Genomic DNA, 72,089 nt, shown 5'->3' with positions numbered 1-72,089 from the left:
TTCTCCCAGTGGATCCTCTGCCTTCCTCCTTTGCAATAGAGCATGCACACATATAAATAGCACATTTGTTTAAATACCTAGGAATAATGATGAGTGCTTGATCACAAGAACATATTTCCATAAATTTAGACCCCTTAGATATGTGATGCAGACTTCGTTATCAGTAATTGATAGAGAAAATCTAATAAATAATTATCATGCTACAACTATTCTGGCTGGTCCAGTCAAGAATGGTCAGAGAGTTGTACTGAAGCCAGTCCTTTGTTATTTTAGCTATGTGATTAGGGTCATTGTCTTGTTGGAAGATGAACCTTCAGCCAAGTCTGAGGTCTAGAGCACTCCAGAAGAGGTTTTCATCCAGGATATCTCTGTACTTGGCTGCATTCATGTTTCCTTCAATGACAACCAGTCGTCCTGTCCCTGCAGCTGAAAAACACCCCCATAGCATAATGCTGCCACCACCATGGTTCACTGTTGGGATTGTATTGGCAGATGATCAGCAGTGCCTGGTTTTCTCCACACCACTTAGAATTATCAACAAAAAGGTTTATCTTCGTCTCATCAGACCAGAGAATCTTATTTCTCATAGGGAGTCATGTTTTTTTTAGCAAACTCTATGCGGGCTTTCATGTCTTGCACTGAGAGAGGCTTCTGTCGGGCCACTCTACCACAAAGGCCCGACTGGTGGAGGGCTTCAGTAATAGTTGACTTTGTGGAACTTTCTCCCATCTCCCTACTGCATCTGTGGAGCTTAGTCACAGTGATCTTAGGGTTCTTCTTTACCTCTTTCACCAAAGCTCTTCTCCCATGATTGCTCAGTTTGTCTGGAAGGCAAGGTCTATCAAGACTTCTGTTGGTCCCAGACTTCTTCCATTTAAGGATTATAGAGGCCACTGTGCTCTTAAGAACCTTTAGTATTGCAGAAATTCTGTTGTAACCTTGGCCAGATCTGTGCCTTGCCACAATTCTGTCTCTGAGCTCCTTGGCCAGTTCCTTTCACCTCATAATTCTCATTTGGGCTGACATGCACTGTGAGGTCTTGTATAGACAGGTGTGTGACTTTACATCACAAGTCCTATCAGTTTAATTAAACACAGCTGGACTCCAATGAAGGAGTAGAACCATCTCAAGGAGGATCGCAAAGAAATGGACAGCATGTGACTTAAATATTAGTGTCTGAGCAAAGGGTCTGAATACTTATGACCATATGATAGTTCAGTTTTTCTTTTTTAATAAATTTGCAAAAATTTCTACATTTCTTTTTTTTTTCAGTCAAGATGGGGGTGGGTGCAGAGTGTACATTAATGTGAACAAAAATGAACTTTTTTGAATTTACCAAATGGCTGCAATGAAACAAAGAGTGAAACATTTTAACCCCTTCACCCCCGGAGCTTTTTCAGTTTTTTTCATTTTCGTTTTTCGCTCCCCTCCTTCCCAGAGCCATAACTTTTTTATTTTTCTGTCAATTTGGCCATGTGAGGGCTTATTTTTTGCAGGACAAGTTGTACTTTTGAACGACATCATTGGTTTTACCATGTCGTGTACTAGAAAACGGGAAAAAAATTCCAAGTGCAGTGAAATTGCAAAAAAAGTGCAATCCCACACTTGTTTTTTGCTTCGCTATTTTGCTAGGTTCACTAAATGCTAAAACTGACCTGCAATTCTGATTCTCCAGGTCAGTACGAGTTCATAGACACCTAACATAGCTAGGTTATTTTTCACCTAAGTGGTGAAAAAAAATTCCAAACTTTGCAAAAAAAAAAAAACTGCGCCATTTTACGATACTCATAGCGTCTCCATTTTTCGTGATCTGGGGTCAGGTGAGGGCTTATGTTTTGCGTGCCGAGCTGGCCTTTTTAATGATAGCATTTTGGTGCAGATACGTTCTTTTGATCGCCCGTTATTGCATTTTAATGCAATATCGCGGCGACCAAAAAAAAACGTAATTCTGGCGTTTCGATTTTTTTTCTCATTACACCATTTAGCGATCAGGTTAATGCTTTTTTTTATTGATAGATCGGGCGATTCTGAACGCGGCTATACCAAATATGTGTAGGTTTGATTTTTTTTTATTGATTTATTTTGATTGGGGCGAAAGGGGGGTGATTTAAACTTTTATATTTTTTTTATTTTTTTCACATTTTTTTTTACTTTTTTTTTTTCACTTTTGCCATGCTTCTATAGCCTCCATGGGAGGCTAGAAGCAGGCACAACCCGATCGGCTCTGCTATGTAGCAGCGATCATAAGATCGCTGCTACACAGCAGAATTACAGATGTGCTGTGAGCGCCGACCACAGGGTGGCGCTCACAGCTGCCGAGGATCAGTAACCATAGAGGTCTCAAGGACCTCTATGGTTACCATTTAGAAGCATCGCCGACCTCCGATCATGTGACGGGGGTCGGCGATGACGTCATATCCGGCCGCCCGGCCGGATGCGGTAGTTAAATGCCGCTGTCTGCGTTTGACAGCGGCATTTAACTAGTTAATGGGCGCGGGCGGATCGCGATTCCGCTCGCGCTCATTGCGCGCACATGTCAGCTGTACAAAACAGCTGACATGTCGCGGCTTTAAGGTGGGCTCGCCGCCGGAGCCCACCTTAAAGCGGGGGTTCTGCCAGCTGACGTACTATTCCGTCAGCTGGCAGAAAGGGGTTAAGGGGTCTGAATACTTTCCGTACCCACTGTAACCAACAAAGTAGGGGCAGACACTGACAGCTTGGGGCCCCTGTGTAAGAAATGTGTCTAGGCTCCCCTCCTTTTATGAGACCACTGCAAAATGTTCAGTTTGTCTGATTTTTCTCTTTATAGGTATATTTTTCAGTAAAATGTAAATTGTTCTTTTATTCTATAAACTTATTGTGACAACATGTCTCCAAATTTCCAAGCAATACATTTTGTATTTTTTTTTCTGACAAATAAAAATGCTCAAAATAAAAAAAACAGTGCTTTCAGACCTTAAATAATGCAAAGAAAACAAGTTAATAATCATTTAGAAACAATACTAGTGTTTTAACTCCGCAAGAGTTCAGAAATCAATATTTTGTGAAATAAGCATGATTTTTAATCACAGCTTTCATGCGTCTTGGCATGCTTTCCACCAGTCTTTCACACTGCTTCTGGGGCAAAAATGTAAGCAGTTCTTCTTTGTTTGATGGCTTGTGACTATCCATCATCCTCTTGATTACATTCTAGTGGTTTTCAATGGGGTTCAGGTCTGGAGATTGGGCTGCCCATGACAGCTTTTTGATGCGGTGGTCGCTTAATTTTTGCCAGAGCTGTATATACAGTGGGGCAAAAAAGTATTTAGTCAGTCAGCAAGAGTGCAAGTTCCACCACTTAAAAAGATGAGAGGCGTCTGTAATTTACATCATAGGTAGACCTCAACTATGGGAGACAAACTGAGAAAAAAAAATCCAGAAAATCACATTGTCTGTTTTTTTTATCATTTTATTTGCATTTTATGGTGGAAAATAAGTATTTGGTCAGAAACAAAATTTCATCTCAATACTTTGTAATCTTTCCTTTGTTGGAAATGACAGAGGTCAATCGTTTTCTGTAAGTCTTCACAAGGTTGCCACACAATGTTGTTGGTATGTTGGCCCATTCCTCCATGCAGACCATGCAGATCTCCTCTAGAGCAGTGATGTTTTTGGCTTTTCGCTTGGCAACACGGACTTTCAACTCCCTCCAAAGGTTTTCTATAGGGTTGAGATCTGGAGACTGGCTAGGCCACTCCAGGACCTTGAAATGCTTCTTACGAAGCCACTCCTTCGTTGCCCTGGCGGTGTGCTTTGGATCATTGTCATGTTGAAAGACCCAGCCACGTTTCATCTTCAATGCCCTTGCTGATGGAAGGAGGTTTGCACTCAAAATCTCACGAAACATGGCCCCATTCATTCTTTCATGTACCCGGATCAGTCGTCCTGGCCCCTTTGCAGAGAAACAGCCCCAAAGCATGATGTTTCCACCACCATGCTTTACAGTAGGTATGGTGTTTGATGGATGCAACTCAGTATTCTTTTTCCTCCAAACACGACAAGTTGTGTTTCTATCAAACAGTTCCAGTTTGGTTTCATCAGACCATAGGACATTCTCCCAAAACTCCTCTGGATCATCCAAATGCTCTCTAGCAAACTTCAGACGGGCCCGGACATGTACTGGCTTAAGCAGTGGGACACGTCTGGCACTGCAGGATCTGAGTCCATGGTGGCGTAGTGTGTTACTTATGGTAGGCCTTGTTACATTGGTCCCAGCTCTCTGCAGTTCATTCACTAGGTCCCCCCGCGTGGTTCTGGGATTTTTGCTCACCGTTCTTGTGATCATTCTGACCCCACGGGGTGGGATTTTGCGTGGAGCCCCAGATCGAGGGAGATTATCAGTGGTCTTGAATGTCTTCCATTTTCTAATTATTGCTCCCACTGTTGATTTCTTCACTCCAAGCTGGTTGGCTATTGCAGATTCAGTCTTCCCAGCCTGGTGCAGGGCTACAATTTTGTTTCTGGTGTCCTTTGACAGCTCTTTGGTCTTCACCATAGTGGAGTTTGGAGTCAGACTGTTTGAGGGTGTGCACAGGTGTCTTTTTATACTGATAACAAGTTTAAACAGGTGCCATTACTACAGGTAATGAGTGGAGGAAAGAGGAGACTCTTAAAGAAGAAGTTACAGGTCTGTGAGAGCCAGAAATCTTGATTGTTTGTTTCTGACCAAATACTTATTTTCCACCATAAAATGCAAATAAAATGATAAAAAAACAGACAATGTGATTTTCTGGATTTTTTTTTCTCAGTTTGTCTCCCATAGTTGAGGTCTACCTATGATGTAAATTACAGACACCTCTCATCTTTTTAAGTGGTGGAACTTGCACTATTGCTGACTGACTAAATACTTTTTTGCCCCACTATATATATATATATATATATATATATATATATATATATATATATATATATATATACATATACATACACATATATACAATATATAGTCACACACACACATACATATATATGTATTACATAGTCTCCTTTATTGTGTATATTGCCATCCCTTATTATACAGTGCCCTCCCTTGCTATGCCCAGCACCGTCCCTTACATATTGGATTATATAGAGTCCAGTTTTTTTTTATTACATACCTTCCTGTCTTGTTAGCTGTATAAGGCAATGATGGCTGATGGAGCATGGGAAAGCTTCTTTTCTAATGGAGGAGCTGATGGACTGGTCATCTGGTCACTGGCTCCTCCATCAGCAGTCATTTTATATCTAACAAGAGAGGGGACTATGTAATAAAAGAGGGTGTTGTGAATAGCAAAAATAACAAGAATACACTATGTAATAGACAGCACTGTACATAACAGCAAAGGAAGCTACATAATAAGGGACGGCATCATATATAACTAGAGAGGAAGGTACGTAATAAGGGACAGTGTTATACATAACCAAAGAGGAAACTATGTAACTAAGGATTACATAATAAGTGAGTACACTATATACTATGGGACTGTGTTATACATAATAAGAAATTACACTATATACTAAGGGACTGTGTTAGACATAAGTGAGTACACTATATACTAAGGAACTGTGCTACATATGAGTACACTATATACGGAGGGATGGCACTATACATAATAAGTGAGTACACTAAATACTAAGGGACTGTGCTATACATAATAAGTGAGTACACTATATAGTAAGGGGATGTGCTACAGTTGCATCCATATATATTTGGACAGAGACATTTTTCTAATTTTGGTTATAGACATTACCACAATGAATTTTAAACAAAACAATTCAGATGCAGTTGAAGTTCAGACTTTCAGCTTTCATTTGAGGGTATCCACATTAAAATTAGATGAAGGGTTTAGGAGTTTCAGCTCCTTAACATGTGCCTCCCTGTTTTTAAAGGGACCAAAAGTAATTGGACAATTGACTCCAAGGCTATTTCATGGACAGGTGTGGGCAATCCCTTCGTTATTTCATTCTAAAATAAGCAGATAAAAGGCCTGGAGTTGTTGTGAGGTGTGGTGCTTGCATTTGGAAGGTTTTGCTGTGAAGTAAGCATGCGGTCAAGGGAGCTCTCCATGCAGGTGAAACAAGCTATCCTTAAGCTGCGAAAACAGAAAAAAACATTCGAGAAATTGCTACAATATTAGGAGTGGCAAAATCTACAGTTTTGTACATCCTGAGAAAGAAAGCACTGGTGAACTCATCAATGCAAAAAGATCTGGGCGCCCACGGAAGACAACAGTGGTGGATGATCACAGAATAATCTCCATGGTGAAGAGAAACCCCTTCCCAACAACCAACCAAGTGAATAACACTCTCCAGAAGGAAGGCGTATCAATATCCAAATCTACCATAAAGAGAAGACTGCATGAAAGTAAATACAGAGGGTTCACTGCACGGTGCAAGCCACTCATAAGCATCAAGAAGAAAATGGCTATACTGGACTTTGCTAAAAAAAAACATCTAAAACAATCCAGCACAGTTCTGGAAGAACATTCTTTGGACAGATGAAACCAAGATCAACCTCTACCAGAATGATGGAAAGAGAAAAGTATGGTGAATGCGTGGTACAGCTCATGATCCAAAGCATACCACATCATCTGTAAAACACGGCGGAGGCAGTGTGATGGCTTGGGTATGCATGGCTGCCAGTGGCACTGGGTCACTAGTGTTTATTGATGATGTGACACAGGACAGAAGCAGCAGAATGAATTCTGAGGTATTCAGAGCCATACTGTGTGCTCAGATCCAGCCAAATGCAGCCAAATTGATTGGTCTTCATTTCATACTACAGATGGACAATGACCCAAAACATAAAGCCAAAGCAACCCAGGAGTTTATTAAAGCAAAGAAGTGGAATATTCTTGAATGGCCAAGTCAGTCACCTGATCTCAACCCAATTGACCATGCATTTCACTTGTTAAAGACTAAACTTCAGACAGAAAGGCCCACAAACAAACAGCAACTGAAAACCACCACAGTGAAGGCCTGGCAGAGCATCAATAAGGAGGAAACACAGCGTATGGTGATGTCCATGAGTTCAAGACTTCAGACAGTCATTGCCAATAAAGGTTTTTCAACCAAGTACTGGAAATGAACATTTTATGTAAAATTATTTAATCTGTCCAATTACTTTTGGTCCCTTTAAAAACAGGGTAGCACATGTTAAGGAGCTGAAACTCCTAAATCCTTCATCCAATTTTAATGTGGATTCCCTCAAATGAAAGCTGAAAGTCTGAACTTCAACTGCATCTGAATTTTTTTGTTTAAAATTCATTGTGGTAATGTCTATAACCAAAATTAGAAAAATGTTGTCTCTGTCCAAATATATATGGACTTAACTGTATGTATAATAAGTGAGTTCACTATATACTAAGGGACTGTGTTAGACATAATAAGCGATAATAACATCTTCCTCCACCTCCCTTTGTTCCTAAATCCATTATAAATCCCCCTTCCTCCCATCCCAATCCCCCATACCCCTCATTGTCCTCCTCCCCGCATCCCATTATTGTCCTCTCCCCCACCCCCAGCATTGCCCTTTCTACCACCTCTATAATTGCTTTTTCCCCCACCACCCCTTCATTGCCCATTCCACCACCTCCATCAATGCCTTCTCCCCCACCACCCCATCATTGCCCATTCCACCACATCCATCATTTCCTCCTACCCCATCATTTCCCTTTCCATCATCATTGTCCTTTCCACTACCACCCCTATCATTGCCCATTCCACCAGCTCCATCACTGCTTTCTCCCCCCCACCCCCATCATTGTTCTTTCCACCACCTCCATCATTGCTTTCTCCCCACCACCGCCATCATTGCCCTTTCCACCACCTCCATCATTGCTTTCTCCCCAACACCCCCATCATTGCCCTCTCCATCACCCCTATCATTGCCTCCTTCCCCACCACCCCCATCATTGTCCTTTCCACTGCCACCATCATTGCCTTCTCTCCCACCATCACTATCATTGCCCATTCCACCACCTCCATCATTTCCTTCTCCCCCACCATCCCATCATTGCCCTTTCCACCACCACCATCATTGTCCATTTCCACCACCACCATCATTGCTTTTTTCCTCAACACCCCATTATTGCCTATTCCACCACCTCCATCATTTCCTCCTTCCCACCACCCCCATTATTGCCCTTTTCACCACCCCATCTTTGTCCTTTCCATCACTTCCATCATTGCTTTCTCCCTCACCACCCCATCATTGCCCTCTCAGTCACCCCCATCATTGTCTTCTCCCCCATCATTCCCATTATTGCCCTCTCCTCCACCTACACACACAGTCACACAGCACAATTCACCTCTCTTCACCTTCCCTCGCAGCTCTACGTACGCATGCACACACACACCACCACTCATCTCTACACACGCACACACCAACACACACATACATACACACACACACAAAGCACCTCTCACCTTTCTGCACGCTCTCCCACAGCATCACCGTCACCGGCAGCTTCCTCTCTGGCACAGCCGTGGTGCTGGATGATGATATCCAGCCGCACTGCTGACTGCTCAGTGAGACAGGAAGCGCATGCAGGAAGCAGGATGGATCACTGCAGCTCTGCTGCCTACAAGAGAAAATGGCAGCAGAGCGGAGCTGCAGCAATCCATCCTGCTTCCTGCCCACCGCACATGCCCGGGGCCCCACACATCCACCTTCGGGCCCCGGTGCAGCTGCACATGCGGTATGTCCGACCCTGCAACAAAGTAGCACTCTGCAGCACTATAGCATGCAAACATGAAATATGAATTGCATTACTGCTCTAGAAAATAGGAAAAATTGAAAATGCTTAGTGCATAAATTGGCCAAATCATGTGTACCCGGCAGCCACGATAAGGCAAGTCTCTCTTCTGTGACCTTTCCTAATGTGAATCCTTTCCTCATTCTTTATGCATAAAATATAATTGTTCTCAGAAACACATACTTTTTATTTATGTACTGCCAAGAACAATTATTTTTAAGCAAGCTTGAAAATCATTTCACCTGTTGAACACATGCTTTGCTCATTTGACAGATCATTGGCATCCTGTTTTCACTAGCCGATTATTGGGAAACAAAGAATATCGGCTAGTGTAAATGCTTGCTTAGTAATCCATTAACACCTTCATGACCAAGAAATTGTTAATTTCTGCACTTATGTTTTTTGCATCCCATCTTACGAGAGCCATACCTTTTTTTTTCTGCTAACATAGCTACAGTGGGGAAAATAAGTATTTGATACACTGCGGATTTTGCAAGTTTCCCCACCTACAAACAATGGAGAGGTCTGTTATTTGTATCATAGGTACACTTTAACTATGAGAGATAGAATCGTAAAAAAATCCAGAAAATCGCATCGTATGATTTCTGCATAATTAATTTGCATTTTATTGCATGAATTAAGTATTTGATACAATAGAAAAACTGAACTTAACGACCGCTGATACGCCTTTTAACGGCGGCAGTTAAGCGTCGGAAATTCTCCGGGGTCTCGAATAACGGCGACTGCAAAAAAAAAAGTCAGATTTCCCATTTAATTTCTCTCTCCTCTGATGTGCTTGCACATCCGGCTCTTGCTGCTTGCAGTGGTACTTTGGCAAGAGGGATGGATAATATTTTGGGGTTCATGTCAGCTGTGTAATGTCCACTGACATCAAGTCCAGTGGTTAGTAATGGGGCAGCATTTATCAGACACCCCCATTACTAAGCCTGTAAGTAAAAAGAGAAAAAAATATCTTCATTTGAAAAAAAAAACTCCCCAACAATTTTCCTCTTTCCCCCATTTAACATAAAAATAAAAAAATAAAAAAATATACACCAATCCAACATAGTCCAAAAGGAGGTCATGCGACGATCCCAATTTTCTTCATGAAGTTTATGTTGCCCCGTTTAGAGCATTCAGCTCCATAGAATGGAGCAGCAGCTACTGCCGGATCTTGCGCTGTGCTCCGCGAGAACCCAGCCGCTGTTAACTGAGGAGATGTCATTAATAATGTTACCTCAGTTCACAAAAGCTTTTTCTTACGAGAGCAGTGCAAGTGCCAGAGTGCCGTGCGCTCATTAGTCCGGCACTTGCACTGTCCTTGTGAAAATCGTTCACTGTGAACTGAGATATCCGTACTGAGGTCACCTCAGTTCACGGCGGCTGGTTCTCATGAGGGCAGAACTTGCGCTGCCCTCGTGAGAATCGGCACCTGTCAACTGAGCTACCCTTACTGACATCACCTCAGTTCATGGCGTGGCAGTCGCTGCTGCTCAGGTCTATGGAGCTCTGTTTTCTGACTGGAATTCCATAGATAGGATGAAGAAGACTGAGATCTTCGTGGGACCTCCATTTGGACTACGGCGGACCTGTGTATTTTATTTATTAATCTATTTATTTAAAATAAAGGTGGGAAAGGGGGAAATTATGGATTTTTTTTTTTTTTAAATTAAGATTTTCTTTCCTATGTGTTTTTTTACTTACAGGGTTAGTACTGGGAGTGTCTGATAGGCACCGCCCCATTACTAACCACTGGGCTTGATGTCAGCGGATATTACACTGTTGATATCAACTACAAAATATTACCCTGCTTGCCAATGCACAAGGGCAAGCGGGAAGAGTAGCCTTCTGCTAAGTGACAGAATTGGCGCATCTAATGGATGTGTGATTAGTCTAGGAGAAGGCCAATATCCATGGTCTTTCTCAGCATAATAATACCATCTTACAGCTGTCTCTTTCCCTTGGCTGGTTATTAAAAATAAGGGGTACTGCACAACATTTTTTGAAGGGGTCCCCCTTTTTATTTACCAGTACAGGCTACGTAGTCAGCTGTGAGCTGATATTAATAGCCTGGAAATTTCCCATGTTTATTGCCCCCTTTCCAGAATAACACCAGCCCCCAGCTGTCTCTTTCCCTCAAGTGGTTATTAAAAATAAGGGGGACCCAATGCCATTATTTATTTATTAGCTAAATGCATGTACATTAAGCTACACACGCACTGCATTAATTATATATCTCACTGACATCTTTCTTACTATGCATAGGTGCTGGCTGGTGAATACTACAGGGTGGAGCGCGGTAATTTGCTTTTTTGCACTGCATGCTGTGGCGGCACTGTCGGTCGAAGAGAGGGGAGAGTGGGTGTGGCTTACAGTGGCTGATGGGAGATTTGTATTCCTCCGCCTTTCAGTTGCCATCATGCAGTGGACACGTGAGGAGAGGTCATTTTGTGTTGAAGCGTATTTTTCAAATGCCCACTCGATCATTGCAGTGCAGCGTGCTTTTCGTTTACAATTCGCTGTTCCTCCACGCGGACGTGTTCCTGGACGGCAATCAATTGTAAATTGGGTGAATGCATTCAGAACAGCAGGGAATGTGTCATGTGTACGAAGGGGACCTGAGAGAAGGATTACAACACCACAAAACATCGAGAGAGTTAGAGCAGCAGTACTGCAATCTCCGAAACGCTCTGCTCGGAAGCAATCATTTGCTCTTGGCATTTCAAGACGTTCTCTCCACCGGATTCTTCATGATGAACTGAATTTTCACCCGTATAAAATGTGCGTGGTCCAACAATTGTCAGCACGGGACTATTTGACACGGCGGACCTCTTGTGAAGACATGTTAGCAACGATACCCCGTGACGCAATTGTGTTTTTTTCTGATGAGGCACATTTTCACCTCAGTGGGTGTGTAAACAAACAAAATATGTGTTACTGGAGTGAAACAAACCCCAGAGAAGTTCACGAGAGACCTCTGCATTCGGACCGCGTCACTGTGTGGTGCGCCATATCACGAGTAGGCATCATTGGTCTTTACTTTTTTCAGGATAACGGTCGTGCCATAACTGTGAACTCCGAACGGTACTTGTCTATGATACAGGATTATTTTCAGCCGGCTCTTGAGGCAATGGAACTAGAGGATACATGGTTCCAACAGGATGGTGCCACTGCACACACAGCGAGGGTTACCATGAATTGTTTGAGGCAAATGTTTCCTGGACGGCTTATCTCTTTGAGGGGAGATGTGAACTGGCCAGCACGCTCACCAGATTTAGCCCCATGCGATTTTTTCCTTTGGGGTTACCTGGTCTAAGGTGTATATCAACCGTCCCAACACCTTGGAAGACCTAAGGAACAATATTGAAGCTGAAATTGGCAGAATACCAGTGGACATGCTTGTTAGAGTTCATGAAAACTTCAGAAAACGTATGCAGCAGTGTGTGGATAGCGAAGGTCGACATTTGCCAGATACACTATTTAAAACCATGTAATTTAAAAATTCCATTACTGTTCAGTATAATTAAAATATAAAATAAATTTTTCTAATGATCATAATTTTTTTATTTCATTCCCAAATCAGCAAATTACCGCGCTCCACCCTGTATAATCAGTGTTGCCTGCTCTCGCTGATAGCAGTAGTCAGTAGCCATCGCCTGACCGGTGATAACCTTGTCACCGCCAGTCACAGCTGCTGGCTCACATGCTGTCCTCTCTGTGACAGCGTAGGAACTGCGATACCCAGTAGCTGTGACAGGCGGTGACTTCAGTAACGTTACCAGCGGTCAGAGCTGGTGTTTCATCTGTGTGACAGCGTGGGAATCGCCTGATGTTTGGGTTCCCCATTCACTGGGGTTCGGGATCAAGTTTGAGTATCGTTCTGGTACCCAAACCAAACTTTATTATAAAGTTCGGTCAGACCCAAACCTCCACGGGATAATCCACCCCTACTTCCAGCCTTTCTTCTTATATTTTGGGCAGAGATTTTGAATTAAACCAAATCTGAAATAATAGAGTATGCTGCAAGCTATAATATCCGACCTATAAGTTCTAAATTCAGTTGTGCTGTTTGTTTACTTAAGAATGTATATGGATTGTTTCATGATGTGTTCTGTATTAATTGTAGCAAAGCCAAGTAAGCTAGGGTTAAATCCTAGCACTACAGGTTCTGATAGGTGCACCTGGTTAGCTCTGCATACAACCAGGCTAGGTGTTCACCTTAGTCAGTCTGCAGGGGGAAGCTGAGTGGATTATGGTGAAGCTGAAAAGAGAGAGAATCTCTTTCTAAGATGCAACTGCACAGGCCGAGTGCACAAAACTCTAATTTTAGGGATTCACACTCAGAAGTAGGAATGAGAGATCACACCGGCACCAGATTGTTGTGTCTGAACAATGTGACATTTATTTCCACAGGTTGCACAGCACCGAAAACAAAACCATAAACACAAAACCCCTAGCCTTGTCTAGGCACTACCTAAACAAAATAGACCTCGGCTTCTCATACATAGCTGGGCTAGTCCCGATTCGGTCAAACAAATCGGCTATTGTCCATAGCAACCACTGATACTTGCAGTTTGGTGCACACGGCCGGAGCAAACTCTTCTCAGAGATAGAGTCTGACTTGTCTCTTTCTTGAGCTCCAAAACAATCCACTCTGCTCAGCTTTCCCCAGCAGACTGACAAAGATGAACACCTAGCCTGGTTATATGCAGAGCTAGCCAGGTGCACCTTGTCTTAACATGTGTTACTAGGATTTAACCCTAGCCTACTTGGCTTTGCTAGATAATGTATCTTTGCTATCTATATATTTTGAAAATCATTAGAAACATACAATATGTAACACTTTCCTATTAAGGCTGAATAGAGATGTATGTGTAATTAAACAAGCTTTCTGAGATCAAAATATTGCTGGCCTATCCAAACTCTCCCGTCTCATGGCGCAATCAGCTGTTTGATGGGATCAGCATTTGAGCGATCACTGCAGCTTGTTTAATATTTGCATTGCTCCATCTACCTGTACACCACACATTTAGTAGTGGCTGTGCTAGGTGTTGCTGGGTTGACACAATTCAACTTTTTTGTAATCAACTGTCAAGCTCATGCACAGAAATTTACCTTACAAACATCTTTATTTTTGGAGGTTTTATATTCATAAAGAATCTTTTACAAATCTTTATCTGACTTTGAAAGTGGAAAATATCTGCAGAGGAAGGATCACTTTAGAAAGGGTTCTGTGCATCTCTAGCACAGGAGTGACCAGTGACCACACATTTTCAGTATGTGATCTACAGTAGTTTTGGGGAGCCTGTGGTGACTTACTAGGAGACCTGGAACAGGTACAGGTGGCACACGGTGAATGGTGTTGCATACTCCAGTTGCTCTATAACAATGACAGCAGCATCAGTTAGTTACTTATTGCACTTGCTCCACAGTCATGTCTTCTTTATATAAGGCCATGCTGCTCTGACCAGAGTATATACTTGCTGTCATGTTCAATGATTTAGGAATCATACAGACAATATTGCATTATCATTGTGTTGTTCTGTATTGGTGATTCGTTGCTATACAATAAAGTTTTCTTTCTTTTGAAGTTTGTCCTTCCTCTCTCTCTGTCTCTCTCTGATGTCAGTAACCCCTCCCTTCTTCTTCATTCACTGTCTATCAGCCATAATAGAAGCTCTTTACTTTGACGGGAGTTTGCAGTTCTTTTGTTATTGATTATCATTTACTTTTATTTTGAGAACTAATTAAGAGATTGCTTTTAAATTACAGTACATTAACTCATTAAGTGTAAAAAAAAAATCTGATTTTAATCATAAGTCTCTCTTTGGTTAAGGCCTAATAAAAGGGGCAGAAGTGGAAATACAGGAGGCAGAATTATCAGCTGAAATATCCTCTTTTAATAGAAAAGATCCATGTGGCACTGTCAAGCAGTGCTGTACTACTATGATCGGTATTACAGGTACTGTTCACACTGAACATACATGTCATTGAGCTGCCACTATGTCTGATATGGGTAAACCTTTAAGGATGTCAGACGCATTTTTTACAATTTTTTCAGCAATTCTTCTTCTTGTCTTATCTGTTGCATTTCCACTATGCGGTGTAATAATAATATTCTTTGCTGTCAGCAATGGATGATCTCTAGAGAAAAAAAGTAAAATCTTTAAACTGTAATTTGTAACAGTTATAAAACTTTTTTTAAACTATATTGAACAGTATCGCTGGTTTTTCTGTAAATGCCGAAAGTGAAAAGTTGTAATATATTTACAAAGGGGCTAAATTAATAAATTATCATCATTTCCCTTAATTGTTGTTTGTGTGGTCAGTGTAGATTTGGTTAGTTTAGGAATCTTACCTTGGCAATGGTTCTGGGTATGTGACATCTAAAGCAGCAGCCTTAATTATTCCATTGTTCAAAGCATCTACCAGTGCATCTTGGTCAATCACCTGACCTGAAAAATAATTTAAGAATATACAGGCAGTCCCCAACTTGTGAATATTTGATTTGCATACAACTCCTAGTTCTAAATGTAAAATAAAAAAAAAAAAACTAATCGCTCAGTTCTTCGGAATCCCACTGTCCAGTCCTTTTCTGTTGTCGCCGATAGATGCTACTGCGCAGGCGTGGCCAGCGCCATCTTAGTGGAGACAATTTTTTTTCTCTTGCAAGAATAGTTTCCTGGAAAGTGGATTGGTTGTCGTGGGCAAGTTGAATGGCCACCAAGGTTTCCCAATCTGGCCCCCTTAGACTTTTATCTTTGGGGTCATCTGAAGGCAATTGTCTATGCTGTCAAGATACGAGATGTGCAGCATCTGAAACAAAGGATACTGGAAGCCTGTGCTAGCATTTCTTCTGCGGTGTTGCTATCAGTGTGTAAAGAGAGGGAGAAGAGGGTTGCATTGACAATCCAACACAATTGGCTGCACTTTGAACACATTTTATAAGTGGTCATAAACTTGTAAATAACTCACGAAAGAATAAAGCTACATTCGAATGAAGCACACCATTGTTTTTCTTGTGAAATTCTCAATAAGTTTGATGTGTCACATGATCCTCTTCCCACTGAAAAAAATAAAGTTGGATCCAAAATGGCCGACTTCAAAATGGCCACCATGGTCACCACCCATCTTGAAAAGTTTTCCCCCTCCCATATTCTAATGTGCCGCAAACAAGAATTTGATATCACCAACCATTCCCAATTTATTTAGGTGTATCCATATAAATGGCCCACCCTGTTTAATATTCATTATGGAAACTAGGGGACAGGTCACTGAGGGATTTCTTTCAGTGAGAATAATAACCTAACAACTCAAAATGTACAAAAAATAATTTCTAACATTTTAAAAAAAAATATTAGTAATTAATATAGCCACCCTTCTTTTCAATAACAGTCATGAGTCTTCCATCCGTGAGGTCTGGCAGTGTCCGTGGACGATCAACTTTTTTGGCATCACCAACCACAGCCTCCATACACTGTTCAGAGAGGCATACATTTTTCCTTCACTGTCCACAAGTTTTCAATATGGTTTAGGTCTGGTGAGGAAGGGGCTATGCCATTATTCTTTCCTCTTTAAGGCCTTTACTATCTAGCCAAGCAGAGGATCACTTTGATGCATGGGATGGAGCATTGTCCTGTATAAGAATTGTGGTTTTCTTGAAAGACGCAGTCTTTTTCCTGTACCACTGAGTGAAGAAAGTAATCTAAAGGCTGGCATTAGGTTTGGGAGTTGATTTTGATTCAATCTTAATCTTAGAAATATCCAACTAGCTAATATCTAATAATACCAGCCCATAGCAGTATCTCACCTTCACCATGCAAACATCTGAGTTGAAGTGGAGGTCTGTGCCAGTTACTGATCCAGTGAGGGGCCCATCCATCTGGTCCGTCAAGACTCACTCTCATCTCTTCAATTTGTAAAACCTTTGTAAAATATGTTTTTAGATATTTCTCGGCCCAATCTTGACTTTTCAACTTCTGTTTATTGCTTAGTAGTGATCGGGTGTCAACCCTCCCTTTCCTTGGCCAGGTCTCTGAGCACTGAACACCTTGTACTTCTTGACACTCCAGGTAGGTTGCAGTTCTGGAATATGACAGCACTGGAGGATAGTGGGTTTCTAGTTGCTTCATGCTTGATTCATCTCAAATCTTTGGCAGGTAATGTGCATCTTTTTTCTCAACAAGTTTTTAGCAACCTTGTTGACTATTTGCAGCAAAACACCAAGGTTACTTACCGGTAGCCGGTTTTTCCAGAGCCCATGACAGCACACCTGAGAGAGAGGGATCCGCCCAGTCAGGACAGGAAACCTACTGAAATAAAAGGGCGGTACCTCTCCCTCGCTTCAGTTGGTTTTCAGAGCATGAGAGGCCCTTTTGGTTAGTACATGGTAATCCATCACCACATTATAAATATAACAAAATACACCCAGCTAAAAAGTGCGCACCAAAGGGTGAAAAAAAGAAGGGAGGGAATATACAGGTGCTGTCATGGGCTCCGGAAAAACCGGCTACCGGTAAGTAACCTTGGTGTTTTCCCGTCTCCCATGACAGCACACCTGAGAGATTTTTGGAGAAAGAACCACCTTAGGGAGGGACCACCGCTTGTAGCACCCTTCTACCAAAGGTAAGGTCAGACGAGGAAGATAGATCTAGCCGGTAGTGTCTAAAGAAGGTAGACGGAGAGGACCAGGTAGCGGCTTTACAAATTTGATCTATCGATACCTCTGCTTTTTCAGCCCAGGAAGTAGACACGGCCCTGGTGGAGTGAGCCTTGATGCCATCAGGGATCGGGGCGCCACAGGAAGCATAGGATAAGGAAATAGCCTCCCTAATCCACCTGGCAATAGTACACTTGGATACCCCATATCCTTTCCTACTACCCTGGAAGGCTACGAAAAGGGATTGATCTTTTCTCCACTGACTAGTCAAGGATATGTACTGCACAATAGCTCTCCTCACATCCAGTGTATGAAATTTTGCCTCCCCTGGGTTCCTAGGATTATTACAAAAGGAGGGCAACACAATCTCTTGACTTCTATGAAATTTAAGTACAACCTTTGGAAGGTATGCCGGATCTGGTCTGAGTACTACCCTGTCATCAAACATTTGCGTGTAAGGAGGGGAGACGGACAGGGCCTGTAAGTCACTCACCCTATGGGCTGATGTTAACGCAACCAGGAGTACTGTTTTAAGAGTGAGTATCTTTAATGATGATTCCTGCAGGGGTTCAAATGGACTATTGGTTAGAGCATTTAATACCAGATTTAAATCCCACGGGGGAAGTCTCTGAATTTTTATCGGTCTAGACCTACTACAGGATTTAATAAAGCGGGACACCCATCTATTGGAGGCAAGATTGCAATTATATAAGGCACCTAATGCCGACACCTGGACCTTAAGCGTATTAGTTGCCAACCCCAGTTGTAAACCCGCTTGTAAAAATTCTAAGATGGTACCCACAGGAGCCTTGTCCCCCAAAGGTTGCCCCGAAAAATCCAGAAACTTTTTCCACGTTCTACCATAAATTCTAGATGTTACTGGTTTTCTACTTTTTAATAAGGTGGAAACTAATCCCGGCAAAAACCCCCGCCTACTCAGTAATGCCCTCTCAAATTCCAGGCTGCAAGATGGAAGCCCTTCACCTGAGAGTGGCATATTGGGCCCTGGGTTAGTAGGTCCGGAATCTCTGGTAGGATCCACGCATCGGTTATAGACATTTGTCTCAGGAGGGAGAACCAAGGTCTTTTCGGCCAAAATGGAGCAATCAAGATTACTCTCGCTTGCTCCATTCTGATTTTCCTCACTACTGCTGGAATCATTGCTATTGGTGGAAACACATAAGCGAGACTGAAATCCCATTGAATCTGCAGAGCATCTACCGCGAAGGGATTCTCCCTCGGGTCTAGAGAACAGAACCTGTCTACGTTCCTGTTGTTTAGAGTGGCAAACAAATCTATCACAGGTAAGCCCCAGGCCTGCACTATCTCTTGAAAGACCCAGGGATTTAAAGACCACTCCCCCTGCCTCAGTGTCTTGCGACTTAGGTAGTCTGCTCTCGAATTCTCGATTCCCCTTATGTGAAGAGCAGAGAGGGATAGCAGGTGGTGCTCTGCTAGTTGTAGGAGGACAGACGCTGACTTCATTAGGGAAGGGGATCTCGTCCCCCCTTGGTGGTTGATATACGCCACCACTGCGCGATTGTCCGACATGACCCTGGTATGGTGGCCCTGAATGATGGGAAGGAAGTGTTTCACAGCTCTTTCTACGGCCCATAATTCCTTTAAATTTGACGCCTGTTGTGACTCTAGATGGGACCAAGATCCCTGAACTGAGAGAGTCCCTAAATGAGCTCCCCATCCTGTACCGCTTGCGTCTGTGGTGATGACCTGCTCTATCGGAGTTACCCACTGGACCCCAGATGTTAAATGATTTCTTATGGTCCACCATTTTAGGGAATCTGTTACCCCCAATGAAAGACACAGCTTGCCCTCTAAACGCCCTTTTAACAGTTTTTGCGCCGACAGGACCTCCCACTGCAATAATCTTAGATGGAACTGAGCCCATCTTACTGCGGGTATACAGGACGTCAGAGAGCCCAGCAAGGACATTGCTTTCCTCAAAGTCATTACAGGGTGTTGAATTGCTGTTTCCACAAGATTTTGGATTTTGACCAGCTTGTTTTCTGGTAGGAGACAAAGCTGACGCCCGGAGTCCAGAACCAGGCCTAGAAAGGAATGAACCGGCTCCGGCGTCAACCTTGATTTGGCAAGATTTATTTTCCACCCCAGCAACTCTAGTGTCGTCATAACCTCTTCTATTTGTGACAGGCAGTGCGCCGCTGAGTTCCCTATTATCAGGAAGTCGTCCAGATATGGAACTATTACCACGTCCCGCGAGCGGAGGAAGGACATGACCTCTGACATCAGCTTGGTAAAAATTCTTGGCGCTATTGACAGGCCGAACGGGAGGGCAGCGTACTGATAGTGCCTGAGACAACCTTGGACATAAACCGCTACCCTTAGGAATTTTTGAAAATCTTGATGAATTGGGACGTGATAATAGGCGTCCTTTAAATCGATAGGTGCCATGAAGCACTGTGGGAACAAGAGTTTTATCGCTGTATTTACAGACTCCATTTTGAAGGAACAGTTTACTACCGATTGGTTGAGGTTTTTTAGATTGACGATAGTTCTTAGTGACCCGTCTGGTTTTTTTATCAAAAAAAGAGGGGAATAAAAACCTTTTCCCTGTTCCTCCCGCGGGACTTCTATCAGAACACGTTTTGAATCCAGCTCTAGTACCTCTGTTTCCAAGGCCAGCTGCTCTTCCGGGGTTTTTCTTTGGGGTGTTGAAATAAAAGTCCGTCGCGGTGGATAAACAAAATCTATTTTTAGGCCGTCTTTGACCACCATCAGAGCCCAATGAGAGGGGGAGATGTTTACCCAGGCTGGGAAAAAAGATGAAAGCCTCCCCCCTACTGGCCTGGTGTCATTGGGAGGGCTTTTTAGTTGAAGTTGAGGGACCTTTAAACATATATCCAGATCCCCTTTTGTCTCTGGAGTCCCAGCCCCTTCTGTCTCCCGGGGGGCGGCCCCTACTAAATTTGCCCCTCCGAAAATAAGGCCTTCTAAAGTCCACTGGAAAGCGAGGAAAACCCTTTTTCCTGTCACCGGCTTTTTCCAGAATGTCCTCCAACTTTTTACCGAAGAGGAAATGTCCATCACATGGTATAGAACAGAGTCTATTCTTTGAGGGCAGGTCTCCCGGGCACCCCTTTAACCAGAGAGCACGCCTAGCTGCATTGGATAAACCTGCAGCTCTGGCCGCCAGCCTTACGGAATCTGCTGATGAGTCTGCTATAAAGGCGGCCGCCCCTTTAGCCATAGTCACATTAGATAAAATTTCGTCTCTTGGAGCTTTAGATCTCAACTGCTCCTCTATTTGCTGTAACCATACAATAAGGGAACGAGACACACAGGTTCCTGCAATTGCAGGTTTCAGACCGCCTGCGGTTGCTTCCCAGGTGTGTCTTAAGAAACCGTCCGCCTTTTTATCTAAGGGGTCCCTTAATACACCAGAGTCCTCTAAGGGAAGGGATAGCTTTTTAGAAGATTTTGCTACTGCGCCATCAATTTTAGGCACTTTATCCCAAGTCTCTGAATCTTTTTCCTCAAAGGGGTAACGTCTTTTAGAAGCCGAGGGCAGATTACCCAATTTTTCCGGCTTTTTCCATTCTATTTCAATAAGGGCCTTTATTTTGGAGTTAACGGGAAACGTACATTTTCTTTTTTCCTCCAACCCTCCGAACATAATGTCCTCCAGGGATTTGGCTGTTTTCTCGTCTTTTAGGCCCATAGAAGCTCTAACGGCTTTAACCAGTTTGTCCATGTTCTCGGTAAGAAAGCATGGACGTCCCTCAATATCACTATCTGAAGAGGAGCCAGAGGACTTAGAGGCGGAGGAGCAGGGAGACAATGGATCCTCCTGATATTCCTCATCAGAATGAGAAACCTCCGACGCGGAAACTGGTTCTGGGTCTCTACTACCCTTTTTCTTAAGGGCCGCTTTAACAGAGCCTTCTACTTCTGCTCTAATTATTGCCCTAAGACTAGAGGCAAAGTCAGGGGTTTCTTCCTGGATGGTTTTTTGAATACAATCTATGCAAAGACTTTTCTGCCACTGGACTGCCAACGGAGCTCTACAGAGGGCACATTCCTTATTCCTTGTCTTGGAGCTAGCCTTCCTCGGCGCCTGCCAAGTAAACAGAAAATGTAGCCCATTACCACCAGGGTGACATTCACGTAGATCACTCACCACCCGCTGACCACAAACGGTACCGGAATCTGAGGCGGACTAGGAGCACGCGGAACGATTCTCCTGGGGGTAGAGGAATCCTGAGACGACCGACCAGGGCGTTTGCCACTCCTTCCACTCGAGCGGCTATCTTTCTTGGTACGCTGGTGAGCAGGCGTATCACTTGAAAGGGGCTCACGCTGCTGCTGCTGCTGTAAAGGCTGCTGCTGCTGCTGGAGTTCCATACGATCCTCCATGTCTGGAATAGCTGTATGGAAATGAGCGTTGTTCCAGCGTTATTTCCCCCTTAATAAAGGGTACTCGTGCTCTCCACCTCTTCCGGTGACCGTTGCACTCTTTTTCCTCCCCCTGGATACCGCCGGGTAGCCTGTGGCGTTACCGGCGTTCTTTGCATGGGCGCCGCCATCTTGGATCCGGCGCGCCGGTCTGACGTCACGCGGGCACGCCCACTCCCAGCATACCTTGCGCGCAACGTCAGCCGCGCACCCGGAAGTGGCCCAGCTGAGGGGGAGAGAGCGGCGTGGCGGACAGAGACCGGCCCTGGAGTCCGGACTGTGCCGGACCGAAGCCCGCACGTGCGCAAGAGCCCTATGGGATCTGCGAACGGCGCTACCGCTCCTGAAGGCCGACATACAGGCGCCCTGCCTGTGCTTCCAGTGTCGGGACAGGAGCGGGTAAGTGGATCTTCTATCAACAAAATCGAACCGCCGTTCTTCAGCACAAGGGTTCCCATCAGGACAGGAAACCCAACTGAAGCGAGGGAGAGGTACCGCCCTTTTATTTCAGTAGGTTTCCTGTCCTGACTGGGCGGATCCCTCTCTCTCAGGTGTGCTGTCATGGGAGACGGGAAAACTTTTGATACTTCTGTAATCACGTCCCAATATCTTAGCAATTTCAAACGTGCTGCATCCCTCTGTAATTTTTAATAATGTTTTACTTTTCATAGTAAGTCTAATCTCTGTTTTTTGGCCCATTTTGCCTGAGGAAAACAAGCTGCTTAATAATTCCACACACCTGGATAAAGGTGTTGTATGCTTAGGTCTCATCCTCCCTCATTACACAAATACACATCACCCGATCTGCTTTATCCAATAAGCATGCAAGTTTATACAGCTATGCAAAATCTGCATAAAACGATGACATGGTGAAAATACTCACTTTCCTAATAATTGTGCACTCAGTGTAGTGAAGCGGCTGAAGATATGGGGGTACTGTATAATTTTACTTTAGAGATTTTTCATTACTATGACTTTAAGATGTTGCTTCTTCCCTGAATACATCTGTAACACATCAGCCTGTTAATTGTCAAGCATTTCCTCAATTTATATTTAAGAGGTTTATCTGGTAATTTTATATTGATGGCCTATCCTTAGGATATGTCATCAGGAACAGCTCCGCCATCTGTATAGTGGCCACAGTGGGGTATTGCCCATCCACCCCTATTCATTCAAATAGGGGCGAATGTGCAGTGCCTGACCACGGTCGTTATACAGTTGATGAAGCTGTGCTGTTCCACAACTGAGCACATCTGACCACCGTTGACCCCGGGAACAGCTGTCGTTGAGTGTGCCTGATGTCACAAGTCCACTGATCAGATGTTGATGACCTAGCCTAAAGATAGCTAATAAATATCAAGTACCAGATAACTCCTTTTATGTATGCATTGTTCTTTATGTGGCCATTATTTATGTTATTGATGTATTGTATATTTCTCCATTAAACTGTATGACGTTGTAGATTCATATATTGTACTCCTCAGACATCTAGCTAAGCTAAGGAAATTCCCAATCTCTGCACCTATATCAGGAGGCTAGTGGGTGGGATTCAAGGGAATATGTCCGTAGGATCAACCCCTCCTTAGCAATCTATATGGGCATGTTGGTCATAGAAACTTGAATAAAATGATATCTTGATATCTGCGATCTGATGTCTAATTCCAGAAAAAATCTAGGTTTTTATTGTATGCAAATAAGCTATTAAGAACTATGGGCAGGACACAGATCTACATGAGAATTTGTCTCCAGAGCTTATGTTAAACAAAAAAGGCCCCTATAGTTGATTTAGTAGGGATGATCCTACTGACAGATTCCTTCTATAGTTATAAATTGACCACAGTTAAAGGTTACAGTCAGAGTAGTAGTTTAGAAAGTACAGAAATTTCAGAAGTAGCACCAACCCTGGCCATAGATTACCCTACGTTCACATTTGCGGTGTGCGCCGCAGCGTCGGGCGCCGCAGCGTCGCCGCATGCGTCATGCGCCCTTATATTTAACATGGGGGCGCATGGACATGCGTCGCACTTGCGTTTTGCGCCGCATGCGTCCCTGCGGCGCCCGCGTCTGGGCGCAGAGGACGCAGCAAGTTGCATTTTTGCTGCGTCCAAAAACAATGAAAAAAAGGACGCATGCGGCGCAAAACGCAGCGTTGTGCATGCGTTTTGCTGCGTTTCGGTTTGCGTTGTGCGTTGCGGCGCCGACGCTGCGGCGCACAACGCAAATGTGAACGTACCCTTAGATATGGATTGCACATCAGTCCCATTGAAGTTGATAGTGCTTAGCTGCAATACTACACACAATCATGGTCAAGGATGACTCTTTTTCTGAAACATAGCAGTCATTGTATTCTATTCGCAGACAATCCTATTTTCACCCTGATTTTTCAATGCCTTGAATGTCTAGGAGGGGATCTATTCAATGTGCATGACGGTGCATACAGATATCACATGAGACCACCCATTGGACTTTCAAGCATACAGTGGGTATGGAAAGTATTCAGACCCCTTTACATTTTTCACTCTTTGTTTCATTGCAGCCATTTGGTAAATTCAAAAAAGTAAATTTTTTTCTCATTAAAGGGAACCTATCACCCCGTTTTTTCAAGATTCGATAAAAATAGTGTGAAATAGGGGCAGAGCTGGGCTTTACATTACTGCCTTTTTGGTGCCTTTACACCCCCGTTAGGCTGCCGAAATACCTTTGTGAAGTGGCCGTTTTCTGCTGTCACTCAAGTTGGTCAGGTTGGATGGGCGTGGTCACAGCGCTGTTTCTCCCCCAGATCAGGCTCATCATTACGTTGGTGGCGTAGTGGTGTGCGCATGTCCAAAGAGAAGATCCACTGGCCAGGAGATTCAAAACAGCGCGGTCTTTGCTATTCGCCGTTTACCGGTGGGCGCGGCCATCTTTCCTGTGGCCGCGCGTGCGCAGATGGAGATCGTGGCGGCCATTTTCCTGAAGCCCCGGGCAGCAGAGCGCTCCATCTGCGCACGCGCGGCCACAGGAAAGATGGCCGCGCCCACCGGTAAACGGCGAATAGCGAAGACCGCACTGTTTTGAATCTCCTGGCCAGTGGATCTTCTCTTTGGACATGCGCACACCACTAAGCCACCAACGTAATGATGAGCCTGATCTGGGGGAGAAACAGCGCTGTGACCACGCCCATCCGACCTGACCAACTTGAGTGACAGCAGAAAACGGCCACTTCACAAAGGTATTTCGGCAGCCTAACGGGGGTGTAAAGGCACCAAAAAGGCAGTAATGTAAAGCCCAGCTCTGCCCCTATTTCACACTATTTTTATCTAATCTTGAAAAAACGGGGTGATAGGTTCCCTTTAACATACACTCTGCACCCCATCTTGACTGAAAAAAACAGAAATGTAGAAATTTTTGCAAATTTATTAAAAAAGAAAAGCTGAAATATCACATGGTCATTTAGTTATTAGCCTCAAATAATAGCTACATTTAGTCTCTGGGCATTTTAGAGCAAAACTAAACACTAGAAATGAACCGTAAAATTAAGTAGCAGAAACAAATGTGCCCAGGCTATCAGGTGGCAGGTTTATTGCTTGTTCTTGTTGTATATAAAACTTGTAGAAAACATAAATGTTCACTTGTTCACCATTTCTTCTTTTCTTTGCTGACAAATGGCTGAAAAGTGATGCTTCGTCAAAAGGAAGGCATTAAAGGGAGTCTGTCAGCCAAAACTTATGTCTACATATAAAGGTGCAAGTAGCTCACTGGTATGCTGCTTGTTAGTGCTGAAGGAACTGTACACGGAGGGTTAAAGGGAACCTGTCACCCCCAAAATCGAGGGTGAGCTAAGCCCACCAGCATCAGGGGCTTATCTACAGCATTCTGTAATGCTGTAGATAAGCCCCAATGTATCCTGAAAGAAGAGAAAAAGAGGTTAGATTATACTCACCTGGGCGGGCGGTCCGATCCGGTGGGCGTCGCGGTCCGGTCCGGGGCCTCCCATCTTCATAGGATGACGTCCTCTTCGGGTCTTCACACTGCGGCTCTGGCACAGGCGTACTTTGTCTGCCCTGTTGAGGCAGAGCATAGTACTGCAGTGCGCAGGGAAAGGTCAGAGAGGCCGGCGCCTGTTATGATCCTAGTGGCAAGAATCGCAAGTCGGACTAGCTAAGTAACTAAACAGACTACAAACTCTGGGGAAGTGGTAACTGAATTGACCGCAACCTGATCCTATCCGCACACAACTATAGGTAGCCGTGGAACGTTACCTGAAAATCCTAGACGTCTCTTCACGGCCTGAGAAACTGACTATTCCTAGAGGGAAAGAAAGTCCTCACTTGCCTCAGTGAAATGACCCCAAAGATATAGAATAGCCCCCCACAAATATTAACGGTGAGTTAAGGGGAAAGCACAAACGCAGAGATGAAATAGATTTAGCAAATGAGGCCCGCTAACACTAGATAGCAGAAAATAGAAAGGGAACTGTGTGGTCAATTAAAAACCCTATTCAAAATATCCACGCAGAGATTGCTCGAGCCCCCGCACCAACTAACGGTGCGGGGGAAGCAACTCTGTACCCCAGAGCTTACCAGCAGCAAGAAATCACATATTAGCAAGCTGGACTAAACTCATCATACACAGAAATCATATTGCAGACTGATGAGCAAAAAATAATTAAACAGAACTTAGCTTCTCCTGAAGAGACTGAAAACAAAGATAAACAGGAGTAATCAGAATAGCACTGAATACATAGACAGCCGGCAACAAGTGGAAGTGAAACAGAGCTAAATAGGAACCTCCCAAGTGAATAACGAGGCAGCTGATCCAGCCACAGACCCGCAGGATAATAAACAAAGCCACCAGGGGGAGCCCAAAACAAAAGTCACACAATACCACCTGTGACCACAAGAGGGAGCCTGAAAACAGAGTTCACAACAGTACCCCCCCCCTTGAGGAGGGGTCACCGAACCCTCATCAAAACCCCCAGGGCGATCAGGGTGAGCCACATGGAAGGCACGAACCAAATCGGCCGCATGAACATCAGAGGCGACAACCCAGGAATTATCCTCCTGACCATAGCCCTTCCACTTAACCAAATACTGAAGCCTCCGTCTAGAAATACGAGAATCCAAGATCTTCTCCACCACGTATTCCAATTCTCCCTCAACCAGCACAGGGGCAGGAGGCTCAACCGGAGGAACCACAGGCACCACATACCTCCGCAACAACGACCGATGGAACACATTATGAATAGCAAACGATGCTGCGAGGTCCAAATGAAATGACACAGGGTTAAGGACCTCCAAAATCTTATAAGGACCGATAAACCGAGGCTTGAACTTAGGAGAGGAGACCTTCATAGGAACAAAGCGAGAAGACAACCACACCAAGTCCCCAACGCGAAGTCGGGGACCCACACAGCGACGGCGGTTGGCAAAGCGCTGAGCCTTCTCTTGTGACAGCTTCAAATTGTCCACCACATGATTCCAAATCTGATGCAACCTATCCACCACAACATCCACTCCAGGACAGTCAGAAGGCTCCACCTGACCCGAGGAAAAACGAGGATGAAACCCCGAATTACAAAAAAAAGGAGAAACCAAAGTAGCAGAACTAGCCCGATTATTAAGGGCAAACTCGGCCAATGGCAAAAAAAGTCACCCAGTCGTCCTGATCAGCAGAAACAAAACATCTTAAATAGGTTTCCAAGGTCTGATTAGTTCGCTCGGTTTGGCCATTCGTCTGAGGATGGAAGGCCGACGAAAAAGACAAATCAATGCCCATCTTAGCACAAAAGGTCCGCCAAAATCTAGACACAAACTGGGATCCTCTGTCGGAAACAATATTTTCAGGGATCCCGTGCAAACGAACCACATTTTGAAAAAACAGCGGAACCAACTCGGAGGAGGAAGGCAACTTAGGCAAGGGCACCAAATGGACCATCTTAGAAAAACGATCACACACCACCCAGATGACAGACATTCTCTGAGAGACAGGGAGATCTGAAATAAAATCCATGGAAATGTGCGTCCAAGGCCTCTTCGGGACAGGCAAAGGTAACAGCAAACCACTGGCACGAGAACAGCAAGGCTTAGCCCGAGCACAAATTCCACAAGATTGCACAAAGGAACGCACATCCCGCGACAAGGAAGGCCACCAAAAGGACCTGGCCACCAAATCTCTGGTACCAAATATTCCAGGATGGCCCGCCAACACCGAAGAATGAACCTCGGAAATAACTCTGCTGGTCCATCTATCCGGGACAAACAGTCTCTCCAGTGGACAACGGTCAGGTCTATCCGCCTGAATCTCCTGCAGCACTCGTCGCAAATCTGGGGAGATGGCAGACAAAATCACCCCTTCTCTGAGGATACCAGCCGGCTCTGAATCTCCAGGAGAGTCAGGCACAAAACTCCTAGAAAGAGCATCAGCCTTTACATTCTTCGAACCAGGCAGGTATGAGACCACGAAATCAAAACGAGAGAAAAACAACGACCAACGAGCCTGTCTAGGATTCAGCCGCTTGGCCGACTCGAGATAAATCAGATTCTTGTGATCAGTCAAGACCACCACACGATGCTTAGCTCCCTCGAGCCAATGTCGCCACTCCTCAAATGCCCACTTCATAGCCAACAACTCCCGATTACCGACATCATAATTCCGCTCGGCAGGCGAAAACGTTCTTGAAAAGAAAGCACATGGCTTCATCACAGAGCCATCGGAGCTTCTCTGCGACAAAACAGCCCCCGCTCCAATCTCGGAAGCATCAACCTCGACCTGGAAAGGAAGAGAGACATCTGGCTGACATAAGACCGGAGCCGAAGAAAACCGGCGCTTCAGCTCCCGAAAGGCCTCCACAGCCGCAGGAGACCAATTAGTAACATCAGAACCCTTCTTGGTCAAATCCGTCAAAGGCTTAACAACACCAGAAAAATTAGCGATGAAGCGACGGTAAAAATTAGCAAAACCCAAGAACTTCTGAAGACTCTTAACAGATGTAGGCTGCGTCCAGTCATGAATAGCCTGAACTGTTGTGAACTATGTTTCTGGGCTCCCTCTGGTGGTCACTAACGGTATTGTGTTAGGTATGTCTTGTTGCAGGCCTGAGCTCCAGCTGTGTCGTTAAGCAGCGGGTGTTTCCTATTTGAGTCTCCTCTGGACTCAGTCTCTTGCCTGGCATCGTTGTATCCAGACCTATTTGTTCTCCTCCGGATTCCTTTCAGTCTGCCTCATGCAAGAAAAGCTAAGTCTGTTTTGTACAATTTGGATCGTTTGCATTATTCAGTGTTTTTGTCCAGCTTGCTTTACATTTGATTTTTGACTCGCTGGAAGCTCTAGGAGGCTGATATTCTCCCTCCACACCGTCAGTCGATGTGGGGGGTTCTTGAATGTTCAGCGTGGATGTTTTGTAGGGTTTTCTGCTAACCGCATAGTCCACTATCTATTTTCTGCTGTCTAGACTATTGGGCCTCACTTTGCTGAATCTAGTTCATCTCTACGTTTGTGTTTTCCTCTTGCCTCACCGTTATTATTTGTTGGGGGCTTTCTATATCTTTGGGGTTCAATTTCTCTGGAGGTAAGCAAGGTCTTATTTTTTCCCTTTAGGGGTAGTCAGTTCTCCGGCTGGCTCGAGACGTCTAGAACCAACGTAGGCACGTTCACCGGCTACTTTTAGTTGTTTGTGTCAGGATCAGGTATGCGGTTAGCCCAGTTTCCACCTCCCTAGAGCAGTATTTATATTTTTACTATCTTGCCGGAATATCAGAGATCCTCTGCCATTGGGATCATAACACTGAACCTTGACTGGGTCCATCTCAATAGTAGAAGGAGAAAAAATGAAACCCAAAAAAGAAACCTTCTGGACTCCAAAAAGACATTTTGAGCCCTTCACAAACAAAGCATTGGCACGCAGGACCTGAAACACCATCCTGACCTGCTTAACATGGGACTCCCAATCATCAGAAAAAAACAGAATATCATCCAGATACACAATCATAAATTTATCCAGATATTCGCAGAAGATGTCGTGCATAAAGGACTGAAAGACAGAAGGAGCGTTAGAAAGACCAAAAGGCATCACCAAGTACTCAAAATGGCCTTCGGGCGTATTAAATGCAGTTTTCCATTCATCACCCTGCTTAATACGCACAAGGTTATACGCACCACGAAGATCTATCTTGGTGAACCAACTAGACCCCCTAATGCGAGCAAACAGATCAGATAACAATGGCAAAGGATACTGAAATTTGACCGTGATTTTATTTAGAAGGCGATAATCAATACAAGGTCTCAGGGAACCATCCTTCTTAGCCACAAAAAAGAACCCCGCACCAAGAGGGGAGGAGGAGGGGCGAATAAGTCCTTTCTCCAAAGACTCCTTTATATAACTCCGCATGGCAGCATGCTCCGGCACTGACAAATTGAAAAGTCGTCCCTTAGGAAACTTACTACCAGGAATCAAATTTATAGCACAATCACAATCCCTATGAGGAGGTAGAGAACTGAGTTTGGGCTCATCAAATACATCCTGGTAGTCCGACAAAAACGCAGAGACTTCAGAAAGAGTGGATGAAGCAATTGACACCACAAGAGCGTCGCCATGAATTCCCTGACAACCCCAACTTGACACAGACATTGCTTTCCAATCCAGGACTGGATTATGAGTCTGCAACCATGGCAGACCCAACACGACAACATCATGCAAATTATGCAGTACAAGAAAGCGAATCACCTCCTGATGAACAGGAGTCATGCACATGGTCACTTGTGTCCAGTACTGAGGTTTATTCGTAGCCAATGGTGTAGCATCAATTCCCCTTAGTGGAATAGGGAATTTTAAAGGCTCCAAAACAAAACCACAGCACCTGGCAAATGACAAATCCATCAGACTCAGGGCAGCACCTGAATCTACAAAAGCCATAACCGGGTAAGATGACAGGGAACAAATCAGGGTAACAGACAAAATGAACTTAGGCTGTAAAGTACCGATGGTGACAGATTTATCAATCTTTTTTTTGCGCTTAGAGCATGCTGAGATAACATGAGCTGAGTCACCACAGTAAAAGCACAACCCATTTTGCCGTCTATAATTTTGCCTTTCACTTCTGGTCAGAATTCTATCACATTGCATAGACTCAGGTGTCTGTTCAGAAGACACCGCCAAATGGTGAGCAGGTTTGCGCTCCCGCAAACGCCGATCAATCTGAATGGCCAGAGTCATTGACTCATTCAGACCTGCAGGTGTAGGGAACCCCACCATGACATTCTTAATGGCTTCAGAAAGACCTTTTCTGAAATTTGCAGCCAGGGCACACTCATTCCACTGAGTAAGCACCAACCATTTCCGAAATTTCTGGCAGTACACCTCTGCTTCATCTTGCCCCTGAGTGAGGGCCAACAACGCTTTTTCAGCCTGTGTTGTGAACTCTATTTTTGGGCTCCCTCTAGTGGTCACAAGCGGTACTGTGTAGTGTCGTCTTTCTGCAGGTTGGCTGCATCAGCTGGTTCATTATCCTTGGTTGGTTTCCTATTTAACTCACCTAAATACTCAGTTCCTTGCCTGCTATCAATGTATTCAGAGCTCTTCAGATTCCTTGTGACTACCTTGCTCCCAGTCTCTCCAAGACAAGCTAAGTTCTTGTTTGTTCATTTTCTGATTATCAGCGTTCATCATGTTTTTTGTCCAGCTTGCTAAAATGTGAATTCTTCTTGCTGGTTGCTCTAGGGGACTGAGTTTCTCCCCCCACACCGTTAGTTGGTGCGGGGGTTCTTGAAATCTCAGTGTGGATATTTTGTAAGGGTTTTTTACTGACCGCATAGACCCCTTTTATATTTTCTGCTATCTAGAATTAGTGGGCCTCTTTTGCTGAATCTGCTTTCACCCCTATGTATGTGCCTTCCTCTTACCTCACCGTTATTATCTGTTGGGGGCTTCTATATCTTTGGGGATTATTTCTCTGGAGGCAAGAGAGGTCTTTCTTTCTCTCTAGGGGTAGTTAGTTCCTCAGGCTGGCTCGAGACGTCTAGGAATTTTAGGCACGTTCACCGGCTACCTCTAGTGTGTTTGGATAGGTTCAGTTTTGCGGTCAGTCCAGTTTACCACCTCCCTAGAGCTTGTCCTATGTTTAGTCATCTTGCTGGAGTAATTTGTGATCCTCAACCACTAAGGATCATAACAGTATAGCAGGCCAAAAGTGTTTTATGCATCGCAGAAGTGGGATTAAAAGAAGACCTGAGTACATTTTTTTTTTTTCTCCTCCCGCTTTTCCTTTGCTGCAGTCTGTTCAGCTTCTTTCATCCCCTTGAACTCTGGGTGGTTTTGAGCTCAGCTGCAGACATGAATATTCAGACTCTGACTTCTAGTGTGGATCATCTTACTGCACGGGTGCAAAGTATTCAGGATTTTGTTATTCATAGCCCTATGTCAGAACCAAAGATACCCATTCCTGAGTTGTTTTCTGGAGATAGATCTAGGTTTCTAAATTTTAAGAATAATTGTAAGTTATTTCTATCTCTGAGACCTCGTTCCTCTGGTGATTCCGCTCAGCAAGTTAAAATTGTTATCTCCTTGTTGCGTGGCGACCCTCAGGATTGGGCTTTCTCTCTGGCGCCAGGAGATCCGGCATTGCTTAATGTAGATGCATTTTTTCTGGCTCTTGGACTGCTTTATGAGGAGCCTAATCTTGAGAATCAGGCAGAAAAAGCGTTGCTGGTCCTCTCTCAAGGTCAGGATGAAGCAGGGGTGTATTGTCAAAAATTTCGGAAATGGTCAGTGCTTACTCAATGGAATGAGTGTGCCCTGGCTGCAAATTTCAGAGAAGGTCTTTCTGAAGCCATTAAGAATGTTATGGTGGGGTTTCCCACCCCTACAAGTCTGAGTGATTCTATGGCTTTAGCCATTCAGGTTGATCGGCGTTTGCGGGAGCGCAAATCTGCTCATCCTTTGGCGGTATTTTCTGAACAGAGACCTGAGTCTATGCAATGTGACCGAACTCTGACCAGAATTGAGCGACAAAGTCATAGACGTCAAAATGGGTTGTGCTTTTACTGTGGTGATTCTACTCATGTTATCTCAGCATGCTCTAAACGCTTAAAAAAGATCGCTAAACCTGTCACCATTGGTACTATACAGCCTAAATTTATTTTGTCTGTTACTTTGATTTGTTCTTTGTCGTCCTACTCGGTTATGGCTTTTGTGGATTCAGGTGCTGCCCTGAATCTGATGGATTTGTCGTTTGCCAGGCGCTGTGGTTTTGTCCTGGAGCCTTTGGAATTTCCTATTCCTCTGAGGGGAATTGATGCTACGCCATTGGCTGAGAATAAGCCTCAGTATTGGACGCAAATGACCATGTGCATGACTCCCGTACATCAGGAGGTGATTCGCTTTCTTGTTCTGCATAAATTGCATGATGTCCTCGTTTTGGGTTTGCCATGGCTGCAGGCTCATAATCCAGTTTTAGATTGGAAAGCTATGTCTGTGTCAAGTTGGGGTTGTCAGGGAATTCATGGCGATACTCCGTTGGTGTCTATTGCTTCTTCCATTCCTTCTGAGGTCCCTGAGTTTTTGTCTGACTACCAGGATGTATTTGATGAGCCCAGGTCCAGTGCCCTGCCCCCTCATAGGGATTGTGACTGTGCTATAAATTTAATTCCTGGTAGTAAGTTCCCTAAGGGACGACTTTTTAATTTGTCTATACCAGAGCATGCCGCGATGCAGAGTTATATAAAGGAGTCTTTGGAGAAGGGACATATTCGCCCATCCTCTTCCCCTCTTGGTGCAGGATTCTTTTTTGTGGCCAAGAAGGACGGTTCTTTGAGACCTTGTATAGATTATCGTCTTCTGAATAATATCACAGTCAAATTTCAGTATCCTTTGCCACTATTGTCTGATTTGTTTGCTCGGATTAAGGGTGCCAGTTGGTTCACCAAGATAGATCTCCGTGGTGCGTATAACCTTGTGCGCATTAAGCAGGGAGATGAATGGAAAACAGCATTTAATACGCCCGAAGGCCATTTTGAGTACTTGGTGATGCCTTTTGGACTCTCTAATGCTCCTTCTGTGTTTCAGTCCTTCATGCATGACATTTTCCAAGAATATCTGGATAAATTTATGATTGTTTATCTGGATGACATTTTGGTCTTTTCTGATGATTGGGAGTCCCATGTGAAGCAGGTCAGGATGGTGTTTCAGGTCCTGCGTGCTAATGCTTTATTTGTGAAGGGCTCAAAATGCCTCTTCGGAGTACAGAAGGTCTCCTTTTTGGGTTTTATTTTTTCTCCTTCTACTGTGGAGATGGACCCAGTTAAGGTCCAGGCTATTCATGACTGGACTCAGCCCACGTCTGTTAAGAGTCTTCAGAAGTTCTTGGGTTTTGCTCATTTTTACCGTCCTTTCATCGCTAATTTTTCTAACGTGGTTAAACCTTTGACGGATTTGACCAAGAAGGGTTCTGATGTGACTAATTGGTCTCCTGCGGCCGTGGAGGCCTTTCGGGAGCTGAAGCACCGGTTTTCTTCAGCTCCAGTTTTATGTCAGCCAGATGTCTCTCTCCCCTTCCAGGTCGAGGTTGATGCTTCTGAGATTGGAGCAGGGGCTGTTTTGTCGCAGAGAAGCTCTGATGGCTCTGTGATGAAGCCATGTGCTTTCTTTTCTAGAAAATTTTCGCCTGCCGAGCGAAATAATGATGTTGGTAATCGGGAGTTGTTGGCTATGAAGTGGGCATTTGATGAGTGGCGTCATTGGCTCGAAGGAGCTAAACATCGTGTGGTGGTCCTGACTGATCACAAAAATCTGATTTACCTCGAATCTGCCAAGCGCCTGAATCCTAGACAGGCTCGTTGGTCGTTGTTTTTCTCCCGTTTCAACTTCGTGGTCTCATACCTGCCTGGTTCGAAGAACGTGAAGGCTGATGCACTTTCTAGGAGCTTTGTGCCTGACTCTCCGGGAGTTTCTGGGCCGGCTGGTATTCTCAGAGAGGGAGTGATTTTGTCTGCCATTTCTCCAGATTTGCGACGAGTGCTGCAGAAATTTCAGGCGGATAGACCTGACCGTTGTCCACCAGAGAGACTGTTTGTCCCGGATAGATGGACCAGCAGAGTTATTTCCGAGGTTCATTCTTCGGTGTTGGCGGGTCATCCTGGGATTTTTAGTACCAGAGATTTGGTGGCTAGGTCCTTCTGGTGGCCTTCCTTGTCGCGGGATGTGCGTTCCTTTGTGCAGTCTTGTGGGATTTGTGCTCGAGCTAAGCCTTGCTGTTCTCGTGCCAGCGGTTTGCTTTTGCCTTTGCCTGTCCCGAAAAGGCCTTGGATGCACATTTCCATGGATTTTATTTCGGATCTTCCAATATCTCAGAAAATGTCTGTCATCTGGGTGGTGTGTGATCGTTTTTCCAAGATGGTCCATTTGGTGCCCTTGCCTAAGTTGCCTTCCTCCTCCGATTTGGTTCCTCTATTTTTTCAGAATGTGGTTCGCTTGCACGGCATTCCTGAAAATATTGTGTCTGATAGAGGATCCCAGTTTGTGTCCAGGTTTTGGCAAACTTTTTGTGCTAAGATGGGCATTGATTTGTCTTTTTCGTCGGCCTTCCATCCTCAGACTAATGGCCAAACCGAGCGAACTAATCAGACGTTGGAAACTTATCTGAGATGTTTTGTTTCTGCTGATCAGGATGATTGGGTGACTTTTTTGCCATTGGCCGAGTTTGCCCTTAATAATCGGGCTAGTTCTGCTACCTTGGTTTCGCCTTTTTTCTGCAATTCTGGTTTCCATCCTCGTTTTTCCTCGGGTCAGGTTGAGTCTTATGACTGTCCTGGGGTGGATTCTGTGGTGGATAGGTTGCAGCAGATTTGGAACCATGTGGTGGACAATCTGAAGTTGTCACAGGAGAAGGCTCAGCGCTTTGCCAACCGCCGCCGCGGTGTGGGTCCCCGACTTCGTGTTGGGGATTTGGTGTGGCTGTCTTCTCGGTATGTTCCTATGAAGGTCTCCTCTCCTAAATTCAAGCCTCGCTTCATCGGTCCTTATAAGATCTTGGAAATCCTTAACCCGGTGTCTTTTCGTTTGGATCTCCCAGCATCGTTTGCCATCCATAATGTGTTCCATAGGTCTTTGTTGCGGAGGTATGTGGTACCTGTGGTTCCTTCTGTTGAGCCTCCTGCTCCGGTGCTGGTCGAGGGCGAATTGGAGTATGTGGTGGAGAAGATTTTGGATTCTCGTATCTCTAGACGGAGACTTCAGTATTTGGTAAAGTGGAAGGGCTATGGTCAGGAGGATAATTCCTGGGTTGTCGCCTCTGATGTTCATGCGGCCGATTTGGTTCGTGCCTTCCACGCAGCTCATGCTGATCGCCCTGGGGGTTTTGATGAGGGTTCGGTGACCCCTCCTCAAGGGGGGGGTACTGTTGTGAACTCTATTTTTGGGCTCCCTCTAGTGGTCACAAGCGGTACTGTGTAGTGTTGTCTTTCTGCAGGTTGGCTGCATCAGCTCGTTCGTTATCCTTGGTTGGTTTCCTATTTAACTCACCTGGATACTCAGTTCCTTGCCTGCTATCAATGTATTCAGAGCTCTTCAGATTCCTTGTGACTACCTTGCTCCCAGTCTCTCCAAGACAAGCTAAGTTCTTGTTTGTTCATTTTCTGATTATCAGCGTTCATCATGTTTTTTGTCCAGCTTGCTAAAATGTGAATTCTTCTTGCTGGTTGCTCTAGGGGACTGAGTTTCTCCCCCCACACCGTTAGTTGGTGCGGGGGTTCTTGAAATCTCAGTGTGGATATTTTGTAAGGGTTTTTTACTGACCGCATAGACCCCTTTTGTATTTTCTGCTATCTAGAATTAGTGGGCCTCTTTTGCTGAATCTGCTTTCACCCCTATGTATGTGCCTTCCTCTTACCTCACCGTTATTATCTGTTGGGGGCTTCTATATCTTTGGGGATTATTTCTCTGGAGGCAAGAGAGGTCTTTCTTTCTCTCTAGGGGTAGTTAGTTCCTCAGGCTGGCTCGAGACGTCTAGGAATTTTAGGCACGTTCACCGGCTACCTCTAGTGTGTTTGGATAGGTTCAGTTTTGCGGTCAGTCCAGTTTACCACCTCCCTAGAGCTTGTCCTATGTTTAGTCATCTTGCTGGAGTAATTTGTGATCCTCAACCACTAAGGATCATAACAGCCTGGTTCTCAAGATTAGGTTCCTCATAGAGCAATCCAAGGGCCAGAAAAAACGCATCCACACTGAGCAATGCAGGATCCCCTGGCACCAATGCGAAGGCCCAATCTTGAGGGTCACCACGCAAGAAAGAAATAATAATTTTAACTTGCTGAACGGAATCACCAGAGGAACGAGGTTTCAAAGAAAGAAATAATTTACAATTGTTCTTAAAATTCAGGAACCTAGATCTATCTCCAAAAAACAACTCCGGAATAGGTATTCTAGGCTCTGACATAGGGCTGTGAACAACAAAATCCTGAATACTTTGTACCCTTGCAGCAAGATGATCTACACTGGAGGCCAAACTCTGGATATCCATATCAGCAGCTAAATTCAGAGCCACACCAAGATTAAGAGGAGGAGAGAAGCTAGACACACAGCAGCTAGACACACGGCAGCAAAAAAATTAAAAAAAAAATGTCTCAAGGCTTCTTTTCTCCTGCTTCTGCCATGCAATTAACACTTTACTGGCCGGCTGTACTGTTATGATCCTAGTGGCAAGGATCGCAAGTCGGACTAGTTAAGTAACTAAACAGACTACAAACTCTGGGGAAGTGGTAACTGAATTGACCGCAACCTGATCCTATCCGCACACAACTATAGGTAGCCGTGGAACGTTACCTGAAAATCCTAGACGTCTCTTCACGGCCTGAGAAACTGACTATTCCTAGAGGGAAAGAAAGTCCTCACTTGCCTCAGTGAAATGACCCCAAAGATATAGAATAGCCCCCCACAAATATTAACGGTGAGTTAAGGGGAAAGCACAAACGCAGAGATGAAATAGATTTAGCAAATGAGGCCCGCTAACACTAGATAGCAGAAAATAGAAAGGGAACTGTGTGGTCAATTAAAAACCCTATTCAAAATATCCACGCAGAGATTGCTCGAGCCCCCGCACCAACTAACGGTGCGGGGGAAGCAACTCTGTACCCCAGAGCTTACCAGCAGCAAGAAATCACATATTAGCAAGCTGGACTAGACTCATCATACACAGAAATCATATTGCAGACTGATGAGCAAAAAATAATTAAACAGAACTTAGCTTCTCCTGAAGAGACTGAAAACGAAGATAAACAGGAGTAATCAGAATAGCACTGAATACATAGACAGCCGGCAACAAGTGGAAGTGAAACAGAGCTAAATAGGAACCTCCCAAGTGAATAACGAGGCAGCTGATCCAGCCACAGACCCGCAGGATAACAAACAAAGCCACCAGGGGGAGCCCAAAACAAAAGTCACACAATACCACCTGTGACCACAAGAGGGAGCCTGAAAACAGAGTTCACAACAGGCGCCTGCGCACTGCTGTACTTTGCTCTGCCCTCAACAGGGCAGACAAAGTACACCTGCACCGGAGCCACAGCGTGAAGACCAGAAGAGGACGTCATCTGATTAAAATGGGAGGCGCCGGACCGGACCGCGACACCGATCGGACCGGGACCAGGACCGCCCCTGGGTGAGTATAATCTAACCTCTTTTTCTTATCTTTTAAGATACATCTGGGGCTCATATACAGCATTCCAGAATGCTGTAGATAAGCCCCTGATGCTGGTGGGCTTAACTCACCCTCGATTTTGGGGGTGACAGGTTCCCTTTAAGAGGCATCCAGCAATAGTGGCAATCATAAGAAAACAGGTATCGAGAAACAGAAATCTATTAAAATAATTTCTTTCTTTATTTCATGCTATTAAAACAGGAGATAGCCAACACAAGTGTATGGTGAACTGTAACACACTACGCGTTTCGGATTACTCCTTCATGGTGAGAAGAGTGATAGAGTAATTTGAAATGCATAGTCTGCTGCGGTTCACAAAACACGAGGTGTGGGAATCTGTATGCTCCACCTAGCGTAGGGTTACCTACAATGACCTGTTCTTGTTTTGATAATGTCGGAGTTGACAGACTCGCTTTAAAGGTAGGTGCACACGTTCAGGATTTTTTGCGTTTTTTTTGCGTTTTTTCGCTATAAAAACGCCATAAAAACTTTTAAAAAACGCTTACATATGCCTCCTATTATTTTCAGTGTATTCCGTATATCTTGTGCAAATGTAGCATTTTTTTCCGCGAAAAAATCGTATTACAGAAAAAAACGCAACATGTTCATTAATTTGCGGAATCGCGGGGATTCCGCACACATAGGAATGCATTGATCTGCTTACTTCCCGCATGGGGCTATGCCCTCCATGCGGGAAGTAAGCAGATCATGTGCGGTTGGTACCCAGGGTGGAGGAGAGGAGACTTTCCTCCACGGACTGGGCACCATATAATTGGTAAAAAAAAGGATTAAAATAAAAAATAGTGATATACTCACATTCTGATGGCCCCGGAGTCTTCCCGCCTCTCATCGGTGCATGCTCTCTCTTCCGTTCCTATAGAAGCTTTGTGTGAACTACCTGCGATGACATCGCGGTCATGTGACCGTGACATCGCGGTCACGTGACCGCGACGTCATCACAGGTCCTACACACAAAGCAACAGCTGAGGAGATTGGGGGCCATCAGAGGGTGAGTATAACCTTTTTTTTATTTTTTTATTATTTTTAACATTATATCTTTTTACTATTGATGCTGCATAGGCTGCATCTATAGTAAAAAGTTGGTCACACTTGTCACGCACTATGTTTGACAAGTGTGACCAAGCTGTCAATCAGTTTTCCAAGCGATGCTACTGATTGCCTGGAAAACTTTAGCATTCTGCAAGCTAATTACGCTTGCAAAATGCTAAAAAAAAAAAACGCGGAAAAAACGGGAAAAAAACGCGAAAAGAAGTATGCGGATTTCTTGCAGAAAATTTCCGGTTTTCTTCAGGAAATTTCTGCAAGAAATCCTGACGTGTGCGCATACCCTAAAAAAAACACTGTGTAGCTTCAAGCTTCAAGGTTTTGTTCACCTTATATTTTAGGTAAAGATGTTTCTTAGGTGGGAGAATGCTTGACATCTGTTGGCATTTTATGTATATTCTTATGTATAGAAATGGTCATACCTCTACTGATGTTAATAAGATGAGCTGTGGGCTTCATGAGTTTAAGTTCCTCTTGTCCGATCAGTTTGTGGGTGTCTGAGTTCAGCGTGACAACTATCATTACAAAATCAGACTGCTGAAGCAAATCAGCCATGGTACTACAGTATTCAGCACCTACTGCCACTTCTTCTTCCACACTTCTGAAAAAGTATAGTAGTACATATATATAAGTACCTTTGCCAAAATGTGTTAGTAAAAATCACATTGATGCAGTTCAAAGTCGGCTACCAGGGCTCAGGATCTTCCAGAAACTTCTGCCTATAAGGCTAAGTTTATGCGATTAGAACTGGGTGCATTTTTGACACTGTATTTTACATTTCCAGAAAAGTGGATGGGATTGGATGACATACAAAGCCATCCACAACCTGTCTCCTCCATACATCTGTGACATGGGCTCCCGGTACTTACCTACATGCCATATTCGAGCCTCACAAGATCTCCTTCTCTACTCCCCTCTTATCTCTTCTTCCCACAGCCGCATCCACCCTTTGAGCTACTGTATGGCAGGCATCCTAGGGATCTGCTGGATGTAGCCAAAGAGATGTGGGAGCAGGAACCTACACCCTATAAGAGTGTCATTGAGCACGTGGCTAACATGCAGAACTGAATTGCAGTGGTCACGCGTATAGTAAAGAAGCATTTGGTGGATGCTCAGGCAGTGCAGAGCCGCGTATATAACAAAAAGGCCACAGTCCGCTCCTTTAATGCGGGAGATTGGGTGTTCATTTCGGTGTCCACCAACCACCAAAAAGCAAGCTTATGGCAAGAGCCATATGAAGTTCGGGAAAAAGTGAAAGCGTGAAAGCAACGGGAGTGTATGCTTATGGAGGTGACTCCCGACATATCATCTGAGGACCCTCCGAAAATGGCCCGAGTGAAGGCCAAGGGAGAGGTAAAGATAGGAGACACCCTCTCGAAACAGCAGCGGCGAGAGGTGCGGAAATTGGTACAAGGGAATACTGATGTATTCTCGGGTCTACATGGTCGTACCTCTGTTATCCAGCATGACATTGTCCTGAACCTCACGTAAGGGTACAAATGAAACTGTACCGTGTGCCCGAGGCCCAGAGACAATCCATCGCGAGGGAGGTGAAACAAATTCTTCAGCTGGGAGTAATTGAGTAATCCCGGAGTGACTGGTGCTAATCCCGAAGCTGGACGGGTCTTTATGGTTCTGTAATGACTTCCGTAAGTTAAATGAGGTGTCAAAGTTCGACCTTTACCCAATGCCCAGGGTGGACAAGCGACTGGGTCAGGCCCAGTACTTTACCACCCTCGATCTGACCAAGTGTTATTGGCAGGTGCCTCTTACAGAGTCGAAAAAGAAAAAGACTGCATTCATAACACCGGAGGGACTGTACCACTATGTCGTCCTGCCCTTTGGACTACATGGGGCCCCAGCTACATTCCAGAGGTTAATGGACATAGTGCTGGAACCCCAATGAAAGTATGCATCAGTGTACTTGGATGACATAATCTTTAGTACTGACTGGCATACCCACTTGTCCCAGGTGCAAGCGGTAGTAGATTCGGTCAGAGCTGCGGGCTTGACGGTGAATGCCAAGATATGTGCGGTAGGGATTGAGGAAGCCCAGTACTTGGGATACATGAGAGAAGTTGTGGAGTTATTCTGTAGTACGTGTGTGTTTATCTCCTGGTCCCCATTCCCGTTTAGTTTATTCCTCCCTTTACTCCTCCATATTGTTGGTTTGTGCATTTGTATGATAGAGGGTTTCTGTTATCCCTGTTTTGTGTCTTGTTCACGTTACATTTCTGTCCCAGGATTCATGTGGTGGAGGAGGGGACAGACCAGGGATTAATAGGAGCATAGTGAGGTTGGAGACTTGGGCCTCTCTACTACTACTACTACTATCAAGAGTACCCCCCCGGGACAGGGATAATTAAGGTACTACAGCCCTCCAGCTCCCTAAGGACTCATCACTGGAGGTAGGAAGACTTGTATGTATTCCTCACCTAATCCTCCTTTTAAATTATAGGTAATCAGCAGGCTGTTACCCATGTCAAGTGACATTTACTAAGATATCACACCAGTACACACTTGCTGTTGTTTAAGTTCATTTATTATACAGGTCATTTAGCATTATCTTCATCTGCTATTATCCAGAGCGTACCTGTATACACCTAGGTGTATAATATTTTTTATAGATGTTATTTATATCATACCCATTCTCTTTACGTTTCACTGTGAACTTTCATTGTGTATGCCCCCACCATTTTTCATGCGTTTTTAACATTTATGTATCAATAAAATTATACCTTTTTGATTGGTTTGTGGTTATTCACGTTTATTGGTAGGTTATATAGTTTTATCTAAGCTAAATAACAGAAAGTTTTCAAAACATAACACGGTAGCTTTATTTAAAACATGACATACTAAAAGAAGACAAAAACCCAAGCTGAAAAAAAACATGATAAACACGCATTTAAAAAAAAAAACGCTATAAGAAATGCAATGAAAGATGCAAGTAACTAAATTTAGCTAATAGGTGCAGAAATGCTGCAGGAAATCTGCAACTTAAAAAACGCACCAAATGCTCATTTTAGAAACCTAGCCTTAGTCTGTGCTAAAGATGGCCTTTTAGTCCTTGTCCCCTGTGCTATGCATTGTATGCATTATGTAAGCAATCAAGAAATTGCTAATTCACGTTTCCCAGTGGGATAAAATAAAGTATAAACTTAAGTATATTAAAGTTTAACAATAACCGTTTTACAACTAAAATAAATAAGCTTCTTTTTTCACCTTAAAAAATAAATAAATAAAAATGTAGTCAATAAATTATATGGACCCCAAGATGGGGCTACAAAACAGCTACGGGTATGTTCACACGTTCCTGATTTCAATCCTTTTTTTTGAGGACTAAAACCGCAGCTCTTGGCAGAAAACGCAGGTGCGTTTTTGGTGCGTTTTTGATGCGGTTTTTGATGCGTTTTTTATGCAGTTTTCTCTGCAGATTGTCTGTGTTTGACACAAATAAAGCTTTAACTGCAGTGGGGGAAAAAAAAGAAAGAAATGATGTCATTTCCTTGTCCAACCCTTTTCTTCTTCCATCCTCCATTTTGGGACTAAACACCAAAATGAGTGGACGTGTTTTGAATGACAGCGCTCTGCAGAGTGCTGAGCGTAGGCCAGATCACAGCCCGCGGATCCAGCTCTATCCAGCTATTTAAGTCTACGTTCACATTTGCGGTCTGCGCCGCAGCGTCGCCGCATGCGTCATGCTCCCCTATATTTAACATGGGGGCGCATGGACATGCGTCGCACTTGCGTTTTGCGCCGCATGCGTCACTGCAGCGCACGCATCCGGGCGCAGAGGACGCAGCAAGTTGCATTTTTGCTGCGTCCAAAATCAATCAAAAAAAGGACGCATGCGGCGCAAAACGCAGCGTTGTGCATGTGTTTTGCTGCGTTTTTGTTTGCGTTGTGTGTTGCAGCGCCGACGCTGCGGCGCACAACGCAAATGTGAACATAGCCTAAGTGCCACGTATTTCAGTGCCACGTATTTCAGTGCCACGTATTTAAGTGCCACGTATTTAAGTGCCACGTATTTAAGTGCCACGTATTTAAGTGCCATGTATTTCAGTGCCACATATTTCAGTGCCACGTATTTAAGTGCCACATATCACGTATTTAAGTGCCACGTATTTCAGTGCCACGTATCACGTATTTAAGTGCCACGTATTTCAGTGCCACGTATCACGTATTTAAGTGCCACGTATCACGTATTTCAGTGCCACGTATCACACATATATATAACGTATAACACACTGACAGGAGCCATAGTTCCTGTCGGTGTGTCACTGCGCATGCACGAGCGAGTTTACCGGCGGTCATTGACCCCGGCACTCTCGCTTAACGGCAGTGCTGCGTGGGAAAGTTCAACGCAGCTGTACTGCCGTTAACCGAGACGCCGGAGCCACTGAACTCCGGAACAGTACGCGATACACTGCTAGGAGCTTCGCTCCTGGCAGTGTATCGCCGGAGAGCAGCCGATCGGCGTGGGACACTCGTTTTATGGATTCTGCGGACAGGGAGTATGAATTTGATTTTTTATTTTGGGATTTTTTCTAGGGGATTGAGGGCTTCGCCTACCAGTGTGCTGTTGGTGAGTATATACTCTGTGTTATATGTTGTATGTACTGTGTGTCATGTATGTGTATTGTGTGTGTTTTGTGTAACTTTACAACTGTGCTAAGTCGCCGGACACAGGGACAACTCTCCCATCCTAATACCGGATGGGAGTAGTAGTCCCATACGGCGACTTAGCACAATGGTGGCACTAGCGTCGCATGGGGACACACACACACACACACACACACACACACACACATACATACACACACACACACACACATACACACACACACACACACACACATACACACACACACACACATACCAAATCAATCAAACGGCCGACACGATCCCCATGCGACGGTACGCCTCCATGTCTCTCCGCCCAAGCACTTCCGCCCACGCACTTCCGGCCACTTCCCCGCACTTCCGGCTGCAGCGGTTCTGCACCACAAACCGCAATAAAACCCGCAGATATATTTTTGATCTGCGGGTTTTACTGCGGGTTTGACCTCACAATGGAGGTCTATGGGTGCAGAACCGCTGCTGTTTCGGACAAAGAAGTGACATGCTCCTTCTTTTTTCCCGCAGCTATTCAGCGTGGCTTTTTTTTGGAAATTCAGGATCGTGTGCACAGTGGTTCCTGTTTTCCATAGGCTACATTGTACTGTACCCTGCATGGAAAAAAGCTGCGGAACCGCAGCGGCAAAACCGCTGCGGTTCCGCGGTAAAAAACGCACTGTGTGAACATGGCCTACATGTTGTTTTTGAAAAACAAAATGAAAAATTGGAATTCAGCAACCAAAATTAGCATGTTTCACAAAGTATTTATATTGCGTTAAAGTACTAAAAAAATGTATATTGTATTTGTACTACAGAATAAAATTATTAGTCTTTCAAAACTACAACTTATCTCACAAATAAAAACAAGCTATCATGTGTTTGTGTTGACAGAAAAATAAAAAGGTACAACTCTTGGAAAAAGGAGAAAAAAAGAACAAAAATGCAAAACCAACAATTGTCCACAGCCAAGAGATTATACTAACAAAATAAGCAGTGCTTACCTGTTCAAACCCCTGCCCTTTCTGCTGCACCCGTGGCCTGTTTACAAGTCTGCAGTGGTGACATCCTGTCTACAGTACGTGATTATTACAGCCAATCATTAGGCTCAACAATAATGCAGAGGTCCTTTTGTTATTTTAAAACATAACTAACAGAGATCTATATTTTTATGGAACCGGACAATCTTATTAAGGCTGCAATTAGTCTTGTCTTTTAGAGGTTAACTACTTCCAGATCCTCATAGACTTAAAATGTCCAGGCTGTCCACATATTGCTATGCAATGACATTTTAAATTGTGGTTTATTATCATCTCTGCTTTCCTGTTTGCTGTACACACAGCGCTGAAAAAGCTAACAGCTCTTCCTTCTCCCATCCTAGTGATCATGTGATCACCGGGTGCCTGTAGGGAGCAGGATGTTTGGGGCTGTAACAGTCCAAGATCAGCTCTGCAGGGCAGGCAGGAGGCAGAATTTGCCCTGTAACTGGGGCTAATATACCAGCACTAGTAACAGAGGAAATCAATAACAATAAAAATGTACTTAAACATTGGAATTCTCCCCAAAGGTCTTTTATGACCTTATGGGAGCACAATGTATGAAATAAATTAAAGAAAAAAATTACAAATAAAAGAACAGCTGCTGTCAGTCCGAAAAGCGGTGTATAACCTTGCCCCGTAAAAAACAAATGTGTCTGCTATATAAAAATTAATTGTTACAGAGAGAGGAAAACAATATACAGTTTATTTTAGTAATGCCTTATGGTCATGAAAAAATGTGAAATCAATTGAAAAACAGACATATATTTCCCCTTTTTATTATATTTCACCCTGGATGAAATGTAAACAGATGATTGTATCTGAAAATGAGAGTAAATAATTTGGAGTGGCTTCATAATGTTCTGGCAGATTGCTGCTACCATATGCCACACCGTTATAATCAGAGTAGGAAAACTTCAGAGATCCTGCTAATGAAAGAAATGAAGGGTCTGGGTCCCTCTAACATTTCTTCTGCATGTACAACTTAATAGGGTTTAGTTGGAAAGATCAGACTGACCTTTATTCAGAGACCCAAAATTGGATCTTCAAGCCACTACCTACCTCCACGAGGAAGTGGTGGCCTACTCACAGGTTCAAGTGATTGTATTTGGTTAGATCTGAGTCTTAATTGCTTACTATTACTGTTATATGCCAAGCAGTCAATGAAATGGATAATAAATAGGTAGCCACACTGACGTTACCTTCTCTTCCTATTGTGGTAGAGAATTCTCATCCTGAAACCTTTGGCTCGCTCAGCTATGCTGTACCCAATGCTTCCCATTCCGATGATGCCCAGTGTAGCTTCAGTGATATCATCACCCTCACGGTTAAAATCAAAATATGTAGTGTCTGGTGAATGTGATATTCTGTTCCCTGCAAGAAAAATGTTTACTGTCTGAATAGAGAATAAATCTGAAACCTTTTCTATGGCCCTACACTGACTGCACTGCTCAAGTCAAGTAGAAAGGAGTTTTCCCACTCTAAGAGAAGTGGCCCCCAAATAGTTTTATTCTTTTAAAATTATAAAAACAGCAGCTAGTCGCCCTCCCCGAGTCCAGCGCCAGCTCTCTATGTTATGGCTGCAGTGGTCACATCACGTTAACAGTAGCTACCATAATCACTGAGCTCAGTGGCTTTGCCCTCAGCCATTTTTGGGTCCCATAATTTCAAATGGCCTAGGTCCTTTCATGTACTAAACATCAGCAGACTGTATACATGACAACATTTGTAATTATTTTGCTAAATTTGCTCACATGGGCAGAAACTTGTTAACCCAGCACAGCAGGCAGAGAGATGCTACCAGGGACCCGCCTGTCTGATTAGTCTACAGATCCCTGGTGACAATTAAAGTATGAGTATGTTTCAGAGTCAGATATACCCGGCTGAATTTGTACAATCAGTGTCTGATACGAGAGGCATTCATTAAAGATTTCCCCTGACCCACTTCCTGTGGACTGAGAGCAATGAAACTTGGCACAGTTATTAGTCCTTCTCTACATAGGTGCCACCTAGGGACACACACTTCTCCCATCTCTTTAAGCAACTGTAAACACCTTGCTTGTGGAAGTCGTCAGGTTGCTCCAAAAGCCACTGTAAAATCCCTGCCAGCATCACTGCATGGCTTCCCATCTCCCATCTTACTCACCACTTCGGGTCATACTGTGAGTTCTGTCCTCTGCCTGTCCCATGCTGTGAACCATGTCCTTGTTTGCAGCATACTTCCTGGCTGCATGCTTAGGGCGGCGGCACTTCCTGAGTCTTATAGAGACAATGTGCAAACTCCTAATTAGTCCCCAGCCTATTGCCAAGAGGTATCAGGTACTTAAGGCATCTGCACCCATACGGAGATGCCTGAGCAACAGACTCTGTCTGCTTTCTGCTACTGAGTTGCCAGGTCCTGTCCTGTTTCTGCCACCCTGGGGGCTGTATACCCAGGCCCGTATCGGTATTCTTTGTGTCTCATTTCTGCCTTCCTGGGGGCTGCATACCCAGGCCTGAATCCTTTGTCCTGAACTTGTTCCCGTGTCTTTCCTTGTCTGAACTTCGCCCTATACCTGTATATGTTTGTTTCCTTGTCTGTTGCCTTCCCTACTCAGCTGTGTGTATCCTTGTATCCACTCCATCTGCTCTGCTCCCGTTCCGCACTTTGCGGTTCTGCTTAGCTCCCATCATGCACTCTGTGGCTCTGCTCCTGTTCCACATCCTGCAGCTCTGCCCTGCTTCCGCTCCGCACCCTGCAGTTCTGCTCCTGTTCTTCATCCTGCAGCTCTGCTCTGCTCCTGCTCCGCACCCTGTGGTTCTGCTCTGCTCTCATTCCACACTCTGTGGCTCTGCTCCAGTTCCATATCCTGCAGCTCTGCTCTGCTCCGCACCCTGCATCTCTGCTCCTGATCCACACCGTATGGCTCTGCTCTGTTCCTGTTCCGCACCCTGCAGTTCTGCTCTGCTCCCGCTCCACACCCTGCAGCTCTGCTCCAGCTCCGCACCCTACGGCTTTGCTCCTGCTCCGCACCCTGCAGCTCTGCTCCCGCTCCGCACCCTACGGCTCTGCTTTTCTCCTTCTCTGCACCCTGCTCCCTCTCCGCACCCTACGGCTCTGCTCTGCTCCCGCTCTGCACCCTACGTTCCGGTTTCTCCAGTCTGAGCTCTTCCTGCCAGAGTGCCAGCCGTGCCTGTTTGCCTGCCAGAGTGCCAGCCATGCCTGCCAGAGTACCAGTCGTGCCCGTCAGTACTTACCCACACCTGTCATTAGTTTTCTGATCCCCAGTGGGATCAGCAGCCACAGCCAGACACAGCCCTGGAGTGGTACCTGGCAGCTACCTGCCGCACAAGCCTGACCTCACCACTAGAGGCTCCAGTGAACACCAAGGTAGCTGCTTAGTCACGCCCCTTCCAGGGTAGTCTGGTTTGTGGCACAGTGGGGCCACAATCCTCGCTCGCGCCATCCTGTCTGGGCGCGGGCGTTAAAGCCACATTGTAACTTTGGAAATCAGAGTCTCATCATCTGGAAAATGCTTGCCCTTTAAAAATAACTTCCTTGTTGGAAAGAGGTGGAAGTCCGATAGTGCAAGGTCGTGCAAATAAGGGGGGTGCGATAGAATTTCAAAGCCACAGGAGCATGCAGAAGGCGGACACCTTTGGTGAGCATGCCACGGCTCTTGGTTTTGATGGCCTCCCACAATTTCCACAGCAGTGAAGTATAGTATGCCCCAGTGATCATGGTACCCTTTGCTAGGAAATCCATCAATACTATTCCGTGCTGGTCCCAAAATGTATCACAAGTTCCATGATAGATCAGAGATTCTTAAAATATTTACACAACTGTAAATATTATCAAATTTGCAAAAAAATTCATCTAGCTTAACGATTTTTGAGGACGGTTGAAAATCAACATTCACAGCAGCATATCATCCTGTGTAAACATGTGCTACCAAGAACAATGGTATTCTATGTGCACAGAACAATCAAAAAGTATTGATCGTTCTGTTTAAACACGCTATTAAGCAACCGCTAACCGACTTGCCTGTAGCCAATTGGTGGTAGTTTCATAGCCATGATCTACCAGTGTAAAAGCAACGTATAATATTACTTGTCTGACAGTTGCAAGATTTGCATTTTTTTTTTTCATAGAGAGATCATGGTATGAAATAACAAAATGTGAAGAAAATACATTTAAACCTGTTTTAAACAATAGATCATTTTCCTAAGTCCCCCATACACATGAGCTCTTAGCTTGAACTAGCATTCATGTGATTTCAATTGTGAGAGGAGGGAAAGCTGATGCCAGACACTTCTGACAGCGGCTTGTCTCCCCTGAGAACAAATGTATCCAACTGCCGATCCATCTCCCCTGACATTTCCACTAATTTCCCATTACATCCAGGTGACAGGGCTCATTTGTCTTTGAAAAGGATAAATGTGGCTTCACCAATAGCTATTGACATTATCTTCACTACTTTTGATACATCGGGCCAGCCAAGCCTGTTTTTGAAAGAATCCACAACCTGGTGCAAATAAATGTTATAAGGATTATATAAGCAAACAATGTATATTTCCAGAATCTTTTACTTATAATTTATGCAATCCCTGACACATCATTACTTTAGATTATTTAAGAAAGCAAGATAAACTTACATACAACTGCAATAACTTACCTTCTACTATATTTTTAGCAGATGACAACATTAAAGCCATTCCCGTGTCTGCAGTGGCATCATCTCCAAGACGAGGTGTATTAGTAACTATTTTACCATAACTTGTGATCAACTTTAGGTCCAGATGATCTACTCCTGCTCCAGAGCTTGCAATGACTTTTAGATTGGGAAGCGAATCCAAAAGTTCTTTGTCAACTACAGGTAGGTGCCACCACATCAGAAGGGCCTTTATCTTTGGAGCATATGCATTTTTATTACTGGTAAATTTTTCCAGGTAGAGTATTTGGAAATGTTCCTTTACAATAGTTTCAAATTTCTGTGGAAATCCCTTGGACCCTCCACTGTATGACATCAGAGCATACGGACGTTCCTCCATTATGGCTACAAAGTAAGTGATTACATTGTTTAGTACTATGAAACACAATGGAATCAAGTGTAACAACTGATGACTGAATGCCCAAAATTACTCCAGCCAAAAAGTCAGGCATGACTCTGATTTACTTCAATATCCTACCATTTCCTTCTACCTTGTTAGCTGCATTTGGGTCCCAGACACAGATGATCTGTTTGGCAAATTCCGCAGAGGTGGTTTTGATTTTCTATAAATACATGAAACGTTATAATATAACGTAGCAAGGGAATGACGTCACTCCCCTTACAAGGGGTTTTCAATTTCCTAATCTGTCTCAATGTAAATTTGTTGAAACCTTCACAGTTGGCCAAATATATGTATATCTAGAGTAGTGCCATAAATAGTAGACAGGAGAGTACAGTTTCCATTTTTTTTCCCAGATGTGCAACTCCATGGTGAGGGAGGACCCACCTTCTGGTGGTATTAAAACTATTATATACCTATAGCTGACTAAGGGGATTATATTAGAGCCACACAAAAAAAAAACAGCTGACTTCCTGTAGAACTTTGTCAATGCCTCATTATTTATCTTACAACCATCACGGGGAAGAGTAGTATTAATTGTGACTACTAAATAAACTGTAATTCATTATATTTATTTGTGACTTATAGAGGTGATTCTTTACAACATTGATATGACCAGGCAAGTCTTTAATGAAAAGTACTTTTCTGGCTAAGATAACCCCATTCACAGGGCAATTTTTACAGTTGGCACTGAGCACCAAATTTAACTATTACTTCCTCTTCTGTAGAGAGATCACTTTTCAGCAGTCACCTTTTTATCACCACAGGCAGGATTACAATGAAATGTAACACCTATATATAGATAATTTCGATTAGTGTGATCCTGTGTTATCTCCAGAAATTAGAATTAAAATTCAGAACATGCAAATAGATCAGAAAAAAAAACCAAAATAGAATAAGGCATAACTTACTGATTGCTGGGGGTCTGAACACAGAGACCCCAAATAGAGTGCTTGGCTAGTTCCAGCAGTCCAGAGTCGTGGTGCTCATGCTTGACCTCCACTCTGATTAGACAAGGTTCTGCAGGGCCCTGTTCTCCGGATAGCTGAGAGTCCCAGCTGTCAGACCCCCAGTGATAAGTAAGTTGTCCATTAACCTATTTTCTACTCCTTGTTAGATTGCATGTAAATACCTTAGTTAGTTTAATGATTAACTAACACTGCTGGATTGTTAGAAGAACATATAGGGGTGCTCTGCTATGAGATATTGGATAACAAGTGGTCCGTGTGCTATTCTGGCACAGTGGCCCTCAACTTCATGTCCACCCCTGAACAAGATAGTATCTTAATTAACATCCAATAAAATCAGCTTCTGTGTGTTTGTGTAAGTCAAGGTAATTAGGTAACATCACATTTGGACCAATCAATCGTGACATCATAACAGGCTCTTTCTAAGGTACAAAAAAAACAGGGTCTAGACGTGTCCCATGGGGAACTCATCATTATAATGAGGTAGGTGGTATAAAATAATGGTATCACTGAAAATGTAATCTCCCATAAAGAACGCGGCCCTTCATATTCACATTTTTTCTATTTACCTGGATGAGTTTGAGACCCCTGCTTTAGAATGTATCACTAAACATTTTTACTATTCTATTTTTACATTGTATTATATTTTGGATTTTAATCTTTTTTTTTGTTTTGTTTTGTTTGTATGTACTGTTATTCAAGTGAGGAATTTTGCAGACTATGTAAGGCTAAGAAATATAGTGGGTGATTCTTAAAAAAAAAAGTAGGACACTAAACTATGTTTGCTTCTAAGCAGACGTTTCTTGGTCGTCAGCTCTGCATTAGGTTCCTTATTATATTTATTGTAGAGGCTTAAAATATAAATGTGAAATCTGATTTCAGTCACTATGTTGTAGGATGGGCTACCAGCTGAATCCTAGGATGTGGAGCAGCCTTCCTCATGATCTTTGATTTCTATGAAAGGAGTTTGCTTTAATGCAAATGACTGTTTTAGCCATACAAATGAAAGAATTAAATTCTGAAGGAACTTTGGTATAGAAAGGGTTGTCCAATCACAGACAACCAATTCATATAAAATAGATCCAGTTCCAAATCCAATTCCCAGCTGGGGTAACATAGTGGCTACTATTCAGATGAGGGTCTCTGGCTCGTAGAATAGGGTCGTTCCCCAATCTCACACTATTATGAGACCCTCTACATGCCACTGCTATGTCACTGCCCTGTAAAAGCATAAATATATGTGTTACTGATCTATGTGAGCTTTATAATAACATGTACTGCTTTCCTGTACTAAATTGAAATATTTTATTTTTAAGTCTTACTAAATTTTATTATGGCCGATTTAAATAGCACAATTTGGTTATACACCACAAAAATGTGTGCACCCCTGCCTTGTACACTGCCGACACACAACACATTCCTTCAATAAATTGTAAGAAGTACTAGAGGCCAGGGAACAAGTACTTACTTCTCTCTTGACTTTCTGTTCTCTGACACATTTGGACTTTGATGGCAAAGGTTGAACTCAATGGACTTCCCTCAACCTTAATACCATGGAAATATAGGAGGAAGAAGTTAATGTGTCTCGTGAAGAACTGGTTCAAAAGATTGACACACAGTTGGCTGGAAAGTAGATCTGCCATCAAACCTGCACTTGTTCACACAAAGGGCTTTGTCTTCTCTACAGATAATGGGTACAAACTGTAACAAAAAGTCTTCAAATGGAAAATGTCAGCAAGAAGTAAAGAAATAGGATCCCAATAATGTACTTGTTTTCTAACTTCCTGTAACTCTGAATTGTGTGTAATTATAATAAGTTAATTCACACAGATTGCCCTGATCAATAGTTGAGCAGGTGGAGATTTGCACCAAAAATTGCTAAAATGTAATAAATCTCTCTAAAACTTGATGTCCAATGCTCCCGCCTGTTACACTATGCCAAAATGCCAAATTTTTACACTTTTGGCAGGTATGGAAAAGCAATTATAAAGGTTCAGTTTATGTTAAAAATTGGGGTAAATTGTTTGATAAATGTGGGCTTCTGTTCCTTGAGAGAATAAGGAAAGATCCTATGCATTCACTAAAGTTATTCAATAGATCCATACTGACACAATAAATGCCAAGATATGTCCTTTTCGGGATGAAAATGTCCATATACCTTTTTTCACTATATGACAAAGAATACTTGTCATAGGCAGAACTTGATGGTAGGGCTTATTGTTATGATCTGGTGGCCTAGGAGCAGCATGGACGAGCTCTGGAGTAGGTGGCCTCTATACTGACCGCAGACCCTGAACTTAACACCGCAACTAGAAGTAGCCGTGGGATGTTCCTGTCACTCCCTAGACACCTCGTCACAGCCGGAGGACTAATTACCCCTAAAGAAAGAAACAGGAAAACTATCTTGCCTCAGAGAAAATTCCCAAAGGAAAGACAGCCCCCCACAAATATTGACTGTGAGAGGAGAGGGAAATTACAAACGCAGACTGAAAACAGAATTTAGCAAAGGAGGCCACGCTACCTAGAAAGAAAAGACAGGACAGAGTACTGTGCGGTCAGTATTAAAATACTACAAAAATCCACCACAGAGAATACAAAATCTCCACACCTAACTAAAGGCATGGAGGGTAACTCTGCAACTCCAGAGCTTCCAGCTTGGCTGAATAAATCCTTACACAGACAAAGCTGGACAAGAAAAAAACATAGCAATTCACTGAACTATAAAGTCCACCGCATGTGGACTGCAAAAACAAAGCCAGGACTTATCTTTGATGATTTGGACAATCCAGCAGGAGAAACCAGAGATGTGAATCCTCCAGAAAACAAATGACAACTGGCACTCACCAAAGAGTGAGGCCAGACTAAATAGCCCCGTCCAAAGTGGACGCACCTGATAACTGCTGTGAAGGACAAACAGCAGCACTACCACTTATTACCACAGGAGGGAGCCCAAGAGCAGAACCCACAACAGAATTCACAACAGTACCCCCCCTTGAGGAGGGGTCACCGAACCCTCACCAGAGCCCCCAGGCCGATCAGGACGAGCCAAATGGAAGGCACGAACCAAATCGCCAGCATGAACATCGGAGGCAACAACCCAAGAATTATCCTCCTGGCCATAACCCTTCCACTTGACAAGATACTGAAGCCTCCGTCTTGAAAAACGAGAATCCAAGATCTTCTCCTCAACATACTCCAACTCCCCATCAATCAACACCGGGGCAGGAGGATCAACAGAGGGAGCCACGGGCACCACATATTTCCGCAACAAAGATCTATGAAAAACATTATGGAATGAAAAAGAGGCTGGAAGGGCCAAACGAAAAGACACTGGATTGATAATCTCAGAAATCCTATAAGGACCAATAAACCGAGGTTTGAACTTCGGGGAAGAAACCTTCATAGGAACATGACGGGAAGACAACCAGACCAAATCCCCAACCCGAAGCCGGGAACCCACACGCTGACGACGGTTGGCAAAACGCTGAGCCTCCTCCTGAGACAACACCAAATTGTCCACAACATGAGCCCAAATTTGCTGCAACCTGTCAACCACAGAGTCCACCCCAGGACAATCAGGAGACTCAACCTGCCCTGAAGAAAAACGAGGATGAAACCCAGAATTACAAAAGAAGGGTGAAACCAAGGTAGCAGAACTAGCCCGATTATTAAGGGCAAACTCGGCCAATGGCAAGAAAGCCACCCAATCATCCTGATCGGCAGACACAAAGCATCTCAAATAAGTCTCCAAAGTCTGGTTAGTTCGCTCGGTTTGACCGTTTGTCTGAGGATGAAATGCGGAAGAAAAAGACAAATTAATGCCCAGCTTAGCACAAAAGGACCGCCAAAACCTAGAAACAAACTGGGAACCTCTATCGGACACAATATTCTCTGGAATGCCATTCCTGGCGTGGGAGCAGCAAGGTTTAGCCCGCGCACAAGTCCCACAGGACTGCACAAAAGAACGCACATCCCGTGACAAAGAAGGCCACCAAAAGGACCTACTAACCAAATCTCTGGTACCAAAAATCCCAGGATGGCCAGCCAACACAGAACAGTGAACCTCAGAAATCACTTTACTAGTCCATCTGTCAGGAACAAACAGTTTCCCCGCTGGACAGCGATCAGGTTTATCAGCCTGAAACTCCTGAAGAGCCCGCCGCAAATCAGGGGAGATAGCGGAAAGAATCACCCCCTCCTTCAGAATACCAACCGGCTCAAGAACCCCAGGAAAATCAGGCAAAAAACTCCTAGAGAGGGCATCAGCCTTAACATTCTTAGAACCCGGAAGATACGAGACAACAAAATCAAAACGAGAGAAAAACAGGGACCATCGAGCCTGTCTAGGATTCAGCCGTTTGGCAGACTCGAGGTAAATAAGATTCTTATGATCGGTCAAGACCACAATACGGTGCTTGGCCCCCTCAAGCCAATGTCGCCACTCCTCAAATGCCCACTTCACAGCCAACAACTCACGATTACCGACATCATAATTGCGTTCCGCAGGTGAGAACTTCCAAGAGAAGAAGGCACACGGTTTCATCGAGGAACCATCAGAATTCCTCTGAGACAAAACAGCCCCTGCCCCAATTTCAGAAGCGTCAACCTCAACCTGAAAAGGAAGAGAAACATCCGGCTCATGCAACACAGGGGCAGAAGTAAATTTTGTGCTTAAGCTCCTGAAAGGCAGAAACAGCCTCAGAGGACCAATTCGTAACATCAGCGCCCTTCCTCGTCAAATCGGTCAGGGGTTTAACCACACTAGAGAAGATGGCAATGAAAGGGCGATAAAAATTAGCAAAGCCCAAAAATTTCTGAAGGCTCTTCACGGATGTGGGCTGGATCCAATCATGAATGGCCTGAACCTTAACCGGATCCATTTCTATAGATGATGGAGAAAAAATGAAGCCCAAAAAAGAAACCTTCTGTACTCCAAAGAGGCACTTAGACCCCTTCACAAACAAGGCATTATCACGAAGGACCTGAAATACCATCCTGACTTGTTTCACATGAGTGTTATGGACCTGGTGGTTAGGTGCACCCGGAATGACCTGATAGTTAATCACGGAATAGGGACAAGCTCTGGGGAAGTGGGAACTCTGCTGACCACAAACCCTACTCCTATCACACACACTAGAAATAGCCGTGGAGCATGCCTGACTCTGCCTAGACGCATCTTCACAGCCTAAGAGCTAACTACCCCTAAAGAAAGGAAACAAAGCCTCACCTTGCCTCAGAGAAATTCCCCAAAGGAAAAGGCAGCCCCTCACAAGTATTGACGGTGAGTTAAGAGGAAATCACATACACAGGAATGAAACAGATTTTAGCAAAGGAGGCCAGTCTAACTAAACAGATTGAGGATAGAAAAGGGATCTTTGCGGTCAACACAAAAAACTACAAAAACCACGCAGCGTGAGCAAAAATACCCCCGCACCGACTCACGGTGCGGTGGTGCCACTCTGCACCCCCAGAGCTTCCAGCTAGCAAGACAATTTCATGATAGCAAGCTGGACTAGAACATAGCAAGAAAACAATGAGCAACAAAGAACTAGCAGGAACTTAGCTTCTGCTGAAGTAGACAGGTCCTCAGAAAGGTCCAGGAGAGATCTGAACCAGTGCAAAGACATCGACAGCTGGCATGCACTTAACGATCAGAGTGGAGTTAAATAGAGAAGCCAGTCCAACAATAAACGAGGGCAGGTGAGGAAAGAACCTCAATGGCTAGTAGCTCCACTCACAGCCACCAGAGGGAGTTCACAGACAGAACTCGCCGAAGTACCATTCATGACCACAGGAGGGAGTTCGAGAACGGAACTCACAACAGTACCCCCCCCCCCCTTGAGGAGGGGTCACTGAACCCTCACCAGAGCCCCCAGGCCGATCAGGAAGAGCCAAATGAAAGGCACGAACTAAATCGGCAGCATGGACATCAGAGGCAACAACCCAGGAATTATCCTCCTGACCATAGCCCTTCCATTTGACCAAGTACTGAAGTTTCCGTCTCGAAATACGAGAATCCAAAATCTTCTCCACCACATACACCAACTCCCCCTCGACCAACACCGGAGCAGGAGGATCAACGGAGGGAACCATAGGCGCCACATATCTCCGCAGCAACGACCTATGGAACACATTATGGATGGCAAAAGACGCAGGAAGAGCCAAACGAAATGACACAGGATTGAGAATTTCAGAAATCTTATAAGGACCAATGAAACGAGGCTTAAACTTAGGAGAAGAAACCTTCATAGGTACATAACGAGATGATAACCAAACCAAGTCCCCAACACGAAGTCGGGGACCAACACGGCGACGGCGGTTAGCGAAACGTTGAGCCTTCTCCTGGGACAAAGTCAAATTGTCCACCACGTGAGTCCAAATTTGTTGCAACCTGTCCACCACAGAATCTACACCAGGACAGTCCGAAGGCTCAACCTGCCCTGAAGAAAAGAGAGGATGAAAACCCGAATTACAAAAAAAAGGCGAAACCAAAGTAGCCGAACTGGCCCGATTATTAAGGGCGAATTCAGCCAAAGGCAAGAAGGTCACCCAATCATCCTGATCCGCAGAAACAAAGCATCTCAGATATGTTTCCAAAGTCTGATTGGTTCGCTCGGTTTGGCCATTTGTCTGAGGATGGAAAGCCGAAGAAAAAGACAAATCAATGCCCATCTTAGCACAAAAGGACCGCCAAAACCTTGAAACAAACTGGGAACCTCTGTCAGACACGATGTTCTCCGGAATGCCATGCAAACGAACCACATGCTGGAAAAATAATGGAACCAAATCAGAGGAGGAAGGCAACTTAGGCAAGGGTACCAAATGGACCATTTTAGAGAAACGATCACAAACCACCCAGATGACCGACATCCTTTGAGAAACAGGGAGATCTGAAATAAAATCCATGGAAACATGCATCCAGGGCCTTTTCGGGACCGGCAAGGGCAAAAGTAACCCACTGGCTTGAGAACAGCAGGGCTTAGCCCAAGCACAAGTCCCACAACACTGCACAAAAGAACGCACATCCCGCGACAAGGAAGGCCACCAAAAGGACCTAGCCACCAAATCTCTGGTACCAAAAATCCCAGGATGACCAGCCACCACCGAACAATGAACCTCAGAGATAACGCTATTAGTCCATCTATCAGGGACAAACAGTTTCTCCGCTGGACAACGGTCAGGTCTATCAGCCTGGAACTCCTGCAGCACTCGCCGCAAATCAGGGGAGATGGCAGACAGAACTACCCCCTCTCTGAGAATACCAGCCGGCTCAGAAACTCCAGGAGAATCAGGCACAAAACTCCTTGAAAGGGCATCAGCCTTCACATTCTTAGAACCCGGAAGGAATGAAACCACAAAATCGAAACGGGAGAAAAACAACGACCAACGAGCCTGTCTAGGATTCAACCGCTTGGCAGACTCGAGATAAGTCAGATTCTTGTGATCCGTCAAGACCACCACGCGATGCTTGGCTCCTTCAAGCCAATGTCGCCACTCCTCGAATGCCCACTTCATAGCCAACAACTCCCGATTGCCAACATCATAATTACGCTCAGCAGGCGAAAACTTTCTAGAAAAGAAAGCACATGGCTTCATTACAGAGCCATCAGAACCTCCCTGAGACAAAACAGCCCCTGCTCCAATCTCAGAAGCATCAACCTCGACCTGAAAAGGGAGCGAAATATCTGGCTGACACAACACAGGGGCCGAAGAGAAATGACGTTTCAACTCCTGAAAAGCCTCAACGGCGGCAGAGGACCAATTCACCACATCAGCACCCTTCTTGGTCAAATCAGTCAACGGTTTAACAACACTAGAAAAATTAGCGATGAAGCGACGGTAAAAATTAGCAAAGCCCAGGAATTTCTGAAGACTCTTCACAGATGTAGGCTGAGTCCAATCATAAATGGCCTGAACTTTAACAGGATCCATCTCGATAGTAGAAGGGGAAAAAATTAAGCTCAAAAAGGAAACCTTCTGAACTCCAAAGAGACATTTAGATCCCTTCACAAACAAGGAATTAGCACGAAGGACCTGGAACACCATTCTGACCTGCTTCACATGAGACTCCCAATCATCCGAAAAGACCAAAATATCATCCAAATATACAATCATGAATCTATCCAGATACTTTCGGAAGATGTCATGCATAAAGGACTGAAACACAGAGGGAGCATTAGAAAGCCCGAATGGCATTACCAGGTACTCAAAATGGCCCTCGGGCGTATTAAATGCTGTCTTCCATTCATCGCCCTGTTTTATACGCACCAGATTATACGCCCCTCGAAGATCTATCTTGGTGAACCAACTAGCCCCCTTAATCTGAGCAAACAAATCAGACAGTAGAGGCAAAGGGTACTGAAATTTGACCGTGATCTTATTGAGAAGGCGGTAATCTATACAAGGTCTCAGAGAACCATCCTTCTTGGCCACAAAAAAGAACCCTGCTCCCAATGGTGACGACGGCCGGCGAATATGCCGTTTCTCCAAGGACTCCTTTATATAACTCCGCATAGCAGCGTGTTTTGGCACAGATAAATTGAAAAGTCGTCCCTTAGGGAACTTGCTACCAGGAATCAAATTAATAGCACAGTCACAATCTCTATGAGGAGGTAGGGCACTGGATTTGGGCTCATCAAACACATCCAGGTAATCCGACAAAAACTCAGGGACTTCAGAAGGAGTGGAGGAAGAAATTGACAACAATGGAACATCCCCATGTACCCCTTGACAACCCCAACTGGACACAGACATTGATTTCCAATCCAATACTGGGTTATGGACCTGTAGCCATGGCAAACCCAACACGACCACATCATGCAGATTATGCAACACCAAGAAGCGAATAACCTCCTGGTGTGCAGGAGCCATGCACATGGTCAACTGGGTCCAGTACTAAGGCTTATTCTTGGCCAAAGGCGTAGCATCAATTCCCTTCAATGGAATAGGATACTGCAAGGGCTCCAAGAAAAAACCACAGCGCCTGGCAAACTCCAAGTCCATCAAATTCAGGGCAGCGCCTGAATCCACAAATGCCATAACAGAGTAGGACGACAAAGAGCAAATCAGAGTAATGGACAAAAGAAATTTAGGCTGTACAGTACCAATGGTGACAGACCTAGCGAACCGCTTAGTGCGCTTAGGACAATCAGAGATAGCATGAGTGGAGACACCACAGTAAAAACACAGCCCATTCTGACGTCTGTGTTCCTGCCGTTCAGCTCTGGTCAAAGTTCTATCACATTGCATAGGCTCAGGCCTCTGCTCAGAGGACACCGCCAAATAGTGCACCGTTTTGCGCTCACGTAAGCGCCGATCGATCTGTATAGCCAAGGACATAGATTCATTCAGACCAGCAGGCGTGGGGAACCCCACCATAACATCCTTAAGGGCTTCAGAAAGACCCTTTCTGAAAATTGCTGCCAGGGCACACTCATTCCACTGAGTAAGCACAGACCACTTTCTGAACTTCTGGCAATATACCTCCGCTTCATCCTGACCCTGACACAAAGCCAGCAAAATTTTCTCTGCCTGATCCACAGAATTCGGTTCATCATAAAGCAATCCCAGCGCCAGAAATAATGCATCAACATTACGCAATGCAGGATCTCCTGGCGCCAAAGAGAATGCCCAGTCTTGAGGGTCGCCACATAACAAAGAAATAATGATTTTTACTTGCTGAATGGGGTCACCAGAAGAGCGGGGTTTCAGAGCAAGAAACAGTTTACAATTATTTTTGAAATTCAGAAACTTAGATCTATCCCCAGAAAACAAATCAGGAATTGGAATTCTAGGCTCTAACATCTGATTCTGAACTACATAATCTTGAATACTCTGTACCCTTGCAGTGAGTTGATCCACACTAGAGGACAGACCTTGAATGTCCATATCTACACCTGAGTCCTGAACCACCCAGAGGTTAAGGGGAAAAGAAAGACAAAACACGCTGCAGAAAAAAAAAAAAAGGTCTCAGAACTTCTCTTTTCCCTCTATTGAGATGCATTAACACTTTGTGGGCCAGCTGTACTGTTATGGACCTGGTGGTTAGGTGCACCCGGAATGACCTGATAGTTAATCACGGAATAGGGACAAGCTCTGGGGAAGTGGGAACTCTGCTGACCACAAACCCTACTCCTATCACACACACTAGAAATAGCCGTGGAGCGTGCCTGACTCTGCCTAGACGCCTCTTCACAGCCTAAGAGCTAACTACCCCTAAAGAAAGGAAACAAAGCCTCACCTTGCCTCAGAGAAATTCCCCAAAGGAAAAGGCAGCCCCCCACAAGTATTGACGGTGAGTTAAGAGGAAATCACATACACAGGAATGAAATAGATTTTAGCAAAGGAGGCCAGTCTAACTAAACAGATTGAGGATAGAAAAGGGATCTTTGCGGTCAACACAAAAAACTACAAAAACCACGCAGCGTGAGCAAAAAGACCCCCGCACCGACTCACGGTGCGGTGGTGCCACTCTGCACCCCCAGAGCTTCCAGCTAGCAAGACAATTTCATGATAGCAAGCTGGACTAGAACATAGCAAGAAAACAATGAGCAACAAAGAACTAGCAGGAACTTAGCTTCTGCTGAAGTAGACAGGTCCTCAGAAAGGTCCAGGAGAGATCTGAACCAGTGCAAAGACATCGACAGCTGGCATGCACTAATGATCAGAGTGGAGTTAAATAGAGAAGCCAGTCCAACAATAAACGAGGGCAGGTGAGGAAAGAACCTCAATGGCTAGTAGCTCCACTCACAGCCACCAGAGGGAGTTCACAGACAGAACTCGCCGAAGTACCATTCATGACCACAGGAGGGAGTTCGAGAATGGAACTCACAACACATGAGACTCCCAATCATCTGAAAAAATCTAAATATCATCCAAATATACAATCATGAATTTATCAAGATAATTCCGAAAAATATCATGCATGAAGGACTGAAACACAGATGGGGCATTAGAGAGTCCAAATGGCATCACAAGATATTAAAAATGGCCCTCGGGCGTATTAAACGCAGTTTTCCATTCGTCACCCTGCGTAATACGAACAAGATTATATGCCCCTCGAAGGTCAATCTTAGTAAACCAACTAGCCCCCTTAATCCTGGCAAACAAATCAGAAAGCAAAGGCAAAGGGTATTGGAATTTGACCGTGATCTTATTCAAGAGGCGATAATCAGTACAGGGTCTCAAGGAGCCATCCTTCTTGGTAACAAAAAAAAAACCTGCTCCCATTGGAGAAGAAGATGGCTGAATATGTCCCGTCTCCAAAGACTCCTTAACATAACTCCGCATGGCGGCATGTTCAGGCACAGACAGGTTGAAAAGTCAGCCCTTAGGGAACTTACAGCCTGGAATCAAGTCAATAGCACAATCACAGTCCCTATGCGGTGGAAGGGAACTGGACTTGGGCTCATCGAAAACATCCTGGAAATCTGACAGAAACTCAGGAATTTCAGAAGAAGGGGAGGAGGAAATTGACATCAGAGGAACGTCATCATGAACCCCCTGACAACCCCAACTAGTCACAGACATAGATTTCCAATCCAACACCGGATTATCTACCTGTGACCATGGAAACCCCAGCACAATAGCATCATGCAAATTATGCCACATCAGGAAACGACAATCTTCCTCATGGGTTGGCGCCATGCACATGGTTAACTGTGTCCAAAACTGAGGTTTATTTTTAGCCAATGGTGTAGCATCAATGCCCCTCAAAGGGATAGGACTCTGCAAAGGCTGCAAGGGAAAACCACAACGTCTGGCAAATTCTAAGTCCATTAAATTTAAAGCAGCGCCTGAATCCACAAATGCCATGACAGAAAATGACAATAATGAGCAGATCAGGGTCACAGATAACAGAAATTTAGATTGTACAGTACTGATGGTAACAGAATTAGCGATTCTCTTGGCACGCTTAGGGCAATCAGAAATAACATGAGCAGAATCACCGCAGTAAAAGCACAACCTATTCTGACGTCTGAATCCTTGGCGTTCAGCTCGAGACACAATCCTATCACACTGCATTGCCTCAGGACTCCGCTCGGAAGACAACGCCATAGTGTGCACAACTCTGCGCTCACGCAAGCGCCGATCAATTTGAATGGCCAGAGACATAGAATCACTCAGACCTGCAGGCGTGGGGAACCCCACCATAACATCTTTAACAGATTCAGAAAGATCCTTTCTGAAAATTGCCGCCAAAGCATCCTCATTCCATTTAGTAAGCACAGACCATTTTCTAAATTTCTGGCAATACGATTCTGCCGCTTCTTGACCCTGACACAGGGCCAACAAGGTTTTCTCAGCATGATCCACAGAATTAGGTTCATCATACAATAACCGAAGCGCCTGAAAAAAGGTGTCTACATTAAGCAAGGCCGGATTCCCAGATTCCAGGGAAAATGCCATATCCTGAGGGTCACCACGCAACAGAGATATGACAATTTTTACCTGCTGGATGGGATCACCAGAGGAACGGGGCTTCAGAGCAAAAAAGAGTTTACAATTATTTTTAAAGCTCAGAAATTTGGACCTGTCCCCAAAAAAACAGATCAGGGGTAGGAATTCTAGGCTCCAAAACAGGAGTCTGCACGATATAATCAGAAATACCCTGCAATCTAGCAGCAAGTTGATCCACACGAGAAGCAAGTCCCTGAAAATCCATATCAGCGCTTAACTCTTGAGCCACCCAGAGGTAAAGAGGGAAAAAAAAAACCCACAGAGTACAGAAAAAAAAAATGGCTCAGCACTTTCTTTCCCTTCTTTTGAGAGGCGGTTAACTCATTGTTGGCCAGTTGTGCTGTTATGATCTGGTGGCCTAGGAGCAGCATGGACGAGCTCTGGAGTAGGTGGCCTCTATACTGACCGCAGACCCTGAACTTAACACCGCAACTAGATGTTCCTGTCACTCCCTAGACACCTCGTCACAGCCGGAGGACTAATTACCCCTAAAGAAAGAAACAGGAAAACTATCTTGCCTCAGAGAAAATTCCCAAAGGAAAGACAGCCCCCCACAAATATTGACTGTGAGAGGAGAGGGAAATTACAAACGCAGACTGAAAACAGAATTTAGCAAAGGAGGCCACGCTACCTAGAAAGATAAGACAGGACAGAGTACTGTGCGGTCAGTATTAAAATACTACAAAAATCCACCACAGAGAATACAAAAATCTCCACACCTAACTAAAGGCATGGAGGGTAACTCTGCAACTCCAGAGCTTCCAGCTTGGCTGAATAAATCCTTACACAGACAAAGCTGGACAAGAAAAAAAACATAGCAATTCACTGAACTATAAAGTCCACCGCATGTGGACTGCAAAAACAAAGCCAGGACTTATCTTTGATGATTTGGACAATCCAGCAGGAGAAACCAAGCAGAGATGTGAATCCTCCAGAAAACAAATGACAACTGGCACTCACCAAAGGGTGAGGCCAGACAAATAGTGCTTTGGCACTTTGATCGCTACGACGGTACGATCTGTGATGTTCCAGCGATATCCATACGATATCGCTGTGTCTGACACGCAGCAGCGATCAGGGACCCTGCTGAGAATCGTACGTCGTAGCAGATCGTTTGGAACTTTCTTTCATCGCTGGATCTCCCGCTGTCATCGCTGGATCGTTGTGTGTGACAGCGATCCAGCGATGCGTTCGCTTGTAACCAGTGTAAACATCGGGTTACTAAGCGCAGGGCCGCGCTTAGTAACCCGATGTTTACCGTGGTTACCAGCATAAAAGTAAAAAAAACCAAACCGTACATACTCACATTTCGGTGTCCTTCAGGTCCCTTGCCGTCTGCTTCCCGCTCTGACTGACTGCCGGCCGGAAAGTAAGAGCAGAGCACAGCGGTGACGTCACCGCTGTGATCTGCTTTCACTTTACGGTGGCACTCAGTCAGAGCAGGAAGCAGAGGGCAAGGGACCTGAAGGACACCGAAAGGTGAGTATGTACTGTTTGTTTTTTTTTACTTTTACGCTGGTAACCACGGTAAACATCGGGTTACTAAGCGCGGCCCTGCGCTTAGTAACCCGATGTTTACCCTGGTTACCCGGGTGACAGCTCCCCAGCGACCACACAATGACTTTCCAACGATCACGGCCAGGTCGTATCGCTGGTCGTGATCGTTGGAAAGTTGCAGAGTGTGACAGTACCCTAACAGAGAGGAGCCAGAAGACCGCAGTATCTGATTGCTCCTACTCCTGCGCTGAAAAGCAGCACTTCACCTTCTTTTTAAATGGTGCTAATTTCTTTTGGCAGAAAAAGTTAATCTGCTATGTTGCCATGTTGGGAGCTCTGGGAGTCTGAGCTCTCAGCTGAGCTCGGTTAGCCATCCCATCCCTTTTATAATTATAAAAAAATTATAATCTGGGTCCTGATTCAAACCCATGTCAGAGCTAGCTTATGCTGCATAGATTGGAGGAGAGGTGTTTATATGAGGAGTTTGGAGGAGTTATCTGTGACTGTTGCATGGGTTTGTAAGTGTGATAATTCCCTTCCCTCGTCTTACTTTGTTTTTTTCCCCGTCCTCCACTCCCCCATGCATTCTTCTGTTATATGTGAGTGAATATTTTTATGCTTGGTATTTTCTGTTACCCCTTGTTCGTGTTGCCTTGTTTGTGGGGTTGGTGTACTGCGGTGGGAAGACGGGCGCTGTACATTGCAGCGCCCCTCTTCCCTGGGTGGGGGAAGAGGACAGTCAGAGGGCTGATTCAGGATATAAGGCAAGGGTGGAGGCCCTGGCATCTTCACCTTCAGAAGTATCCCAGGGAATAGGGCGAGCTAGGGCGCCCCATAGTGCCAGGCACACGGAAGGAGCCCCTGGTCCCGGGTCACCCGACAGCTGAGTCATGACAGCAATCCTGAGACTCTTATACAGTCTCAAGATGGATACATCATAGCACAGTTTCTCCTTCCTAACATACCTTCCCTTTTCACCTGGTATGGGCTACTCTGATGCTTTCCTGCAGTCAGTAATGTTACATGTGCTGAGATTAGCTAGCTCAATGTACTACAGGAGAGAAAAAAGTCATATACTGTATAATTTCTTCTAATAAATTGTAGCACTCTGGAATGCCCAGCAATATTATCTTTGCCTGGTTACAAACTGATAAGTTTACTTGTACTGTTGGGAGCCTGCAATTTATATGTGCTTTCTTTGCTTTCTCTCCATCCCTGTATGCACCCCAGTCACAACTTGCTGAGGATCACAGGCCATACCCCATTATATCACCATTCAGCCCCCATTGCAGGGCAGTTGGCTAAGCAGTTCAAAACACAGACAGGAGATCACTAGACCAGGAATTCCCAACCTGTGGATCAGGAGCCACATATGGCTTGCGGGCCCATTATGTGTGGTTCCCAGCTGTCAGCCAGCTTCGTGCATTAGCAGCAGATTTCGCAAACAGCTGTGAAGAGCAGGTCTCCAGATGGTGACTTTTGTGAGTAGCTCTCACAGAAGAACAAATCTTGATGCATGTATACTGGCCTTGGCATTGGAAAGATACATTAAGTAAATAATAAACTGGACATAGGGTGATATTTCCAGATAGAGTAGGTGCTTGAAGCTGAATGTGATTGTGTGTTGGGAATGCTTGATCCAAGAATACCAACTGGGATTAAGGTGGGAACCCCTTGATGCAAGCTTTCTGCCTTGATGTGATTTTTGTAAGTAATAAAAATGCCTTAAAACATTTTCTCTCTCTCATTATTCTGGCATTTAGGAAATATTAATAATTATGGTAATCCTAATTGATCTAAAACGGGAAAGGTTTGATCTGATTGCATGTCAGATATTGAGAAAAGCATATGTGTCTTTTTATATAGTGTATGTAAACTTCTGGTTTCAACTTTAAATATATGGCTTAATACCAATATGATAATGTAACATATTTATAAAAAGTTGCATACAGTGGCATGTAGGTTTGGGCACCTCTGGTCAAAATTACTCCTATTGTGAACAGTAAGCAAGTTGAAGATGAAATGATCTCTAAAAGGTCTACAATTAAAGATGACACATTTCCTTTGTATTTTAGGGAAAAAAATATATACTAAATAAACAAAGGCACCGCGCCAACTAAATAAATAATGCGTAAATGTACACAGTGAGCATCTACCTGAATACAACGTGACGCACAATGAAAATATAAAAGGTAACAATAGCAGAGTGGATGCCTATTATTTCCAAAGCTACCACATAAAGTGCATGGCTTGCTATTAGAAAAGAAAACACACTTACTGGCTAATAATGTAGCTGTTTGTGAAGGTGAGAGCACGTTTTCAGGAGAGCTGCAGTAGTAGGAACAGGATCGCCAGCGGTCACAGAAGTGAAAGTAAAAATCCAGTATCCAGATTTACGATGCCCAGGACAGAGTGGATGCCTGTTATTTCCAAAGCTACCACATAGAGTGCATGGCTTGCTATTAGAAAAGAAAACACACTTACTGGCTAATGATGTAGCTGTTTGTGAAGGTGAGAGCACGTTTTCAGGAGAGCTGCAGTAGTAGGAACAGGATCGCCAGCGGCCACAGAAGTGAAAGTAAAAATCCAGTATCCAGATTTGCGATGCCCAGGACAGTGACGTGGGGCGGCACAAACACCCAAAAGTAAAGGGAGCGTCCTCCCTGGTGAGTATGTGCCTGCCGCACACGTCAGGAACACCGCTTGCCGGCACACGTGGACCAGGAGAAGCTGGTGCACAGAGCGGTGAAAAAGGGGGCGTGGTAAAGGTGACGTCACCAAAACAAAAAAACAGAGGACGGATGCCGCACAGGACCACACTTGCCTACGCGTTTCGAAGGTCTACGGACCTTCTTCGTCAGGGCTGAAGATACTGGCGGTCTCTAAGTCCTTTTAAAGCGCCATACACCCCCATAATGCACCAGCCCCTGGGACACTGCAAACCTATTGGGCCACTAACAGCGTGAAGAGAGGGAATAAATTTAGCTATACATAATACAAACTGGAAATAATCCGGAGTAGAATAACCTATATTAAATATATATAAAAACACCTTTTATTATCTATAAAAAATATAAATAAAAACATCATATATGAATACATATAAATGCGCATTAAAATATGCCGCTATAAATTATAGCAGGCATATAAATATTTAAAAGGTCTACAAGGAAAAGGTCTACAAGAAAAAAAGGGGGGGGGTAGGGGAGGGGAAGGAAAAAACAAGAGAAAGATCATACCAAACCATGAGGAATTAGCTAAAAGCGTATAGCTCAATTTCACAGTTCAGGCCTTTAGGAGCTAAACTGTCAAGTGTAAAGATCCACTTGGATTCAGTGCGTGACATGGACTTAATATAATCACCTCCCCTCCAATTCTTGTGTACCCTCTGAATGCCACAAAAACTTAACCCTTTACTTGACCTCCCATGATGCTCCATGAAATGTCTAGACAGGGGGTGGCCTACAAAGCCTTTCTCTATATTTTTAAAATGTTCCTTAAGCCGGTCCATAAGCCTACGTTTGGTCCGGCCTATATAAATTTTGTCGCATGGACATTTGATCAAATAAATAACCCCCGTAGACCAGCAGGATATGCTTTCTTTGATAAAAAATTCCCGAGAGCCGTCTGAATTAAAAAATTTAAATTGTCTATCCTTTTTAAAATTTGTGCGTACACAACAAGAACAGGTACCACAGGGAGTAAAACCTGGATTAATTTGGTGAACTTTCTTAATGGGACCCCTCCTAAAAAATATATACGTTGTCATTTTTTACATTTTACAAATTACAAAAAAGAAAACGGGCCAATGCAAACGTTTGGGCACCATTGGGAGTTTGTGTGCTCAAATAACTTTGACCAAGGTTTCAGACCTTAATTAACCTGTAAGGCCATGTGCACACGTTCAGTATTTTTCGCGTTTTTCGCATTTTTTCGCAATAAAAATGAGATAAAAACGCGAAAAAACCGCTAACATATGCCTCCTATTATTTACAGGGTATTCCGCATTTTTTGTGCAAATGTTGCATTTTTTTCCGCGAAAAAATCGCATCGCGGAAAAAAAGCAACATGTTCATTAAAAATGCGGAATTGCGGGGATTCCGCACACCTAGGAGTGCATTGATCTGCTTACTTCCTGCACGGGGCTGTGCACACCATGCGGGAAGTAAGCAGATTATGTGCGGTTGGTACCCAGGGTGGAGGAGAGGAGACTCTCCTCCACGCACTGGGCACCATATAATTGGTAAAAAAAAAAGAATTAAAATAAAAAATAGTCATATACTCACCCTCTGATGGCCCCAGGAGTGTTCCCGCCTCTCCGGTGCACGCTGCCGCTTCCATTCCTATAGATGGTGTGGTGAAGGACCTGCGATGACGTCACGGTCTTGTGATTGGTCGCGTGACCGCTCATGTGACCGCTCACGCGACCAATCACAAGCCGCGACATCATCGAAGGTCCTTCACACACAAACCATCTATAGGAACGGACGCCGCTGAGGAGATCGGCTGTCTGCAGGTGAGTATAACCATTTTTTTTATTATTTTTAAACATTCTATCTTTTACTATTGATGCTGCATAAGCAGCATCTATAGTAAAAAGTCGGTCACACTTGTCAAACAGTATGTTTGACAAGTGTGACCAACCTGTCAGTCAGTTTTCCAAGCGATGCTACAGATCTCTTGGAAAACTTTAGCATTCTGCAAGCTAATTACGCTTGCAGAATGCTAAAAAAACCGGAAAAAACGCAAAAAAAAAATGCGGATTTCTTGCAGAACATTTCCGGTTTTCTTCAGGAAATTTCTGCAAGAAATCCGGACGTGTGCACATACCCTTAGGGTTATGGCTTGATGTATAGATGAACTCCGGCACTCATTAAGAATACAAACAGTAAAGTAGATTTTTCAAGTCAAAAAAGAATTTTTTCAGATTTATTTTAAGGTTCCAAAGAAAATCAGAGTAGAACGGTAATTACAGACATCAAAAAAAAATTTTTACAACGTTTCGGCTAACATGCCTTTCTCAAGTTAGGTCTGTTTCTGCAAAACAAAATGTAACATTTACCATAATTTCACAAACTTTTATATAGAGAATGCAAAGGATAAATAAATACAGAAATAAAGAAATTAAGTCAGACCACCTGGTCGATATTAAGTAATCTGTGATATAAGTAACTAAAATACATACATATAATACCTATATTATCAGGGGATAACATCCATAAAGATAGAGGGTCAGAACCCAGCAGGAGAAACACCAAGATATGGTAAAGTAAATGAGAGCTTAGGAAAAAGCATGCACATATATATGCACACACCCATATATGTGTGTCCATCCATATACATATGTATACTCATGCATAGGTACAAGTACAAAAAACGGAAAAAAAGAAAGAAAAAAATAGAAAAAAGAACTAGAAAAAAATAATAAAAAATGGTACTTTACTATATGATGTACTCTGTCCTATAATAACTGGTCCCACTGAAAATAAAACTCTGTATGATTAAACACAAAATAAATATAAAGTGCAAAAAGAGGTGTGGGACTAACAGCAGAAACCACAATGCGCCCAATGGAGGTAACTTATTACCTATTACTGTAATAGTCCCGACAAAAAGTGATCCGGCAAAGGGCCTCCGGGCGGTAGTGAATTAGGCAGGATTCGGACGGTGTTGCAGGTCGGTGCTCATATGTGACAGGAACCCAGCGTACGTGCTCTCAAGTGCCTTACTGCCGTTCTTAAATACAGCGCTTCCGGGTGAAAGTCCAATGAAAAAAGGAGGAAGTGCGCCTGCGTGTGCCGACCGAAGCCGAATGTCGCTGAAGAGAGCCGACTGACTGCGGGAGAAATGCGCATGCGTGAATGCTTTTTAGAGATAGAAAAGATTCTATCTCAATTCCGTGCTTGTGGGCTGCTGAAAATAGAAAGAAAGAGAAGGACTAAATGAATAAAATGGTAATTATGTGAGCACCCCATAATTTTTTGATAATTGTTGTGTTTTTGGGTGTCGTCTCCAGTCTTTTTGGACTAATGTCTTTTTCTACTTTATCCTACAATCAAGAGGAATCATCCACTATTATCTCACAAGTTACTTCATCAGGGTCCTTTTTACATACCCCATCAGAAGAATTATGCACAAGAGAGTTTGAAAGGGATCTGAAGAGACATGTTTCGTTGGATTTGCATAGCATTACATTAGCGGAATATCATAAAGTACAGCACATTCCAAGAGGTCTCAGAGTCCCATTGAGACCCACCTTATTTCATGATAATACTGATTTTTGTGCGAAATTCGAAGCAATTTTAAACAAATGTTCTATGGATCTAATTGTCTTGACCATTGACTTTTTACAGAAGGAGATCACAGAGCTCAGCACCAGAATCACCACTACTGAACAACAACTGATCAACACCCTTTCCACGGAGGATTTCAAGACTTTAAAAGCCAAACTAGAAAACACGACTTCAGAATTACGGAACAATCTTCAAATTAAGAAAATAAATAAATTTCTACGGGATACTGAAGACTATAAAAACAATCAGGTATACAGATGGCAATCCACAGGCTCCTTCAGAAATCGCAGGTTCACAAGGCGGACATACAGTCCCATATCCACCAGTTCGGACACCGACTTTGGCACCACACGGTCGACTTTTTTAGAGCAGCGTCAGGTACGGTCATCAAGAGGAAAACGCGGAGGACGAGGAGATACCGGTCTAGATCATCACAAAATGACGACGAGATCACAGGTACTGACACCTCTAAAAACATTGTCTACAATATTTCATCATACTGTTTGTCCCCCTCAGAATTGACACTTTTGCAAA

At 44.2% G+C, this 72,089-nt stretch overlaps 1 protein-coding gene across 3 annotated transcripts; it reads right to left on the bottom strand.

Moving 5' to 3' along the window:
- Window positions 1-13,901: 13,901 nt before the first annotated feature.
- On the bottom strand, window positions 13,902-52,963 carry LOC143782514 (putative 2-ketogluconate reductase). Of its 3 annotated transcripts, XM_077270022.1 has the most exons (7): window positions 51,250-51,384; window positions 50,430-50,501; window positions 49,903-50,283; window positions 46,450-46,621; window positions 40,019-40,197; window positions 15,133-15,229; window positions 13,902-14,918 (listed from the first exon to the last, which is right to left on the bottom strand). In XM_077270022.1, the coding sequence occupies exons 3-7, from the start codon at window positions 50,276-50,278 to the stop codon at window positions 14,762-14,764; spliced, it is 981 nt and encodes a 326-aa protein (XP_077126137.1). In that variant the 5' UTR covers window positions 50,279-50,283; window positions 50,430-50,501; window positions 51,250-51,384; the 3' UTR covers window positions 13,902-14,761. The 3 variants fall into 3 exon arrangements, with proteins under 3 accessions (XP_077126137.1, XP_077126136.1, XP_077126138.1); XM_077270021.1 differs by lacking the exons at window positions 50,430-50,501; window positions 51,250-51,384 and adding an exon at window positions 52,775-52,963; XM_077270023.1 differs by lacking the exon at window positions 50,430-50,501 and having other exon boundaries at window positions 51,250-51,386.
- Between the last annotated feature and the right edge of the window lie 19,126 nt (window positions 52,964-72,089).

Source organism: Ranitomeya variabilis, chromosome 6 (assembly GCF_051348905.1).
Source record: "Ranitomeya variabilis isolate aRanVar5 chromosome 6, aRanVar5.hap1, whole genome shotgun sequence".
Lineage (NCBI taxonomy): Eukaryota > Metazoa > Chordata > Amphibia > Anura > Dendrobatidae > Ranitomeya > Ranitomeya variabilis.
Note: the sequence above shows the minus strand (reverse complement) of the source record. Positions and strands in the feature narration are given on the sequence as shown.

What these genes read in the sequence shown, in the direction of transcription:
- LOC143782514 (XM_077270021.1), bottom strand. Translation starts at nt 52,949, where the DNA reads ATGGCAGATCTACTTTCCAGCCAACTGTGTGTCAATCTTTTGAACCAG. An exon ending in AACAGAAAGTCAAGAGAGAA is followed by an intron (nt 50,284 to 52,774) that starts GTAAGTACTTGT and finishes CTTACTTTGTAG; the next exon opens with CCATAATGGAGGAACGTCCG. An exon ending in TACCCAGAACCATTGCCAAG is followed by an intron (nt 14,919 to 15,132) that starts GTAAGATTCCTA and finishes TTTTTTCTCTAG; the next exon opens with AGATCATCCATTGCTGACAG.